Source organism: Scomber japonicus, chromosome 16, assembly GCF_027409825.1.
Source record: "Scomber japonicus isolate fScoJap1 chromosome 16, fScoJap1.pri, whole genome shotgun sequence".
NCBI classification, from domain to species: domain Eukaryota; kingdom Metazoa; phylum Chordata; class Actinopteri; order Scombriformes; family Scombridae; genus Scomber; species Scomber japonicus.
In genome coordinates this window covers 18,948,128-19,020,216 of record NC_070593.1, presented here as the reverse complement: position 1 = coordinate 19,020,216, position 72,089 = coordinate 18,948,128, and the positions used below count along the sequence as shown (strand labels likewise).

Sequence of the window (72,089 nt, the reverse complement as noted above, 5' to 3'; positions counted from 1 at the left end):
CTGTCTTTAGGAGAGAGTAGAACATGCCTTTGTGTATTGATTCTAAAATCAATAGTGATCATTGAGCAAAAATAAATAGAAATTTGACTTCAGGGTATTTTCCCCTTCAAGGTTGCTAAATTGACAAACCAAAGGACGATTATTGATGATACATCTGATGCTGATTGTCCATACTGAATCCATGCCACGATGATCATCTGATTGCAGTGAGAAAAGATTGGCAGATAAGACTCACTTCTGATAACAGCCCCATGCTTGAATTGACAGGGTTATTATAATTACTGAACCATCTGCAGTGACCTTTTGCCTAAAGCCATTTCTTCATTGCCTCTATATTTATTCAGAGCATCTGCTTAGTGGAATTACTGTAAAACACATCATGTCTCTTACTCTAGTCTGCCTCTCTCCTCTCCCTCTGCCCCTATTTCTTTTTCATTGTTATCCTCTGTTGCGTCCAACCCTGATTTGCAAAGTTAAACTAAACAAGCTGATGTCTTCCTGGCCAGCTATTATTGCTGGAGGAAGCCAGCAGAGGCTCCGGTCTGAGGTAATCACGCCACCAGGATAATTGCACTCTGTAAAACACTAACTGGATGTTTATGTCCAGGCCCAGAGGGAAGTCATTAATGCCATCTTAATTAAGGGTAATAAAGCTCTTTTCTGCCTTTTGGGATGGAGTGACCTTGACTTGATCTCTGACGCGCTGTATGGGTCAATTAAGAGACTCTATCATTCTCCAAACATGCTTTCACAGCTACACACAGGATTAGGTTTCACCCTCACCTCCATGTTGTATCTTCAGTACAGAAAAAATAAAAGGATGTATTTGGTCCGCTCCGCGCTTCGTATATGTGTGTGTGTGTGTGTGTGTGTGTGTGTGTGTGTGTGTGTGTGTGTGTGTGTGTGCAGTATATGTGCTTATTCTGGTATATATGCATGATTGTGTGTGTTTTCTTATGATGGTTAATCTTTTCTTTGCCAAACCATAAACTCCACCCACCCACCTACACACTAACACACACACACACAAACACACGCACACACACACACAAAACACTCACAGGGTCACACACACGCACACTCTTCTCTTTGACATACTCTTGAGTTTCACATGGTTCACTGTGGCAACATCTATAAACAATAAAGTGGAGAGCAATGAATAATTTATCAGATCGCCTGTAACTTTTCCCTCAGCTCTGTTATATGATTAAAACTCCTGGGCACAATGATAGAGGGAAATGATTAAGCTAGACAAGCATTTCAAATTAGTTGCTTCAGCCGCTGCGGCAGGAAAAACAGGCTGCCAGGGTTAGGCCAACACAGTCATACAGTGACTGTAGCTCCGGTGGCTTAGAAAGAATAACACTGGGTCAGAGAGGGAGAGAAAGAGCACACACTGATATGAGTAATGGCAAACAGCTGCCCAGGCTGTAAGCTAAAAATACACACACATACACACACATGTGTGACAGGTGTGCATGTGTGTAGTGAACTGCAGTGTTCTGCAAACTTCATTTAATAAATGAAAATAAAGATTGACATATATTTAATAAGCAGAACAAAGTCACCAAAAAAGATTGTGTAAGATTATTTTTCAGTGGTGGAAGAAGCACTCCGATCCTTTCACTTTAAGTGGTGATAGTGTTAGGCAGAACATAAAGTATCAAAACAAAGAATACTCATATTGTGCGTCTAAATGTTTTATTACTATATACATTACATATACTTTTTTATACTCAAGACTGGCAGTTTGTGGGAAACAGCAGCCAACAATACAATCTGCTCTCAAGGTCTAATTACTCACTTGTTCTGGTGCTTTTTGTCGTCTCACACAGACTTCATCAGCAGATAAAGTTTACTCAGCTGTCCATTTTGACTTAAAAATTGAGACTGACTGAAAAAAGAACTTTGAAATAATGGAAAGTTTGCAAAGTGACCATTCAGATCATTCTGCTGATGAGGATCATGCGAAATGGTTGAAAACAAAAGCTACAGCACATGCAAGTGAGTGAAGCTGGATTTGTCTGCTACTATGTACTGTATATGGATGGTATGTTGTTTGTATGTTCATATATTCTGTATTCTGTACAATCATTTACATTTTTGTAAATATTCCTATTTATATTTGCATTTTAAATGTTTTACATTGTCAAAAGTTGCATTTAGTTTAATCAACAGAGCACGAAGTGGAATAACAGTTTTCTATTCCACTGAATGGATAATGTAGGACTAGATGTCAAGACATGTTGCTTTGTAATTTGGCAAGTTTACGAAATAAATGTTTCATTTGCATTTATTCCTGCCTTACTTATGTGATGTGTCTTGGATAACACCACAACTACATCAGAAACTTTACATCCTGCAGAAGTGTCAAGTGTCATTGTTCTGTGAGTGAGTGTGACACTACACTCAGTTTAATTTAGAACAATGTAATGCATGTCTTACACTGATGGATATTATTGTAGGTTCTGTATGTAAAAACTAAAAGTAAATGCTGCTGTCAAATTCAATGTAGTGAATTGAAAATAGAATATTTCTCACTGAAATGTTGTGGAGAAGAAGATAGAAACACACAAGTACCTCCAAATTTAATACAGTTTTTCATTAAATGTACAAAGTTACCACCACTGCTATTTTCATCCACTACTGCTGTAGCTAAAAGCAAATAAAGAGTCAATCTATTTAAATGATGAACATTATGGAAATCATGGGGCTTTGGGATGTATTTTCATCTCTTTCCCTCTCTTTGGAAACGTCCAGTCCCAGTAACAGGATCTGGAAAGGTAGGGTCTGGACCCCAGGCAGCAAAAACAATCATCTGGCTTCTACTGGGAGTTAGAGGCAGGCCCTACGCCAATAATAACAACTCTCTCATCAACCGAGTGAGAGAGAGAAAGATAGAGAGAGAGACACACAGAGAGACAGAGTGAAACATAGAGAGAGAGAGAGAGAGAGAGAGAGAGAGAGAGAGTAGCGAGGGGGAGTTAAAGTGTTTATCTCTCTGTGTGTTGTGTAGGTGGCTATGAGCATTTTCGGCAATGTCTCACTTGTGGAATTGAAACGTCGGAGGGACTCATGCGCGACCACAAACTCAGCCTCATGACCTTTTGTTCTATGAAACGCACAAACATAAGCACAAACTGTCAAACAATAAGAGCAGCAACAGGAGGTACCTCTCACTACCACTGCTACCATCCTCCACCACACACACACGTGAGAACAAATATAAATGTCATGAAGTACATAGTATCTTATTATTGGGAGGTGAACTTTAAATTTGCATCCTCATGCACCATCACACAACAACCAGACAACCACAAGCCTATCTGTCTGTTAATATCATTAAAAAGGATGATAAGGTCAACACATCATGCAGGCTACAAAAAAGCTATCTAAATTTCGAAATGACTGCAGTGATTGCACGTTTCTGGACTGGAACCTGCTCCCACTTTTGCCTTCTCGAATGCACAATTGTTTTGGAAATTCTCAAGTGGAAATATAAAGAAAGAAAAACAATGCACACGCATACACACACAGAAAAACAAACACAGATGTAAGCAAGCAAACAAATTTGGTGATATCCTGTTTCCTTATGAATCCACTCCGCTGCCCTAAATATAGAGCGTCTGCATGTGTGTGTGTGTTTGTATGTGTGTGCGTGCGTGCGTGATTTCAAACTAAAGGGATTAGGGAGGCCTGTCTTAAATATTCAGTCTGGTTTCCCCTGAGGCCTACTGGTGAGGACAGATCCCTGCTGGAGACTGACTCTGTCTACCTATGAATCACAGCGTGTGTGTGTGTGTGTGTGTGTGTGTGTGTGTGTGTGTGTGTGTGTGTGTGAATGTGATCTTGTGTGTTTATATGTATCAGACTTTGTTTGTGCCTGTCCGCTTGCTTTGCTGTCCATCTTATCCCTATTCCCCAGACTTCCCCTTCTCTCTTATCATTATTTTCAGCCTGGTGACTGTCATAGGATCCATGAGCTCCTGTCAATGTCATTTACACTCCATTATGAAAAGGCTAGCTCTGCTCTTCATTTCTGATTGGCTGAGTCACATTCAAAGTGCTGTAAACACCCTCCATTAATAATGCACACCTATGACCACACAACAACCACCCACACTGGTACTTATGTGTCATTTAGCAACTTGTGTTCAGCTACTTTTCAAACGTACAAGACCATTTAAAGTGCTTTGGAACTCCTAATGTCACCAGTGGCATGTGGTGATTTTGCCCAAGTAGTTATAGGAAGGAGCTGTTTGAATTTGAAAAAACTGAAAGGACTTCATTACCCAGAAATCAGCAAAGTCAACATTACTTGTCTCTAAATGCCTGTCATTTAACAGTTGATGGGGGTGAATGTGGGGGGAAAAGCAGTCTTTCAGTGGCATGTTCACATGTTTTAGAGTCCAATATTCTTTGGATGAAGAGCTGTGTTTTTCTTCTGACATTTTGATTTGTCACTTCTTCAGTATAAAGAAAACCCATCAATGTTGCCAGGGCTGTAAATACAATTAAGTCACACTTTCCCCCTGTCGAAGTCTCTGTTGGAGATTTACAGTCAAATTTTTAAATAAACATCTTATGTAGTGAACATTTACATTCTTTCTTTTTTATAACACTCTCAATCAATCAGCCACTTTCCCTTGTGGATTTCAAGGACTTTAGAGCATCTAAAAGTGGGTTTTTACTTGTTCTCAAAATCGCTGTAAAACACAGCTTCTAATGGCTTTCTACTTCAGTGGTAGATGAGTTAAGAAATCCTGACACTTCTTCTATTAAGAGAAAACAGCATTGTTCTACTTGACACAGGCGCTGTCTGGCCACTTGTGTGGATGAGAGGGTTTAAAAGTTCAGTAGTCAGACAGATAGAGGTTGAACTGGGTGGTGCTGTGAAAATCTTTGTGGCTAAGTTAGCATATGAGTGTGTGCGTGCCAGCATGTGCATGTCCTTTGCAGAGGCAAGTGCGACCCAGTTAACTTGCACGATCCTCCTGCAACAAACAGACAAAAAGACCCTTATCTGCTTTGTGCATCTCAAGGGTCTGTGATGATGATGTGAGGTGGTAAAGTCTGAGGTTTGTCTTGTCTTTCGTGGTATTGCAGCATTTTACAACACTGATCGGTTCACTGAAAGTTGACTTAGTAACTGCAGTCTTGATGTTGAAGATCACTTTCTTTATTGTGACACTTTGCCCTCTGTACATCTTAGTTTGAGGAGGGATATGTTGCTTTCTAATCCACAGTTCGTCATGATTCACACTGAGTCATGCAGTGTTAGTTGATTCCACAATGCATTTATTTGCCAACAGCAACAAATGAATAAGATTGTGATTCATTAACACCAGTGTAAAACATATCGACAAACACAGAGAGAACAGGAACTGAATTTAACACAGGGAAACAGTGAGAGTGTTACTGCAGAATAGCTGACAATATTCAGTAGTGCAGCCTTGTTGCACAGTTGAAAAAAAAGGCGTTTTTTGGATCTTGTTCAGATTTTAAACGATGTAGCACTTTCCTTACAACACCTGTGGTCTGTTTCTGGTTATTTCATGAGTGTAGGGTCACGGTGTTCCAGTTAAACCACCACTGCAGAGAAGATTTGTGGCCACTGCAGGGACACATCCTGCTGACACATCCTGCTGCCTTAATTTTACTATATCCCTTAATGAAATCCTGTTTTTCAGAGGGATATGATGTAATATAGATTACACATTTAAGCATTTGGAGATGTGATTTATCAATACAAAATGACATAGATATAGTTGGCTTAACCTCTTTTATCCAGAGTGCTGATAGGTTGCACTTATCTGATTGGAATAAAGGTAAAAGAATATATGTAGCAACCAAAATGTAGCAATTTTCTTAAAGTTTCCTGGTACTTGCATCATTTTGGCTCTGGAGGTTGAATTAGAAAGCAATGGAAGAAAATGCATGTCTGCACACACTCCATAAATCGAGCGTATAAAAGTGTGCATTTGTTACAGGTTGTTATTTTCTCTTCTTCTCTCCCTCTCCCCCTCGCTCTCTCTTCTTCCTTTGCAGCCCGCAGCATCTGCCCAGGCTGTTTTGATTTCGCAGCGGGTGAGTGGCAGCCTCGACCCCACCTGACCCCCAGCCTGGCTTCTGCTGATGTCAGCATCTTGCAGCAGATTGGAGCGTGCAGTTTTTAAACAAAGCCCCAGTCTTGGCCCCTGAGGGGGGCTCATCTACTCCACTCCTTAAAGGGGCCGTACACCAATTCAAATAGTGGCTGTTTTGGCACAGTCTTTCTCTCTCCCCATCGTATTTTCATAGCATATGCCTCTGTTTTTCATTTCTTTATCACTCCATTGATCCTGTGCACTTCAGTTCTAGTCACTACTTTGTTGCATAAGCAGGAATCATCTTGAGGCAAAACATTGCAAGAGAAGCCAATGACAGTGTATGGCTTGATGCCATGCCTGGTCAGGATATCCTGCCATGCCCTCTTCTTGTCTGAATGAGCTCTCTGTGGAGGAGAAACAGACATTATGAAACCTACTCATAACTCGTCCTCTTATCAGCACTTTGTGTCTTCTGATCCATCTTAGACACACTTCTCCACACTCATCACATTCAGCAGATTTATTATTATTAACACCACAAAGCCTGAGTTTAGTAAACATTTTCTTCTGTCCTATCTTGGCTGGGACATTCTTGAAAAAAATAGATTTTTAATGTTAGTATAGCTGGTTAAATATTTGTTGAATCATTTAAAGTTTCTGTTTAAATCCATGTTCTGAAGTAGCCAGCAGCCTGCACAGGGACAAGTTGGTGACCATGTCGTGACTGAGTTGCAACAGTTTGCTATGTCTCAATAGTGAATGCAATACAAATGTGCAACTTTGTCACTGTTATGGTGTGCCTGAACATTTGTGGTTGTTGCATGCCGCACTTTGTGTCTGTGGTCAGCTCACAGTTGGAAAAAATTAAATCGAAACAAACATTGTGTCACGGTGATCCATAACAGATATTAGTGCGTCAGTTTTCCAATAAGACAAAAGTGGTTTATTAGACTGTCTTCATAGGAACATAACAGAGTGAGTATCTGCACAAAGAGGAGATAAGCTTGATCTGGTCAGTGTAAACATCCCATACATAAAGCCCCATACATTCATGCACTACACACACATGCACTACACATACGCACACACACACACACACACACTACACACACACACACACAGACACTGAAGTCATAGTGCTGGCATGTTGCCTGCACCTGACCCAGCTTTATTGCCCCTGCGTGCCCTCTTTGGCTGAATGTGTTGTGTGTGTGAAGGTTTTGTGTGAACAGCTGGGTTGAAGACTCCAGGCTCCAGAGCCCAGTCATCTAATATCTCCTGGCTGGCCCTGAGGTCTCCAGTCCTGGGGAAACACCATCCATAAAGAACCTCTTATCTGGATGGGGCCCCTTTACATTGTGCTGCTAATAAAACACCACAGAGACTCTTTGACAGTATTCTCAATCTGAGCCAATTTTTTTAGATAACAGCGTTAGATCAAAAGAGTAAATCACCGGAGGGTTTTGCCATCTTAATCTTTCTGTTATTTGTTTGGTGCAGCCACACTCTCAGTCCTCAAAATGAAATTACACATGATGAATCAGTTGGTTTACAGACAACTGTCCTTCTCAATCACCGTGGCAACTAAACAAGGATTAACTTCTCACTTGATAGCTTTGATAGCATCAGATTTATCTCAGGCTTTCGTATGCTAAATGAAACCTCCACATACTTTATGCCCTTTCAAATGCAGTCAGTCACACAGGATAATTTAAGGACCCTCCGCTTAAACATAAGGTTAATGTTACAAAGATATTGGTGAATCACATAAGAAGTCATTATCTAACAGTGGCGCCACTGTCTGTGAAGCCACACAACGATGCTGACCATCTCATCATGAGATTCCCATTAGGTTTTGATTAGAACACTCTGGGTTGGTGCACGTGTATCGTAAGTGGAGGGGGTGGGGGGTGGAGGGTATCACCGCTACAGATTTGAAGGGTCTCATTAAAGTTACTATCCTTAAGATTTCCATTGCATGCAACCCAGTTTTGTATATCATTTATGGCCATTCAGAATATTTGCATATCGTAATTGCCTCATTAAATGTGACTTTTCGGTTGTGGAGTCTGACTTCCCTGCACACAATTCAAACTTTGCATCCAACAGATTCACTGAAAAAACTAAGTTTGCACACATTTCACATAATGTAGAACACTCAATACTGAGTTACTTTGCTTTTTCAATCTTCCTTTTGATACACCAGTTCTCTTTCTGCTAGAGTAACTACTCATACTGTTTTGATGCCCCCAGTGGTCACCAAATGATTCATTTCAAACAGAACTCTGTGACCTTTATTATTACAATGTATTTACCAGCAGTAACCACAGGTGTCGCCAAACCAAACAGGACTGACATGAAGTGAAGGATTATTACTATATAGGGAGGTATACACAGATGATCACTTCTGGGCATTGCTCAGTTCAGCCTCCATTGGAGGATCTGTGGCTGACGTGCCTCCCATCGCAGCCATTATGGAGGGAGGGGAGTGACACTTGACCTTGTGGTCTCAGGCTTGTTTTTCTAGCCTCCAGGCCACTGCTGCCTCATATACAATACATAACTCTTCTTCTGTCTAGTCTGCATTTTCCCCTCCTGGCATCTTTCCAGTGCCTAGAGCCATCTGAGTAGTCACAGGAGATGACTCTGTCATCCAGATGAATCTCAGTGAAGGCTGGCTGATTGTTTCAGATCCTAATGAGCTGCTTATAAAAGCTGTACATCCTGTCTTTCCTTCCCTCATTTTTACAACTGTATACAGAGTTCAATATCAATTCCACTAGACAATTTTAAGGAAATATTAAAATATTCTCATAAAGTTAATGCTATTTCCTTCTTAAAACTTTTTTGGAAACTTGAATAATGTTTTTGTTCTTTTGTTTTTTTAAATATCTACAATGTTTTGCCTTCTCTGGCATTACCAAAGAGCTTCAGGGCAACAGAGGGTGCAGGGTGAGGTAGAGAGGGGAGGTGAGGGCAGATTGGGCAGAAAGGGTTGGTGCTTTTGGCACAGGCCAGAGAAATCTGATTACAACCATGCCCCTGACAATAACACACATCCATTGTGCCATTTTAGGACAAAGGGGCATTAAGTGTCACTAAAATTGCAGACCTGGACAGAAACACTGATTAACTTAACACTTAAGAACATGTATTATTCTAATGAACAGCTGTGCAGTCTTTTGACTTAAGAACATAACTTTATTGCCACATTTAAGTATTGTGGGTGTAACTACTGCTATTTCTTTAACCTTACCCTGCTGTTGTGAGGTTTTATTGGCTAAATAAGCTGGGCTTAACACAGCCTGTCACCGTCTGAACACAATTAACATAATAAGCATCTAATATTGAGTGTCATTACGATGGGGGCTATTAAGTAGCAGAGGTGGTAACCACAATTCGACTCAGCACACACAGATTTAGTGTGCATGCATGCATGCACACAGGCATGCACACACACACACACACAGCAGTAATTAAATCTCATCCCAGTATAGTAAGCAGTCCTCCTGCTAGATTCATGTCCTGACATGTACCCTGACCTCAGCAGAGAGAGAAGCAGCCTGCGGCATGAATCCAAACTTTAATAAATTGAAACTCTGACATGCAGCATTGGCTAAAACCTGCTGCTGCAGCAATTATTTGAGTGTGAATTTAGAGAGAGAAAAAAGATTAAATCCCTCAATTTTCAAAGGCATCCACCCCTAATGAAGTTACAAACAGACACAACTCATGGGGGGTGAGGGGTGACTGACATATGCTGCTTTTGAAATAAGTTTGTCTTTTGGACTTGTGTAGCCCTTTCCTCCAGCTACAGCACAATGTGCAACATAAAAGCCAGCCACTTCAGAGAGCCTGTTGAGCTTTCAACTTCAACATGCGCCTCCTGAGCCCTCCACTCACTGTCAGAGCACTCAGAACAAAGCACACCATCCACACGGCAGCCACTGGAAACATTAGGTTGTGTGTGTGTGTGTGTGTGTGTGTGTATGTGTGTGTGTTTGTGTTTGTGTGTGTGTGTGTGTGTGTGTGCCAGTGTGAGTGTGAGTGTGTGTGAGAAAGATAGTGTGGAAGGCATACTGCATTAATGCATAGAGATATTATTTCATACGGTTGCTGTTTATTCTTGTTCAGGTGCTAACTTGACAGGCATTGATTTAGATTGTTGTCTCATTGCTGTTTAAATGCCTTTACAAACAGTGTGTCACCCATAGCGGTTTAAGAGATACTACATCTAACAGGAGGCTCATTCATTTGACATGCACTGGATGCTTGTGGTATTGCAATGCTGCAGAGTATTACAACATAAAATAAACACACCTGCACAGATTTGCAACCCTCAGATGTTGCATCCGTTATTAAAGTTAGACTAAACACACCACGCCATAAGGAGATTAAATCTGGATCATCAAATGCAAATAACATAAATGTGTTTCCTGCAAACAAAAATGTGTGTGTGTGTGTTTATGGAGCTAGTGTAGAAGCAGAATGAGAGGAACATTAGGTCACACTGTCCCAAAAAAAAAAAGAAAAAAAAATTTGGACTGGTGTACACATATGTTCCTGTTGTGACCACCTCTTCACAAACACACATGTACATGATTTGCGTGTGCTGTGCATAGCAAAATTCCCTTTGTTGGGTTTCCCTTCACATCATACAGTCTGTGCATTGTTTATACAGACTATAAATTATAAAGTTATGTTAACTATGGACAGTTGGAGGAGCAAACAGTTCTATGGCAAAGCTTGAAAGCAAAAAAGTAAGTTGACTAGAAGCACACCTAACTAAACTCTAATCCATGCTCATTCAGTCTAATTTGTCTCTTCCTTTTATGTTGTCCTTGGCTTGGACATAAACACGTCTTCAAAGGGAGTAGTTGACCCATGTTCTACATCCCTCCACCCAGCATACCCACCCACCCACGCACGCATGTACCCCTAGCCAGTAGACTCTGGTTTTTAAAATCTCCTTGAAGAGGGACACATCAAAGACATCCGTTGGCAACGGTGACCTGGTCTGACCACTATGACTGCAACCTAGTTTCCTTAAACGAACACCACTCCAAGCAATGACTCTGCAGGTCACCTCTCTCACCACAGCCTGGGGGAAGCTGGGTAAAGGGTTGGGTGTGGGGTGTGGGGTGAGGCAAGTGAGGAGTTAGAGGCTAGTCGGTCTGTTTTTTCCTCTTCTTGTCACACACCTGCAGTGCTGCAATTTCCTCCACACTCAGGATCCTGTATTCCTGTCTCTTTTAGACATTGTAGCCTTCTTCTCACTTCTACGCCCCCCCCCCCCCCCCTCTTCATCCCTCTCTCTTCACCTCATCTGGGCAGCATTAGCAGGGCAGCTGACACGCATGGCTCTGATAGGCGAACAGCAGTGTGGAGACATGCTAAATGTGCCAGTGGAAAATTCTACACTCAACCTAAAACAAGCAAGCCCCAAAACCCGGCCACAACAATACTGCCACCTGGCTCAGCTTGAGGTTTGGGCTGGGGGCAAGCAGGGGTAGAACTGTCCCAGGGAAATGATAAGAGAAGCCAAAGAAAGACAGAAAAAAATGGAGAAACAGATACACGACTTTCCCTGTGCAGAGTGCAATGAGTGGTGGGGTGAGCTGACAGGAGGTGGGTCTTGACCTGTCACTCATATTGATACATTAATCTGTTGACAAGCCCAGCTGCTCCCACAGCTCAAGCCTTCGCAGAAAGTCTCTGCTCAGAGCAAATTGGCCGTCCTCTCCAGTCAGAGCTGCCTGACTCAGATCTATGGGCTTAGCTGTTACCTGAGGCGAGTCGGGCCACGAAGCCGCCTCCCTTTCAGCCTGCTTTCCTAAATTATAGCCCTGCTCTGCTCACAGTGCCTGAGGCTATTTGTGTGTACAACTGCACAGGCTAGCTCGTTGCTTTACACATAAACACCAAGCACCAGCACACTCACAGAAAATCACAGAAAGAGACAGGGGCCCTTTCTCGTCCACTTATCTTTGAACAGAGTGTTCCAGATTAGCAGTTCCAGCGGCCTTGGACATCCTCCCCTCCAGCTGTATGTTGTAGTTATCCTGTAACATGGCTGCAAGCAGTAAATTCTCTCAGCTATTGTCTACTCCTTGAGGAAGAAGCCTCAGGCATTCCAAAAATAATCTTTACACTGTACACTCGCGTAACAGTCAAACAGTCTACAAACAGTCAATCAGTAGATACAGTTTGGTGTAACTAGCTAAATAATACCAAATAATAGGAAGTCACATGGCCACTAGTAGATTAAAAACATACCCAGGCTTTGTCTGACAACATCAAACATACTGTAGATCTATACCCATCACAAAGAGTATAGAAGCCTGTAGCTGGCGGAGGCGGGCACAGGCCTCCTTCACATATGTTGAGTTTAATCAGTTTCACCTCTTTCACCGTTATCTTTGTTTTAACTGACTAAAACAACTTGTAACATAACATGTAAAGTCTGTAATGGGTTATAATAATACAAATGATATCTCACACATGTCAGTGTAAAGTGTAATACATTGGATTACAGCATACACTGTAGCACAGTTTAATTAACACTGCAAGGAAACTAAAGCACTGCAAGATGTCGCTGCTACTATTCCAACTGTTAAAATAAAGTTCAGTATTTTTGGTATCTTTAGCTGTCAGATTCTTGTGTGTAATTTCGTGAAAACAAATGAGCTGTACATCAGATAATGTCTAGGTAAAATAACTCTGAGCTGACTGTGCCATGTGAAGAGGCTCATGAGAGAAATGCCTTGAAGTACCAGGCCTTAGTTTAGGAGGTGCACAGACAATGCATGGGAAGCATGGTTGTTCCCTACGGAGATCAGCTGCAGAGGTTTCCCAGCCAAATCAACATGGTGGTTGTTGTCAGCTCTGAGCCTGGATGAAAGGAGCAAGAAACAAGCAGCTCATAAGATGGGGGAGGAGGAAGAACGAGCCTCATGCTGGGTAGGTGAGAGGAGAGTTGGCAAATTATTTGACCGCTACTACCGGCCCACCAACTGGAGAGTGTCATGGCTAAGGGTCAAAACACTCAGCTAAGGTGGGGTACCACCTGATGGCATTTGCTTGGCTGAAGGCAGTTTATGTAAGGTGTATGTAACAAGCTTACATACAACGTGTTTACTTACACCCCACCTGCATCATCAAACATCAGAAGAGAAAACACACATCATTTGTCAAATCTTACCATAAATAACATAAGTAAAACTTTTCAGTTTCAGTTTCGATAATGTCATTGTGGGCAACACTATTATTCAAAACAAGACATCCAGACTGTATAACTCTGAATTCTTCATATTTAAATATTTTTTTCATTTTTTTTATTTTTTTGCTTTCTGTAATTTTTAATCTTGTTTACAATCCAGGCACATAAGTGGGAAAACACTAACTTTTTACAGATAATTTGATCCACATTCATGTGGCTCTTTCCATATCAACAGAGAAACCAATTTTCAGTAACAGTGAAATCCAGTCATGACTGCTGTGGAAGAATTTTGGGAGCTCCAGCAAGAAAATTGATTACCTAGCCAGAGTAATTATTCAAAGAAAATGTTATATATGACAATAAGTAATCATTATTTAAATAAGTCTGCACATTATAAGTCAGAGGTCACTGTAAGGGCAAGAAGGAGACACTAAATGGTACTTCATGTGTACAAAGTATTTGCTGTAGAAAATAATACCTCCATACAGAAATCTGATGAAACCCCTATCACCATAATTGCCAACATCAAAGGGATTGCGATGAAGGGAGTATGTCTGCTGGAAGTACTCCAACAGGAAAAAGGGAACAATTTGTGATAGAGTTAATCAAGTGAATGTGATTTGTGAATCACTGAGCATGAAATTCAATATCAAGGCCCTGCGCCATGCACTTTTTTTTGTCATTTACCTTAAGGATTAGCTTGTAAATAATGGTGTCGAAAAATAGATTATGTCCCACTGGCAGATGAGGGGTCAGTCGAGACAGTCTGACACTTTTTGGGAAATTGGTAACTGATGATGAATATTCTCAGACATATGAGAATAAGGAGGCACCCAGGTATTAAGTCCCACTTCAGGTGGGACATAGGAAAAGATATAAGTGCATTTTGTATTTTGGACGTAATGTGTAAGTAACACAGTTAACACAGTAACTCTGTTATTGCATTGATCTCTGTTAGTCTTAGATTCTTTTGGACTCTTAAGCTTCTTCTAGTATTTGATGAGGTAAAAGTTGTGGAAGACCTGAAGTTTCAACTGGCCTAACTGAGGGATCCAAAACTACCATGACACCATCATGTATGTTTGGAGATTGTTGACCTCGACATTACAGCTCCACCTGAAACATACACCATGTTCATCAACACATTGTACTGCCTGTAGACACATGATGATAAAGCTATATTAACAGCAGGCTTTTATATCTCCTACATGATTACTAATTGTGCTTTGTTAACTGGCATATAACAAAAGCCATGATGTTGATTGGATACGATACACTGAACATTTTCCATTGTGTAGTTTCTTCTTCCTGCATTCGTTTCCTGCCACCATCACCCCATCTTCATTAAAAAAACTTGTTGTGATCACGTCTGTTTTATTTTGTCCAATTTTAATACTTTGATTTCACAGTTACAGCCTTCACTGTACCAATCCATTATATGTGAACTGAAGGTTTTATCATAGTCTTGCTACGGATTAGAGATTTGATTGGAGGTCAGATCTGTGTCTTGTCCTTATGATTTATGGGTCTAAATTAGACGTCATGTTGATACATGATTAAAGAAGTTTCCTAATAGTGTCACATACACTGACACTCAATAAACTAGAGATTGCAGTTAAATAGTTTTAATAATGTTGCCATACAAAGTATAGCCATTTTAAAGGGGGAACAGCTACATGGTACACATCTCTTTGTTACAGGTTTGATCATGTTTGCTGTTAAAAGAGCATCTGTTGTAATGAGAAAACTACTTACAGGACATTTACTGTAAAAGATACCCCTAGAGACATTGCAGAAACTGAGCACATGACAAACATAGCAACTCATCACAACCACTGAAACCCAGATCGGTCAGGTTTGAATAAAACCACTGTCATTAGTTAACAGATATATATCATTTTAAGATTAAGTTATCTAACTCTCACATTCTGTTCAGGTCAAATTTGACTCATTCTGACATTTTGAAGCAATGAAAAACTAAATTACATTCTTTAAGCTTGAAATTTTATGACATTTGCTAAAGTGGCCCAGAGTTACGTCATTTATTTGTATGTAGTTGGTATACATTTTCACACCTGCAGGGTATTAAAGGTTATTGTGAAACTTACCATGCAAATGCTGTTGCATGCTTCATGCTCAACAAATGACTGGAAATGGCTATTATGAGATCTAACATGAGATTATAATAGCCATTGCATTGTCAATACTAGTGTCAAACCTGAAGAAAACAAGAATGCAAAATACATTGTGGTTCAAAATGTGGTAGAATATTAACACTATGAAAGGATGTATAGCTTTTCATAGGAGCTGATCAAATGCTGTAGTGTTGACGCCTACAGAGTTCAGACAGTGTTTATTGTTTGTTGTTGTTACTTGGCAACATGCTGAGATATCTTGATCGATGACTTGTCTCAGGGCAACTTGAGAACACATCTGTCTTAAACCCCTCACCAAAAGCAAGAAGACAACAGATGAATAACTAGAAAAAAAACCCACATGAAAGAAGAGAAAAGAAAAGAAAAGAAAAGAAGAAATTAAAGCAAAACACATCATCTCAATAAATGAAAAGGGAAATGAAGTATTAACGAATTGAAAGTCAAAACCAAAACTGCACATGTATTTTTTCCCGTTTTTTCTCCAAAAAAAATCCCCCTTTAAAACTTCTCTCACTTTCAAAGCCTATTTCACTTTCAGATTGATTTCACTTTTAAAAGGTTTCTTATCTTTGAAAATGTTACTGAACTGTAGCAGCCCCAAGTTAAATACCCTATCCAAAAATATAGTAACATATATATGTGAGCACAAGGGGAAAAAAACTAGAGAGAGGGCGAACAAGACAGATAAGAAGAGAGAGAGATGTCACAGACAGAGACAGAAAGAGTGTGTGTTCAGTCAGTGTTCTCGAGGTCTGCTGTCTTTGATGTCGGTCGAGTAGTGCCCACATGTCCAGCCCCTCTCTGCCAGGAAATTACAACTCCGTCCCCCTGGAGCCCCACTGACTGCTGGGAGAAACACACTCTGTTTGATGTTCTAAAGAGGGATCTCCAATGCAATTTAGCCTTTCATCTCTTCTCTTCTCTTTTGTCTGTGATTCATCCAGACTCTGGCAAAGTAACCAACATTTTCACAAGTCAGAAGTAATATTAAACTGCTTTGTAAAAGAAACAACTTATGAGACAAAGAGAGAAAAGTAAGAGCAAATAGAAGGACAAGGACCATGTTTAACCTCTATCATCATCAGACACCACTGATTGCTACTCATATAGTAACTATCTATTATTCTAATTACTCTCTATATTAAAAATCGTGTCTCATTACAAGGTCCATCTAGTAGCTGTTTTGAGCTTTCCATCATTTCACATGGTCTTCATCAGCAATCATTTCTGAGCACTAATATTTCATATTAACAATGGATCAAATGACTCATATGAAAGTGGTAGCTCATAGTGACCAATCTGAGGATGATTATCAACCAACTCCTTGGTTCCCCTCAGCCATACAGAGCTTTTCTAGCATGTCATGTTTCAGTTTCAGGCTCTTATTAGAATGAAGGTTTCTGTATACAGCAACAATTTCTGCAAAAAAATAGCAAAACAAAAAAACCCTGATGTATGCTGTCCCAAATGGTAGGCAGACAAAGTTAGCAAATCAGTGGTGAACATGGTGAGGCAAAACCGAGCTTAAAGAAGAGCTAATATTGGATTTAGATGGATACAATTGACAAAAAGATGACTACTGGTTAATAAATGACCTTTATAAAGTGATCATTTATCAATATTGTGTTACATATTGTTATGCTGCTATAGTGGCCAAAAGAATCGATGAATAGTTTTAGTAACCTGACACACAAGATGGTTTGTGATCTTGGGTGAATCCAGCTGCCTCGCAAGTTATGGTTTTAGGTGCTCTGAAAAAAAATTAATTTGAATATCTAATTCTTTGACAACTGAACAAACTCCAACTGCTGATGAGGATCAAGCGATATGGTCAAAAACTCATCAACTTAATGGACCTTTACTTTACATTGTTTTGTCAAGTGCTAAGGTCAAGAGCTTTAAACTTCAACTATCCTCCTTTAAATTTTGAATGATGCCAGTTTATTGCTGTGCTGAATTTTAAAGAGTGTATCATTTAGCTTTACAACTGTTAAGCTTGTAATATTATTAACTGACCATGTTGACCTTAAGGTAGCCAGTACGGTAAAACTGTAATACTCTCTTTCCCTTCCATGCATTTGACAAGTGCAGCTCTTTTTTCCTCTGAGCCTCTGTTTGGACCATAACTCAGCTGATCTGCCAGTGTACAAACTCAAGATCCAACATCTGTCTTATTTCTATTGTGGAAAGAGCTTGGCACTGGTGTACTTTGGACAGGGTTCAGTTTCAGATTTTATACCCAACCGAAAAAAGAAACTGGCTTCTCAGGATTCATAAGCCATTACTGATGGGTTCATGCAGGCACAAACAGCTGTTTTCTGTTGCCCTCCATTTGCTCTGAGTTTTATTAATCAGCGTTTGGTTCACCCTGGTGATTTATGATACAGAAACCGTCATGCATTGGACTGAACGAGAAGAGTATACATATAGCTAGACTGCAGACACAGCTGGGGGTGTTTGCCTTCACACTGTGTAATGTTCAACAGGCAGTTGTTTGGCTAAAGGAAAGATTGCTTTTTAAACGTGGTACCAGCCCTCCCCCACTTCGTATCACCACCGCATCCCTCTGCCCACTTTTCCAACTTATGTTAGCTACATTCATGAGGTTGAGTGGGATGGCCAGGTGATAAAAACCCAACCCAGCATTCACTGTTTAAACTTCTTTTCTGGTTGGATTTATTTCTTCTAATGTGACTGGATGAAATCCTTTTAGAAGTAAGACAAAATAAATACATGTAACCAAAGCAGATCATCTGATTGGTTTTGGAGAAAATGAGACCTTTCATGGCATGACCACAATGTCATCACCACTGTTGACAATGTTTTATTCTGAGACCCAAGTTTTTTTGTTACCACTAACCCTCAGCTGGGAGTCCAAAGAGTTAAGTGAATACCGGCCTGGCTTGTTTGACCCTGGCAGACATTAGACTTGTCTCCCCTGAGTCACCACAGAGAAGGTTAAATAGGCCTCTTTATAACCCCACAACCCATATTTAAGATTAATAGCAGTGATAGACAATTGCTTTCTCTGAGGTGAGACTGTTGCCTTTGACTTTAAATACACTCTACAAGCTCAGATAGCAAAGGCAGTCTGCTTGTGGGCAGTCACAACAAACAATGTAATTAGCAGGCTTTAGCGGTCAGTGCGAGTGCCGATGAATGATGATCAGACTGACAATATTTGACAGAGTGCAGGTATATCATCATTACCTAAGCCAAATAACACCAGTCAATCTATAAGTGAGTTGAATCTCTCCTAATTGTATACGATTGAATTGTGCAGTCAGGGGATTTGTTTTGAGTTAGCCTCAACCTGAAACATATGGAGCACTATAATTTCTTGGCAGGCGTACGTGGCAAGTGCCTGACCTCTTCCTGTGGTTCTTTTGTTCTGAGAGGGGCTGGGAGGTATCAAGGGATTGCTTATCACTCTGACACAGGATGCCAGCAGGGGTTCATGGTGCAAGAGGGGAAGTGACAGTGTGGCACTTGCTTGTTTTCATAGGGAATGAGGCAGTATTGTGACACACGGCTGTGCACCTAAACGAAAACAGGAACAGTAATGACGTCCCCAAAGATTGTCAACTGCAATAGGTAGTAGTGCTATTTTCTTTTGGATGCTTGTTAAACTTAGCAACAGTGCGAGATTAGCTGCTTTTTGTTCAACTTTGCACAATTTGAGTCTTCGTTATATAACTGCACATGTGCACGTGAGATCTCTAGAAAAATGCAGTGGGGTTGATTGGCGCAGACATTGGTTTTGGGTGTATGTATCTGGTGAAGGGATGTGGTTCTCAGGTCAGGCTTAGACAAGAGAGTGATAATCTAACTCTGTCACAGGTGCATTTCCCTCGAGTATCTGTGGTTTTACACATAAGTCACACAGCTGTGTGTGTTTGCGCTCCCTTGCAACAAAGCGACGACAGCTGTCGGAGTTCCAGTAAGAAGAGTTTGATGATAGTGACCAAACTGATTTCTGATTGTTTGTGCGGAAGCGCGTGTATGACTTTTGCACAGAAGTGTAGCTATAAATTCTTGCACAGCCTTGAGTTTCTTAGAGGTTCTTGATTATTGCATTGTAATTTATCAACATGCTGGAGTGTGGTGCAACACGGAAAACAGCTGAAATGTGCTTTATACTAATGGGAAATTGCACTTGTCCATATCAGTAGAGGAAAAGTACCCTGATCCTTCACTTAATACAACAATATAAAAAATACTCCTTTACAAGTCCTGCAATCAAGACCATACTAAGTCAAAGTAGGCTAGAGAGCAGTATGTATTATCAGCAAAATGTACTTTAAATATCAATGGAAATACCACTGATTCCACAGGAAAATGGCCTAAACTGACAGTGACTGATTCATTATATATTGAATTATTAGAACATCACATTTTTTCCAAACATGCCAAAGGGATATTTTAAACATAGAGTAAAAAGTACAATCTTTCTCTCTGAAATGTAGTGGAGCAGAAGTAGAAAAGGGTAGAAAATGTAGTTACTTTGATTTTCACACTATCTGTACATAGAAAAATATTTACCTTTAGTGTGGATTCACACAGAAAGTTACAGATTTTAGTCACAAAGGTTAAAGTTGTAAATGTCCAGCCACATAAAAAGCTGCCCAAGAACAAAAGTATCACACCATATGTAAAAAGAAAAAAAAAAGGAAAAAAAGTCCATTAGCTCATAAATCATAGTTGAACATGTTTGTCTTGTGACTGGTCTCCACAGAATGGAGACCATAGGTTAGAGCTGGTCAAACATCTCCACCCTTGTGACCTTTTGAACTCTGATCCCTGGGCCTCCCTAAAACCTCAGACTTGGGGGTCAGGGGTTAGACCTCGCCCACTTTAGCTCAGTGGGCTAATGGCCTGCCACTGTCACTGCCTGCCACAATCTGACAGCTCTATGAGGCCTTATCACACTGGGCTGGAGGGCTGGGCTAAGGGGCGGGCAAAGAGTGTCCGTCTGTGGTCCTCAGATCTCTGTATGCATTAGTGTGACATAACACTGATTTCTGTTGTGCTGCAAACACACATGAACACAGTAGTAATAGTTATAGACATGAACACAGAGGGATTGTGTGTTTATAGTCAGTGGAAGCATGTGGAAGCATGTAACCCACAGAATATTAAAACAAGGGCGACTCTGGTGGTTACACGAATGGCAATGCAGAAGGAGAATTGTGTGTGTCTGTGTTAAGAGGTCCTGTGATGCCGAACAATGGTTCCTCTTCATCTGGTCATGTGGTGTGTGTGTGTGTGTGCACGTGTGATTTTGTATGCAACTGTTTGAAACTGTGTGTGTGTGTGTGTGTGTGTGTGTGTGTGTGTATGTGTGTGTATGTGTGTGTGTCCCTCGCGGTGCAGCTTGGTCACATGAAAATAGTGCTAATGAGGGACTACTGTTCACAGCTGGCACCAGTCGTCAGACCTCTGCTGTACACACACATACAGCCAGAGATTAGAAAGTCTGGCAGAGAATAATGACAGTGGGCAAGATTTTCACCAGGCCGTATGGAGAATGTTCATCCTGCCATCATGTGACTGAGGTCACAAGTTTTATGATTTAATGCCTCCACTCATAGACAGAGGAGCAGCAACACAGCTGTAATTGTACAGCTAATACCTGGAAATAGTAGAATTGATTTAAAGTGGTGGAATTTGTCACTCTAGTAAGCAACTGTACTGTACACTGTGCTGTGCTGTCTGCTCAGGCACCCAGGGATGGACTGGGACTAAAAAACGTCCCTGGACTTTCTCCCTAATAGGCCCACCACCTGGCCACGTACAACCAGTCACTATCTCCTCACAATATTATAAAATAAACACATGATTGGAAAGATAAGTTGTAAGCTATTATTTATCCTATCCTCAATATATATGTTCCTTTGTGTAAAAGAATTTATCCTATTTAATAATTTAATGCCATATTACACTTTTGTTTCATATTAAGGCTGCCAAATGATAAATCAATTAACTAATTAATTGTACAATTCTGCTGTGAGTAATTACTATCAACTTCTGCCTTATAATAATGAAGCTGTATACAAACAAACCCCAGGCCTATGTTAGGCTACGTGTCAGCTCATAGCCCACCACACAGTTTAGCCCCTTTCCCCACTTGCTAGCATGTCAAGAGGGATACCAATGGATGCTTTAGGTTTTCCAGTTTCATTCAACACCACGGTCTTCTACCTACCTGCAAAGGTGAGCTCGCTTTAATGACGAGATTAAATCACGATCACCCCACGATTATTTTTAACATGTTTATTTAATTATTGTTTCATATCAACTTGACAGCTACATTTAACACCTTAATGTTGACAGGACTAAACAGCATGATATTTTTCATCATCATAGTATGTAAACCCAGGTCATAAAAGCTGACTATGTCAGGAGAGTGGTCAGTGGCAACCTGAATAATGGATGCTCATCAGGTTCAACTTCTACCTGGTCCTCAACACTTTTGCTGGGTGATTCAGTTCTTTGGTCGACATCTAGAACATTACTGCTGCTGCTCCTGCTGGCAGTTGCACTGCAGCCAAAAGCATCAGTCTCGAGAGACTTGTCTTTCTTTTCTTTGAACTTTTCCCATCCACATTCTCCATACGTTGACTGCTTGCCATTATTACTGCAACTAATGATTCACTCCTCTTTGTTAGTTTTTTTTACACTTGGCAAACAAATTATCATATTAGCGCCCTTTACTGATGGCTGTTAGTGTCGCTGTATTTGACTTTTTGGTCAATGAACTCCACTGGACGGCCGTTCTGGAGTTTTCCAGAATGTCTAGATTGCCAGCCTGCCCCTGTCAGCACCAAGCAATAGATAGCAACTAGCTGGTTAACATAATCAAGCATTGAGTAAGTTAGGTTTCAATTCAAAGATTTTGGGGGTTTTTTTAGAGCAAAAAGAGCAGAAGATCATTTTACAGCTTTGTTGTCAAGTGATGCAAGTCAAATGAAGACTAATTTGCTCAGTGCAATTGTTTGCTGACACATTAGCAGTAACGGCTTATTAGCCATTTATATGGCAGCTGTGTATTTATTACAGGGCTGCCAGGTGGGAAAGTTTTGTACCAGAGGCCTAAAATGATCATATTTTTAGGAAAATGATCATACTGGGTTATGCACCCCGTATGTACCAAGAAAACTAATAGGCGTAAATGTGCAGTCTGTCACTGCTGCCTGTGTTGGGTGCAACACGTGCTGCATTTACAGACGAGCCAATTCTAATTTTGGAGATGCACTCTCAAAAATACAACTCAAACACATTTCTAAATGACTAATGTAAAATATCTTATAAAATGAGGCAAATCAGAGAAAAAAACTTTTAAAAAATTTTATAGAAGCTATTTAGACTGTGTTGCTCTAAACATCTAGGCTACTATCCAATTTGTTGTATCATTTTTAATTTCCCACACCACTGGAAGGCAACAATTGACACAACTTGTGGGACATAGCATGTGCAGATGTCCATGTACTAATACTAAGTGTGTCAAAATGATCAAACTATCTTACATTATGGGACTTTTGGCATTACTGATTGTCCATCATACGGAGGGCAAAATAAGTATCGCACATCTTGCATGGCTGATTTACATTACAGTCAGCTCAGACACAACTTACAACACGATATTTTGGCACAACAGCATCCAACTATTTAGTTTATTTTCGTAGGATCCCCATTAGCTGAACCCTAAACACAGTCTTCCAGGGGTCGACATTTAAGAACATACATTAAACATTCCAGTCAACACAAATGGAAAACATGAGACATACATTAGAGATTAATATGTATGACTCCAACTTGCTGATTGCTTTGTTGATTCTCTCAACAGTTACCAGCAAAATCTACAAATCCACATATACATAGCATCTTGCAAATATGATGTTCCTTGGTGTTTTCTAATGATTGATTTTTGAGCAGTGGTAAAGAATGACATGTTTTCATAGGTCTATATACTATTGTGTGCTTAAAGAAATTAGTGTTTGCCTTGGGGAGTGAAACCACCCTTCTGTTACCTGTCTGGTGGCATACATATATGACTCCAAATCATATTTAATTGACTGTAAATTGATATTTGAGGTTTGGACAGTAAAGTTTGCAGAGCGCATTATTTCACACCATATGACAAAATGCATTTCATCTACTCATTACACTCCCTAGTAGCATTTCAATAAGCCACCACACAAGCATGTTCACATAGGGGACATATTGAGTCATGAATTTGTTACAGTTATATGGTGTTTTATAATCTGCCTCAGGCCTATCTCTCATGAACTGGCAAATTTTCGCAGCTACCAGCAGCTTGTAGGAAGGGTGCCCTTAAGCTACTTCAGCTGAACTGGAAAGTCACACGCAGAGTCTTGTACAATAGTCATTTATTTATTATTTTCTTTAAAGCAAGAAAATGAATTATTGTGCAAATATTATAAAGAAGGAGCAGCACAATTTTGTAAAGAAAATGATCTCTGCAGGGTGCCCTGGTGTGGGTTCGAGGCACTGACCATGAACTGTAACATCCTTAGTTTGAATCCGGGTGGGGACCTTTGTTGCATGTCCTTCCCCTCTTTTCTCTCCCATTTCCTGTCATATCTCTACTGTTGATTCAGTTGGTCCTAAAATACTTTTTAAAAATACAATTAAAACAGAGAGTGCCTGTAATTGTTTTGTGAAGCTGGTATCAAGTTATTTCATTACCGCTTCCTATCTAGTATGACATTTACATTTTATGAGCTAATTCCTTTCCCCTATTCACACATATTTCCGTTTTTTTTTAAGCCATTTATATTTTTGGCCTTTGCAATAGGGAACATGTAAGAATGGACAAATTGTAGAGGGGTTTTAATTAGGGGAAAGTTCACACTGAATAAACACACTCACTTGAGTATTCACACATATTCACATGTGCACACCAGCACATGCAGACATACAGAGAATTGAGGGCCTGTTGTACCAGTGAGTAATCAATGTCTCATTAGGAGGCTTTTGCCATAGGGGGTTGTTTTAAAAACCTTAATCCCTTGCCCCAGTGGGGTTCTTTTGCTGGCCACTGCCCAGCATCCAGGTGATACATTAGAGGGCAGTGAATGTTATTTGGTGTGTATGCATGTGTGTGTGTGTGTGTAAATGTGTGTCTCGCTCACAGAGTTCCTTATTGGAAACTAGCCAGCTGACAGCATTTGGCAGCGCCTGTTGAGTCTTTGTGTGAAAACTTTTCTCAGCCAGAGAACCAAACACACTGTGTAATTGTTGTTCGTGTCAGACACAATCCACTACAATGTGCTGTTATTGCAGCCAGATGAAGATGGATCTCAATTTATGTCATTTCAAAAAACAAAGCTCCTTGTTTGTTTTTTTGTTTTTTGTTTTTTTTTTGTCTTTGTTTGCTCTTCTGGTGCCTAATTAGAGAGTTATATTAAAGCAGGCAGTATGACTCAAGAGAAACCACCTCATCTCGGCTCCTTTTGATGGAGGAGAACCGCCGCTTTAATTACTGGTCTTCATTCATTCGTGTTGCACTGAAATTGCTTTCACGGTCACATGATGGGGATTAGCGGCTACTCATGGTCATGGTTAGTCGTCTGAAGATCACAGAGCCTCTGAAGCACTGATCACATAAACACAACAACCGAACACTTTCCCTCATCAGCTTCAGCTCATCGACACAATATACTAGCTAGCTGATGCCACCCAAACTCTTTAACAAGACAAGGCTGAATTTTCTTAAAAATCTTTGTGCCATTATCAAAGTGCATCACCATTATTCATGAATCCTGGGCTTATAAATCAGTGTGGAGAGAATTGAAATAAATGTGCAAAGATTCAGCATAATAGAAGAGGGAATTGATTATGCTTAGAATAATTCATTTACTGACTATCCTGAACTTTGGTACTGCTTCTCTGGATCCATGTGTGCTCCTGCTGTAACTATGCTTTTCTGTATGCAACATCAGTTCCTGCAGGGAAACAGATGCAGTTAGTATACTGGTCAATACTAAAGGAACTTAAGAGAATGATTGCTCCTTGGCAGTATTTCTGTTAATGAAAACCATACACTATTGCTCTAGCCAGGGGGAAGATGTGCAGTGGAAACAGTAGATGAGTGATACATTACCGCCTAACCTTGAGGGACTGCTTGGCTGACAGTGGGATGAGGATAGTGCAATCAATGCCACATGCCGTAAGGAGCGAATGCATGCAGAGTGGGAATCCATCACATCTCCGTGACAAGACAATCTTAAAGTTATGTTTCTGTTAAGAAATGTCTTGATATGGGGTTACTGCGTGTGAACGTACACGTGCACTGAAACAGAAATACAAAACAAGTGATTTTTTTTTTTAAAAGAGGGAGTGAGGGGAGACTATCAAAACCATGTGTTTGGGGCCATGCCATGCAGCCATGGGTGCCAGGAAGAAGAGGATGGCAGGGAGAGTTTGCAAGCCTGTGCGTTGGTCCAGGGTTTCAATCAGGGAGAGAAGTGACAAAGAATTAAGGCTTGAGGAGCAAAGATGCATGAGGGGGGATGGGGGGACAACCTGGCAAGATTTGGTCATGGGGATGTGGAAATAAAGTTTTACATCCCCAGCTGTTTTATAGTGCCATTTACTAGAGAGCAGGTGCAAGGCTATTAAAATCTCTCTTTACTAGTAAAATCACATCAGAATGAATAGCACAGCCGGTCTATGTGATGACAAATAAGGAGTTGAAGCAGGGCGGTAGCAAGTGAAGATGAGAAGCAGGGAGAAGCATAGACGAGTGTAGGAGTAGACACTGAGGGTCAGAGGTTAGTGCTGTGAGAGTTGAATCACCCCGAGTTCATAAATGTATCTGATGTTCAGCCCTGTTTAAAAGTTTGGCTCTTTGTCTTTGTCAGCCTTTTTTTTTTTTGTAGTAAAGGGATGTGTGTAATTAAATATGCTCTCTCAATTTCATACACAAATGCATGTGTATCTGCTCACACGCAGAAAGAAACACCCTCCCTCTCATGCAAAGAGCCGTGATTGTGTCAATGCATCGGGCATCCTGCCAAAGGGAGGGGGAGTGAAAAAGTTTAGGTGGAGGAGGGGCCCACAGGTGCCGAGCCTTAAGCCTGGGGGAGGAGTGGGAGAGAGAAAAAAACCATGGACAGGCAAGTGGAGAAAGGAGAGAAGAAGGAGGGAGGGAGGGGGCCAGCAGAACCCTTTCCTCCAGTCTGTTATTCTCCTGTGGGGATGGGCAAATGAGGGCCAGCACACATTTTTATGACTCCATAACAGCAAATGGCCTCAAACAGGACAGGAGGCTAACAGCACGCCAAGGCTTGTGACAGCAAAGGCTAAAAGGGAATAGCGTGACATCCGAATGTGTCAACAAAAGGAGCTGAAGCGTTTTTTGAAGATATCTGAGCCATGACATATGCTCGCCCGCTGCATGATAAATACTTTCCGTGAGCTTTTCCAAAATGTGTGTGAGAGAAGCAGGAGTAGCTCTCAACATGAAAATGTGCGTGTTATGAAATATGAAGTGCGAAGATTTCTTCTTTTTCTTTCAGCTTATAACTTTGTTGAACTGGTTTTCTTTTACTTGCAACCCCCCCCCCCCCCCCACCACCACCACCACCTACCTCCCCAAACACACACACACAAACATTAAATTAACTCCTTTCAAAAAGCAAGAGAGAGGAGAGAGGAGGGAAAAAAATTGCTATATTGTATTTGCTCAGCAGAATTTAATATGAGTAGAGCTGGAGGTACTTTTCTTCTGGGGCCAATTCCCTGGAGACACATCCATCTCTGGGGGATGGTTGGGAGGACAAAGGAGGACTGCCCTCAAGGCTCAGCCCAGGCGTGCTTAAACACACGTGCATACACACACAAGCATGATCACGCACGCAGATACCAACAGTTGCAAAACACACATGTAAACGTACGTGCACACTGATGCACGTATTCACACAAGCACAGTCCTCAGACAGAGGCCGCCTTGTCTGACAGCCACTACAGACTTAGTCAAACAGAGGACGGAGGAGGGAGCCGAGTAGAAAAAGACTTGAAAGGGACACTGAGAGGTAGACATGTATATTATAAAGAAAATGGATGGTCTAAAGGATAAGGCATTTAATAGAAAGCGACATGCTGGATGAAGGGACTTGAAAGTGAAGGGAGGTTACTCTAGTCCTGGTGAGAGAACATAGAATGGGAGAAACAGAGAGAAAAGTGAGGAGAGTTTGAAGTAAGTAGTAATGCCCACTGACAGCCCTGTCAGACTGAGGAAACAGCATGGAGACATGTTTATATGTGTGGCAGGCTTGTGCAGCGGTTTGTACTGCATTTCTACCCCAACATTTTACCAACATACTGTCCATCTGTTGCCTGTCAATCATCTTCAGTGTCTGCCTGACTGCTGACAGCCCAGGTGAACATGTCACATTCTCTGAAGTATTAGAAATCCTTTTATAAATTAGAGCAGCATCTCCAAACACTCTAAAATGGCCTTCAAATGTACCCCCACTAATTTACCTCAGCATAGCAAAACCAACTGCAACCTATTATACAAGTGTAATGTGTAGTTTAGTGAATTGGGTAATTGTGTTTTGGTTAGTTTGTACAAAAAGTCACATAATCACTGTAGTGCGAACCCCTTGGAGAATGGATGCCCTGGAACAGCCCCCAGCCCCGCTTAGTTCATTTCCTGCTCCTAGTGGAGGCAATGAGGGATAATAAGCTCTACGCCACGCTTACTGCTCTTGATGATGTGGTCACACAACTCCACTAATGCAGCAATCAGAGGAGAGTTAGCGAGAAAGGGTAAGACACAGAGCTGTCTCACTGAATCCCTGTCTTATATGATAGATGTGACAGTGTTACTAAAGATTGTGTTGAAAACATGTAATCAAGGCCAAAAAATGCAATGCAACCCAAAAGAGATTGCTCATCTTCTTGTCTGAAGTGGTAGCTAGAGCACACCACTGCTCTACTGTGGTGTACTGTGGCATAGACAGCCAGTCAGATATAAGAAAAGACAGTCCCCTGAGGAATATTGGCAACATGGGCTATTCTTGACGGAAACTTGAATAGATCATATTTCTGGCTAAGGGGGCTTTACAATGCTGTCAGATAATTGTGGTGGGTTATGAAGAGAGACAAGTAGTATGTACTGTCACTCACTAAACCTTATGTCTCATAAAGTGACACTCTTTCACTTGAAGTTTTTCAAAACAATTACAACAAGCTATAACGCGTAAAATACTGCTGAGGCTGTTAAATAAAAATACTCCAACAAAGCGTGATTACACAGAAACCAATAAAAGGAGGGATGTGAATGATTCATATTACAATCCTGCAGCTTGAACCAAACTTAAATGTGATTGCTACCGCAGCTCACGTCCTCCCTCCCCCACAGCACTCCCAAAATCATAAACAGATCCTCAGTTATTCCCCAAATGGTGCTGCTGCCTGGGTCACATTTACCCCAGCCTGGTCGCAGATACCCATGACCAACCTTATTATACACTTACCCAATTACCTAGTGAAACTGGGCAGGTGGGGGGTGAAGGGGAACACACACATACACACACATACATACCAGCATGCACACATACAGTTGGGGTTAGGACGAGGCTGCAGGGGTCGTCAAGTGCACAGAGAGTGTGAATGGATATTGACAAAGTGCACTGAGTTGTGTCCAGACCTGGCCTCTTCCCAGCTGGCTTTAGGCCATGATACAGGTGCCACACTAGACTGCCACCCAAACCTCTCCACCCCCGCCACCCCCCATATCGCTCTCCAGCTAGTGTGAGGCTCCACAACAGGTGCAGTAGGTTAGGCTGCAGGCTCCAACATGCGAGGAAACAGACTGTTATTGTGGGCCTTCCTTCCATCATCTCCTCTTTTTTTTTTTTTTTTTTTTTTTGTCTTTTTTTTCTCCACCTCTTCTCTTCCCAGCAGCCCCGGGGAGCAATCGAGAGGTCCAACCTGTAATGTGTAACCTGAGTGCAACTCCTCTGTATTGTGCAAGGATATTGAAAAGAGTAGGGGAAAAGTGGAGGATATGTTGCACATGCAGAAGATTGGACAGCTTGGCAGTGAATTTGTGTGTGTGTGTGTGTGTGTGTGTGTGTGTGTGTGTGTGTGTGTGTGTGTGTGTGTGTGTGTGTGTGTGTGTGTGTGTGTGTGTGTGTGTGTGCATGCGTGCCTGCGTGTATCTGGTGTATTTTGGAAGCAGTAAATACGCATTAAGACCGTGAAATGATATATTCCCAACCCTATGGCTGGCAATGGTGCAGTCAGTTGCAGGACACACTGCTCTCACTTGCTGACAGTTAGATGGTAATTCATCCATCTGCCGGTGTCAAATACATGTTGCCTGCTATGTGCTGCTCGCTGCTCGCATGTATACAGCTGTGCATATATATGTGCATAAAGTTATAACTCTTTTTAAAAAAACCAAAACAAACAACTGACATTCACAGTGATTGCTCTTTCTACTGTATCTTTGCACAGGAAAACTTTGCAGCCTACTGCATTTCATTATGAGAAATCCAGATGTGCTTCTTGGCGGCCAGTGAATGTCTTCAGCTGTGTATGACACTGTTGTTGGCCTCACTGCACCAAGCGCAGACAGAGAAACGATGCCTCAGGGCAAGACTTTCTACTCCCTCCCACTCCCCCACTCCCCCCTCTCTTTTTCTCTGTGTCTTTCTGCCATCTCTCCCTTTTGCTTATCCCTCTCTCCTTTGTCTCTTTCTTCCACTCTCCTCCGCTTGCTCACACTTTTTTTGCACCCTCTTGCCTCATGTCTCACCTATCATCTTTTGTCCTCCCTTGTCAAATCTTGCTTTTCACTCATCTCCTTCTCCCCTCTCCTGTATTTCTTTCTCTTTGCCAACCTTATCACATCGTCTGCTCAGGGAGACAAGGTTGGTCTGACCAGCGACAGGTAGTCATAGGGCATGTGGGAGCTGGCTCCAGAAAGTCTGCCCCTATACCTACTTTGACACTGGCTCACCCTCTCTCTCTCTCTCTCTCTCTCTCTCTCTCTCTCTCTCTCTCTCCCCCCCCTCTCTCTCTCTCTCTCTCTCTCTCTCTCTCTCTCTCTCTCTCTCTCTCTCTCCCCCTCAGTCTCACACACACACACATACATGCACAAACACATACACGAAATTAGAACACACACACAAGAAATTAGTCAGAGGAGTCTTGAAGGTTCAAAGAGAGTGAGGTGTTGCTACGATCTGTCAAGCCAAAAACTACATCAAGTTAGTCATTGTTTTGAAAGAATAACACACCTCAAGGCTTCAGCAATGACATTTGTAGTTGTGTGTGCAAGTTTTACTCCAGTGCTTCTTCCTTTTTGTGGCTTCCTTTTTGAGGCATATACAGAATAATAATATGGGGGCAAAGGTCAAGGTGCAATAAATACCCCAAAACAACACAGTGTCTTGTCTCCTTTCACCATACACAGGAGAAAACAGCAAGTGCAACTGAACCTGTCCTAAAGTACACAGATGAAGTCGATATGAAAGTTTGAAGGAAAGAAGTGGATGGAAAAGAAATTGAGGTGGGATTTTATTGACTTTTTAAAACTTTTTTTTTCTAAGTAATGAGGCACATCACAGTTGATTTTATACACACTTCTGAGCCTTCACACCAGTATGAAAGCCATTGTTCTATAACACTGTAGTATCAGTAATGGTGAAAGTTCTAACACTTTCTCTGTGACTTAACTGGTCAATGATCAGCTCAGTGTGGCAATCAAATTAGATTCTTATTAGATTAGATTCTTGTTCATTTCTTTGCAGTTGACTGTGACCTAAAAGAAACCTCAGAGGTTGGATAGTTGTGTCACTCTGCCCTCTATTGAAAAGAAACATGTAATTGCATGCAGCATGCAGTAAGATGAAATTGGTCTAAAATTGCTATTTTCCTCTAATAATAAGTAATATACTATCTAAAACATGTGTGGCCATTTCAGCGATTAATGCAAAGCATATCATTTCACCTCTCAGCTATACAGTACAATACAAGCAATACATGTATATATGATCGCCCGTGACAAAAAGACAGCAGTCAGATCCACATGATCCTCAACAGGTTAGATCATTTGGGGAAATGCAGGATGCACCAGAGTTCACCTACAGTAAACCAATTTATGCTTCTTTATTCTCAGTGACCTTAGCCAGACAGGTCAGTTGTCATGGTTGTTGTTGGGCTACACATTGAATCAGATCAGACACAGCTGACAGACCACTGTCTAGACAGAGAGCAGACCCCTTCCTAGTATTGTTTGTTGGTGGTTAGTGGTGAGAGAAAAACAGGAAGAGTGTGTGACTATGCCAGTAAAAACCTGGACCCAGGAGGAATAAAGCCTTCCTGCCTTTAGATGTTTCTTCTCACATGATCTGAGTGGCAGGCAGGCAGGCAGGCTTATGATATGTGTGATATGCTGAGGCTGAATTCTAATGTATGTGATGGTCTCTGGCAAACTGCACTGCCTGTGTTCCACCACACAGTGGCGGCACTACAATAAGAAACAAAAAGGTAAACCGTTATCTCAGTGTCACTCATGTTAACATCCTCTCAGACCATTTCTCACTCAAATTCAAATTTGCCATATAGATTTAATTACAGGTACATAAAGTTATAATAATGATGTGTCTGATGTGAGTTTTCTGCAAAGTTCAATTATAAAGTTAGACATTCTTAAAATTACACCTCTTCCTCCTCCCTCTTTGATAAATCCAGCATCTACAAATATGTAAATATTCATTATATTCATTTGAAAAGTTTAACTACTGGACACAACATTTCTCTCACCCCACTATAAAGCCCATTCTCAGTATATATGTGCACTGGAGCCTTTAAGTTTCCGCTTCATATTTGTCTCAGTTGCATACTGGACTATTATTGGCTTCCAACCTAGTTGATGATGTCACAGATGTTGCTGGTTAGATATAAGTCTTAAACTGAAAATTTCCCCTCAAGTAGATGAACATGAAAACAGTCCATTAGTGTCAAAGTCTGCACCTACATTATTCTGCACAGTGAAGATTAAACATCCAACTAAAGGAACAACACACAAAACACATTTTTGAGTGTGTGACTGGGCTCAAACCAAGGATCTTGCTATTACATCGTAATTAAAGCTAAAACTCAATAATTAATATGTTATATGTTGTTTCTATGAGGTCAGTTAGTGAGCTTTAGATGATGCTGGTAGCTGGGTTAGGGTTAGGGTTTGTTTGGGGCCAGGCTAGTTCACCCTGTTTCCTCTATAAACTAAGCTAACAATCTGCTGGCTCTAGCTTCATATTGACAGTGGTGATGGTATCAATCTTCTTATCTAACTCTCAGCGAGACATCAAAAAAACGCTTTCCCAAAATGTTGAATTACTCCTTTAAAACCCTGGGCCATCACAGTTTAGTAGCCCAAACCCTAACCTAACCAAACCCTTAGTATTTTTATGGATATTAAATGCATCCGTTGCTACTAATTGTCCTTTTTATCATCCCTCTCCATGAAGTGATAGTTGAAACAATTTACATCTCTGACATGTGTTTCACATGTCAAGTAAACATAAAGTTTATGGATTCACAGAAGTATTTGTACAGCACATAGCTTACTCTCTCCCCCTCATTTGACCTGTATCTACTTTCCTTTGGACATGTGACTGCAAGCACGTACATGCCGGCTATGGTAATGATGTCAACTTGTTGCTTCACCTTCATAAAGGTCAAAGAACTTGAACATTTCTCGCATTCTTGCTCCTGCCGCCTGTCCTTCCCCCACAAAGACAGGAGTAAATCTGTGTCCCAGACATAACATTAAGCAGTGATCATTTTCCCCTCGCAAGGTGGTTGTTTCACCTCAGTGTTTGAGTTAGTGGCACTGTAATTATGTCAGAATTTACAGCTGAAACACAGGTTGTGACATTCCTCCGCCAGCTGGAGGTCTGCCTGTAAATCTGGCACCTTTACCTGAGGATCCTTCCCCCAAAGCCCACAGAAACCGTTAGAACCATTGTGTCACAGGTGTATGTTTGTGCGTTATTAATTTATAACGAACCTCATGAACTTCATTTATTTTCACTACATGAACTCTGCTGAATTTTTAAGTAATGACTTAATATTTTATGAGATGGTGTAGTTTACTTTCATTATTTTCACTAGCTTGAGAGTTTGGGATGAAATAAGTTATGAGGTTTACATATAATTTGAGCACAGAGAGAATGTTAATAAAACTGGAGTTGTATTGTAGCCATGGAAACAACATCATGGATGCTGCTGCTCAAAGTTAAAAACATGTCAGAGACAGAATGCTCCATGTTTCTTGAATAAAATGTGTTCTTTTCAAAGTCCAAAATCTCTTGTGATGAGAAAAGGCGCAGACAAAAAAGAGCACCCACAGTTTTATTTTCAATCTATTCCTCTCTTTTTCCTTCTCTTTGCTCTGCTGCTGCTGAAGAAGAAGCTTTGTGTAACCGAAAGACCCCTTCTAAGAACTGAATCCACCACCATTAAGGAAGATTTTAACTCCAAATAGTTTAGATGGGAAATATCAGTGACACATGAAGTGAACCCACTGACAGAGTCAAAGTAATGCTTCCCACTGATTAGTTGATATATGATATTTCCTATATATTGGCCTTTATCAGAATAGAAATGGTGGCAACAATGTCCAAAAGATAATGGACTTTAAAATTCCCTCAGCTGTACTCAGCCCATAATTTGACCTTTGGTTCTCAACGCTTTTGTCAGTATTGCTTTGTGACCTAGCAGGCAGATGTTAGTAAGTAAGCTCTCATAAACCCACATTATGTAAACACAAAACATCATACTGACAAAGCTGACATTTTTAGCTGGTGAACAAAATGCAGCTTGTTGGTGGAGATCAAAACAGAGATAAAAGTCAGGGGAATATTACTTTTGATGACGAGAAACACAACTTGAAATGCCAATATGACTGTCTGCTGGGTGTGTAAATAAGTAACTGTTTTCCAACAAGTTAGCAGTGGCTACTTGAGCTGACGTGATCTTTCAGTGTTGTGTTTACAGCTTTGCTGTGCTGTCACCAATTAGAAAAAAAAGAATGATGTATTACAGTAAATCCCAACAAAAAAGCGATTAGTTCCTTTCTTTCCCTCTTGAAATCATTGAAGTTGTTTTTCAATTATGATCATCTACAAGACAAATATATCCAGCTACACCCACACAAAATGCTTTATGACCGGGAAGAAAATCTGGGTTACAGCCTCGCCCTCTACTCATTTACTGTAATTGTAGATCCTCAGAGGCTCTCCAGTTCAATAGTCTCAATGATCCTATGTATGAAAGGGAAGATTACACCAGGCAGGTGTTGTGGGAACAGGACACAAGGGTTCTTTATGGTTCCAATCCACTGAGGAATTCAATATCATCACATAGATTTGCAGATTAAAACTTCTGAGAGGTCCACTTAACGTTCCGTTGTAGCACGACAGGGGCGAGCAAGTATGCCACTTATAATTGTCAAACAAGCTAGTGGCCATTCCCCACTCAAGGTCACAGGATCTCCCACTAGGAGAGATGGAGGGAGAGTGAGAGGACAAGTGTTGGCATAATTTGCAGCCAGAGGATTTGAGCCATGAGTGTAGAGGGTCTGGGGCTGAGTCATAATGACTCAGGGTGCCAATCGAACCCAGAAACCTCATGTGTCATTGCAGCTCTTTGAAAGTGTTGATGCAAATGGTAACAGAAAATGTTATAAATCAGCACTGTGTACAGTATAAAGTTTAGGCTTATTCTCTTAGCACTATGGCTGGTTAAAACTTTGTAACTTTATCCATGACTGACATGCGCTCCTAAGATTTAAGACTAGCATCTCAGCAGTGTTTTGAACTCAACTCTAATGACAGTATGCCAGTGCTCACAATGACAACGCTAACATGCTAATGCTAACTGGTGTAATGTTTACACGTTTACATGCATATTTGTACTTGACCCTAAACACAAAGTGCTGCTTGAGGCTTACAAGGAAGTAGTTAGTTGACATTCAATCCAATTCCATCCAATAGTTGTTGAGATATTTCACTCAAAACCATAGCTCAAAACCCACAAATGTCGACCTCATGGTGGCGCTAGAAGAGAAGGGAATGTCAAACTCATAGGATTCAATGTCTGGGAATGATTTTTGTATAAAAAAATTTACCATCCTTTAGATGTTGAGATATTTAATTGTATAAGTGAAAACCTGGACCTGCTTGTGACACTGTAGAGGAAAAGTCAGGGGCACAGCAAGTCATTGGGATTCATCCTTTGTGCACCATGGATGTCTTTAAAAACTACGAAGGCATTTCAGCCAATAGCCTACTTGTTGAGATATTTCAGTGTGGACCAAAGTGGTGAGCCAACTAAGAGATTGTCAGACCCCTATTGCTGCATCATTAAAATGGTAAAAAAAAAAGTTGATCAACCCAAAGTGTTTCTGACAGGTAAAGCAAGGGCTAATCATGCAACACTTGTCCAATCATATCTCGTCCGTCTTGCCCTCCTCATCAAAACAAGTTAGAATACAACCATGCTACTTCACAAAGCAGTGATTTACATGTCAATATTTATGATGTGCCGCTCACTAGATCACCAGGCATCTGCTTAGATTTATGTCCTCACCCCATGACTTCACAGAAAATATCCAGTTCACTGACTACAAAGCCAGAGTGGTGTACCTTAGCCTCAGGGCTAGTTGAACCCTTTAACCCTTTTTGTAGGTCTGTATCATTGTGTTGCTCTGCTGGTGTGATGACTCTGCGAGACAGAGAGAAGAAGACTGCAGGAGACCTGACAGTGTCAAAACACATTATTGTAGTCCCCGCAAGGAAAACAGCAACTGGACCAGACCTCACAGAGAGAAAGAGAAAACAAAGACTAGAGGGAAAGAGTGGTCATTGAAAGAGAGGAGGATAAAGGGATCATGTGAAGTGTTTTTGTAAACTAGACACAAGAATGAGCTCCTATGCGCTAAAAGATGAGTTACTCTTTCTGTTGGACTCCTCTGATTGTTTCCAAGGTCCAAACAAATGAAGAGTGCAAAGTGAGAAACAAGAAGCACATGTGAGCCCTTCTGGATGGCAGTAATGGAAAAGAAGTAATCATCTCTGTTGATTATTACCTCAATATGCTGTACATCTGTCTGTTTAAAAATAAAAGCATTGTGTTTCATTTATTAATCTTTCCAGTTCAAAGTTTTTTTTTGTTTGTTTGTTCACACCTCTTTGTCATGTGTCAGTTTTTTTCACTTAATGACAGCTGGTATAAAAAACCAGATGACCTCATCTGTTCTGGGTTTGAAACAAACCATTCATTAGTGTATGTGTTGCTTAACCTCCACACTAAATGCTCCATATTTCCGCTATTTGGTAGATGTCTGAATGACTTTGAAACTCTTTCAACTGTCGGTATGCATTTCCATTATGCCCCCCCCCCCCCCCCCCCCTTACTGCCACCCTCCACCTTTTGCCCTTGATCTGCAAAGTGTGACTCAGCCCAGCACCCGGCGCTCAGAGATAAGCAAAGCAAGGGTGATAACCAGCCTGTATACCAATCCTCGGAGAAAACTGCCGGAGCACATCCTGAGGACTTGTAATCAGGCGTGCCGCATGCTGTGCACTCGACATTCGTTCAACACTCTGTAACACACCTGTGTCATCATCAACCATGTGCTGCTGCTGCCAGTTAGTTCACCTTCAAACCATCATTCATACCCATGTATATCCCAGAAACACCTCCTCACCACCAGCTCTAACGCCTCCACACCAGCGAGGTGTAAATCAACTGTATGTGTAGCAGAGGGATAAGAAGCAACAGGAGTGGGTGACAGAGGGAGAGGTCATCCAATCGCTGGCTTTGGATCACATTCATCACACCAGGGACTTCAGAGTTGGAAAAAGGGAAGCTGGCGCCCTCACTGCTGCATTTTCCCAGAGTCCTGTGACTCAGAACATCATTAGCACACTCATACTACAGTTATTCAAGCCCTGCAAAATGCCCTTCACTGCCACACCTTCTCCCCCTGTTTGTTCCACTGAGAGACTCTCATGCAAAGCCAAAGCACCAGCAACCAGACACATGGTGCAGTAGATTGTGCTCTGGTTTTAGACAATATGGCACTCACAGATGTAATTAACTTTGTCTGGATCTAACTTGGCACTTATTTGAAGTTAAAATCAAAGCCGACGGTGATTGATTGTCAACAGACTCTGGTGTTTGACGCTCAACTTAACAATGGGAAAGTTTTCCAAATGCCACATTCACGCAACATTTGACACAGGGCATATGGCTCAGTCAGAATGTTATTGTATTGTTGATTATCGCCTCTCTGAGAAAGAAATGCCCTAGAGCATTTATACATGGAATTACTAGCATGAAAACTAGAAGGTGCTATGATCTTTTAGTTGGCCAAAAACAAACCCATGATAGCAGGACCAGGGGCCTCTGAGAGTAGCCAGCTGGCCCTATTTGAAAGCCCATCACTCAGGCAAATAGGTCAGTGCCTCTGAGTCCCAATCTCTTGCAAGTCAATGGAAACCGAGGCTCTCCAAGGTCCTGGTCTGATCTTTCGTCAACCAGCAGTGGGTGTCTGGCCAGCGGTCAGCGGGTCGGTCTATTTGACGAGAGCTTTAAGGAGGGATGGTGCGAGGGAGGGTGAAGGGAGAGTCGGAGGACAAGAGCTGAGTTGTGTTGCGAGGGCTGATTATGCGTGCTGTGGGGCTGGTTTCCTGGATGTTGTGTTTGTGTTGGAGCGGATGGCTCCAGGCAGATGTTGCAAATGAAGGAGGTGCTGTTGTGTGTTGACATTGTGGATAAAAATCATCCGGATGACATCTGATTGGTTGTTTCAAAGGAAATATTTCCAATGAAAAAGAAATCATCAATATTGAACCATCCTCATATTTTTGATTATGTGATATCTCTGTATTCATTATTTTCCAGTCATTGTTATTAGATTAGGCAGCTTCATTTGGCTCAGTGTTACTATCATACTTGACTGGTTCAGAGGACTAAATGATCTGTCACCCTGAGAAAAAAACTCTATTGCTCACTCACAGAAAAAAAGGGCGCACACAGTGTTTTATTTATGTAGTTTTGTTGTCAATTGACAGCATTGCTTTAGGACTCCAGTGTCTTTGGCAGTGTCACATGCAGTCTCCAGCTGTGCCCACTGCCCTCACGCACAAACACCATCCATCTGCCAGTCTGAGCACACAAGCACAGTTTCAACAAACATCAGATGACCTTTTATTGAGCCAAAGCCACCTGCATACACAATTGGACACCTACAAACACAAGTAAACACAAACACAAACACACACACACACACACACACACACACACACAATGGCCCTGATCATCTCTTATATGTTTGATTGTAAGGCTTTGACAGATTTGTGGCTGTATTGTTGAAAGGAGATAAAGAACAATTAAGAGGTTGGTGATAAAATGTGCCTTACTGCAACTGAACTTAGTGGCATAAAAGATGTGATGGAGAGAGTTCTGTAGATACTGAAATACAGGTTCAGAGTAGTCTTATCATCTTTATTGGTGTGTTTAAGACGTTTATGATTTTAGCCTCAAATTGTATATTAAATAATTATTATATTATATCATCCAATTATTAACTGGCGAACAATAACAAACTTTTATGTTTTTAATTGCACTCAACTTGCATTCAAGACATTCAAAGTTGCATCATTGCGCAACATAGAGACGAATTGTGGGGATAAATCAGTTCAAATCCTCCCTCCTTTCCCTCCTTGTGAGTGGTCCGTTCCTGTGTCAGTCAGTGGGAGGGGTGCACCGCTAATTTCTATATGCCTGTATGTCAATTTAGGTCTCAGATTGCGCTCCCGTGTGTCGCTGTCTACAGCAGAAGATCTCAGTGGACGTTTACAGCCTCCGTGTAGGATTTCTATATGTATCTGATCTGATGAGACGCCTGGATCGTACGTCTACCTGCTTATATTGAACCTTTGGATATTGCTGCCACTGAAAAACGCATCCGCACACTTGAGTCTCGTGGTGTTTTTGGTTTTTAAGTGACCTGTGTCCGCTGTGTAATACAACGGCACTGCCCGGGGGGGGGGGGGGGGACTCATCACAAAACTTTAAAGAAGACTTCGCAACTTTGGAGATAACGTGGGCATAGCGGTGAGTTGATGTGGCTTATCATTTGACAGAAGGGGACCATTTCTGTGGAAGATTTACAGAGGGCTTTTGAAACATGTCCAGCAAGTGCTCTGTTGTGTTGTTGAGTGTCCTTTTCCTGGTACGCGCGCTCTGGGCTCATGAGTGCACGCCGTGTAATCTCCGGACTTGTCCCGTCAAAGCGCCGCACGGTTGCGACAGTGGCCGGACATTGGCCAGGGATCCGTGCGGATGCTGTGACCAGTGTACCCGTCTGGAGTGGGAGCCCTGCGGCGGCAAGGACTGGGCGCACGGCTACTGCGCGCTTGGTCTGACTTGCGCATCGGTCAACCAAACAGGAGCTTCCATTATCCCTGAAATTGGAGTATGTAAAGGTGGGTTGTAGTCTTTCACGTGTAGTGTATTAAAATCATCATCAGATGATTTTTAGTAGGCTAAATAACATCATTTGTGGCAGTACTGAGCGAGAAAATAGTGCTTTTGAGTTTTAATCTCAAAAGCACAGTAGGCATCAATTCTTATGATAGAGTACCATTCCATTCGCATTAAGTGGCTTGAGGGCATCACTATTCAAATGTCAGTTGAGTCCTGACTGCAGTGACTGTGTCAGTGTTTACCTTGTCTCTGGCTGTCTGGAGCAGCTCCTCAGGTCTGAGGGGCTCTTGACTGCCAGCAGAGGAGTCATGTTCAACTGCTCTTTCTTCTCCTTAAAGCTTCATTCACTCTCAGCTCTGGAGCATGACAATAAGTTTGGCAGCACTTATTTGGCACCAGGTTACACTCCAGCTCTAGTAGGTCCTGTTCTCTACAACTCTAAAAGACATTTGTAAGAAGACAGTGAGTTGAAGTAAAAATGAGAGTTTGCATGTGTGTAGCACAAAATAGCAGTTTGCCCAACAATGATCATTGTGTTTCTCCACTTGGAATAAGCTGTACTTTAGTTAATAAATTGCCCTGTCTTGTCTATTGTTTGAGCTGTAATGGTTTGACTGCATGATTGCAAAAGTCCCCAGCAGATTTTCATTTGCAATCCTGTGAATCCACACTGCTATGTTGTTCTCCTGCCAAGCAGGGCTGTGCTGTTGTACTGTGGATGTGCTCATTTTACGCACAATTTGAGCAACTTTCTGAACTTCAAAGAAATGTGTAGGGTGTCAGGTACCTCACACAGTGAATGAGGTAACTATCAGTGGCCTTCCCCTGAGGAACAAATAACCCCCCAGTCCCTCCACCTGCACTCTGTCCACCCTGTTTCGGGATGATTGAAGAGGACTGACAGCACTGTAGGAGAGAGTAAGCAGCTCTCAGTGGGTGTCTGGATCCCCCTGACCCTGCCCTCTGATCATCCCTCTGTGGGGTGGTCCAAGCCAGGGCTCCACTAGGTTTTTCCAGGGGTCTCCATAGCCATCCCAGGAGACGCTACTGCTGATTGTGCCTTATGTACAGGTTAGGCTGGCGTCTGGAGGACATCTCCTCTGTGAATTAACAGCTTTGGAACGAACAGGAGACCTAATGGCTCCCCTGATTGAATCATGCCTCTGGTCCTGTGGCTCCAGGGGCCTTGGAGCATGCTGTTGACCCCTAAATCACACACACATATAAACACATATCCTCAAAATCCCAGAGGGTCTAGGTGGGGGTAAATCAACACCTCCCAGTGTGTTTTCAGGGGCCACAGTAGGCAGGCTGCTGGAGGCTGATCCCAGATTTTCCTCCTCAAGCTACAAGGGTCTTAAAGTGATTAGACTTGCAATCAGGAGTAGGGGGTAAATGTTTCCGCTTTCTGATCCCCTGCCTTTCTGCTCACAGTTTTGGTTTTCTTGGGTGGTCAAAATTTGTTAGAGTGGAATAAGCAACAACCTTAAAGCACAGGTGATATGTTGCATATTACATGAGAGGGATGCAGTACCTTGATAATGCATCAGCATTCAGATTGAATCTGTTAGTGTTCATCAGTTTGACAGGTTTGAAAACAATATCTATTAATAATTAACACTCCTGTGGTCAAAGGAAACTGAAATATGGTGGAAATTAATTCTTCTTAATTGAGGAAGTGTTTAATTCCAAGCTGCTGCCTGTAGCTGTATCATATAATATCAAACATAATTGCATGAGCACCCCAATAAGATTGCAGCTTGCCAAAAAAGAGTTTTGCATTTAAACACTAAAAATTACTAAAATACATAAAAAGGTGAATGAAATGTTGCAGCTTCTGTGTGCATGTTGAGTCTCGTCTCCTGATTATTCAGCCACCTGCTCTCAAAACAAGTTGCCTGGGCCTCTCAGTGTATCGTATCTGCTTCAGTGATCAGCCTGTCAGTCAGTCAGTTGAAATCATTCAGTCAGAGCAGCTAAGTGATTTGTTTTGATGTTCTCATTGTACTCTTGTGTCTGTCCTCCCACGTCAAGTTTCCCCAAGCTCCAGAGGCACTTAACATAGCTCGTAACAGAATGTCTGTCTTACAGGGACGTTATGTCCACTGCACTCCTTCACATGCTTTCTACTTCTCCCTTCCTCTGGTATTATCTAATGTTTCAAAGACTTCCTTTTTAGCTCGCTATCAGCCAGAGGGCCTCTAGAGTTCAGCTGTCCCATCCCAACTCTGGATGCCAAGACAAGCAGTCTGAGTGGCTAAGAGAGGAATCCCTCTGGGACGAAGCCATAGACCCAGGCAAGAGTCATGCCAGGCCAGATAATAGATAACAAGGCCAGACTAAACCAGGGTCAGTCTAAAGGGAACTAAGCTGAAGCAAACCATCTTAGAACAAATTGGGCTTGCTGGTGTCAAGCTAATTACTCAATGAGACAACGTCTTCAGTGACCAGTCTTTCATTAATTGTTTTGACTCCTACTTCCTTTTCTACACGCCTGATTTAGCACCCCACACAGACAAGCACCCCTGCTACTACCATCTCAAATGAAAATACCCTCCCAGGTACAGGAAAGCCTTGAGGTGGAAAAAATGTGGAGGTGAGGATCATTTTAAGGTGAGAGGAAATCACAGGGAAAGTTTTGGTTTGGCTTATTGAAAAGGCTGCTTGTGCTTTGCCAGTCTTGCTGGCTGTCTGGGAGGGCTATTAACAGCACAGGCTGGCTCAGGTTAAAGGTAATATTACCTTCACTTATTCCATTAACTGCTGTTTGCTAAAGGTCTTGTGAGCATCCACCATCATCCAGGAGTCATCAACGTGACCAACCCTAATTTCAGGGAAAGTGTTTCCAAGGACTCTAACCACTGAAGTCCCATTGATTCACTTCAACAGGAAAATGTATTACAGTAAAAGACTGGCTTTCTCCCGTAATGGAATATCTGTTTTGAATTAATATCAAAATCAACATATGTGTTTTATTATGACTTACAGCATTTAAAAGCAAAGCCATGGCATTCCATTTTTCCCACTGTGGGTCATACTATTATTGTTTCTCCGACCCCTAACTGAGAATAAAAAGGATTCTCATATTATATCTCTCACATCTCATATTACTTATATTAGGCTTTATTTTAGGTACTGTAGGATTGCTATAGTAGTCAGGTAAATACACTATGAAGTGCTCATGTTTATGTTTGACTGCCTTTTCACGTTTTGCTCTGCTGCATTGTCTGTAACTGTTTGGAGAATAAAGCCAGAGTATTATGATAAGCTCCAATCACGCTTCCACACTGATGATTGAGGCCTGGGAGCCAAATGCTTGGGAAAGGGGTTACTCTGTGTTACAGTTCGTCTCATCCTGTTTACTCTGCTGCCACTTTTACTGATCTTGGACAACTATGAAGAAGGTTAATTTGGTATATGTGTGTGTTTATTCATGCATGCATGTGAAAGGAACACTGGCTGACGTGTGAGATGGGGCCCTTTAATCCCAGGGGTTTTGGTGGTTATTTAGCTCACATGGCATTAACGGGACACAACACTCCCCCCTACTCTGCTCCCTATCCTAAGATTTCATCCAAGTGGGGCGAAGTGCCTCGAGGTGCCATCTCAGGGGGTAAGGCTCAGTAGGCGTAATGGGTATGGTGCAAGTGGCCTTAGTGCAGAAAAGGCGTTCCAGCAGCCAGCAGAGATGCAAACCCTGGGAAGGCCCCATGCTGTGGAACAAAAGCAAACAAATGGTTTTAATGGCTGAAGTAGTGTGGCACAACGAGGAGGGAGGAGGGAGGAGGGATGGCAGCCCAGAAATACACTGGTCACTTCAGTAATGGTTGTGCCAGAGCAATGTGTTGCAACAGAGGCTGTAAAAGCTGGCTGGCCCTTCAGCACTTCTGAGAAATAAATCTCAATTTCTGGCACATTACATTTTGCCCTATGATTACATGTCACCTGTGTCTCTAGGCAATATTGGTCTCTTCTTCCAAAGTAAAAATATATGGAGCGAGCAACCAGTCCAAGTGACAAGTTCACACACTGTCTCTAATGTCCTCTGTACTCATTCCTGTCTTCCACAGTGCTGCCTGATCATCCAGAAGCTGGCCTGGAGGATGAGCGATGTCCCCTGATGACAGGCTGTGACAAAGCAGGAGGTCAGTGTGTGTGCGATGCCAGACACTCCTGCTTGGGCTCATTCACCTACCCAGACCAAGAAACCTGCATGAAGGCCAGCAATTCAGGTGAGCCCTCACCGTCCAACACACAGATGCAGACACACACATGAACACAGAATGAGTTATAGGGGAATAATGCTGTCCATTGAGAAGAGCTAATCCATAACAGATGTGGCTCTGAGGTGACTAATGCTACTTACATATCATAGTGATGACACACGTGCTAAGACTTTGTCTGGTTCCCCTTTTGCTCTTGAGTGGTGCCATTATCAGTGACTCATTGATGACTGTGGTTTATGTGGGTGTGTGTGTGTGTGTATGTCCATGGTTGCTTTTCAGAGGGTCGGCGGCATGAGCACCGGGAAAGACACAGAGAAAAGTATGTGGGGCCATCCAACCCAGCCTGCATGTTCTCTGGGTGTAACCTGACCACTGAGGGCTGTGTGTGTGAGTCTCAGAGCTGCCACCACCACTTCGCCTACATCAACCGCAGCCAATGCCAGGAAGCCGCAGGTAACCTTCAAATGACCTGCAACTGGAACTGACAACCCAAACAGCAGCCAACCAGTAACTTTACTCAGCTCAAGTAATATTGTGTTAAGACACGTGGATTCTTAGAAAGGTTCTGCCCTTCTCTTCACCAATAGCATTCCTGAAGTGTAGAGATCCTTTAAAGCCTGTGTCCTCAAAAAGAGATTCTATAATTAATCTCTCACAACTTTCTACCTGAACATTTGCCTGGAGTCACTTACAGTCTAGGTCAAGCAGTACTTGTGAAAACATGACAGGCAAACAGCAAAATGTGCAGCTCTTCATATACAGTATGAATGCCCTCATGCAGAGTACAGGAAACATAAAGCAGGAGGAGAAGGGAGAGGAAGAGATCAAGAGAGCAAGATTGATGTCATGAGAAAGAAAACTAGAAAGGAAGATGTTCAGAGTGAAAAAGAGAAGGTGTAGATCTGACTGACAGAGGAGCAAAAACAGAACAAGTCTCCATTACATGAGATGGAGTGGCCCAGACTGTTGATGGAAATATGGAGTGTTGGAGATCTGCAATCACAGCATATAGTCCTAAGGTGTAAATGAATAGCATGTAAAATGAATGCTTTTCCTGTGTGTGGGAGGTAAAAAAAGAGAATATAAGAATGTCTGATTACCTCCGCTCCTAGCAGCCTTCATAGTCTTTTGTCCCTGGGTTGATTTAGTTTCCCCATTTGGATTATGAGGTGTCTGGTAGATAGACAGGCGCTAAGTGTCGACTGCCTCCTGAGTGGCATTTGCAAAATTGGACAGGAGTGCCACCGAGTGAACTCGTTGAACCTCGGTGCATGTTGGGTGAACCTCATATTACTCGAAAAGCTTTTCAAAGCCAGAAAAGTGGAAAACATAACTAAAACGTGGAGAAAATGGTTTGGTGCTGTAATGAACAGATTAAATCCAAAGCATGTGACTGTGAGGGGTTGTGTTTTATTCCACATGTTTTTTTCTCCTTTGATACTCAAGCTTCTCTGTATCTTTACAATACTCTTACACTTGAATGAATGGTGTTTTAGATTGGGAATGATATGGCAATGTGCAACATATTTAAGACTGTGGATGTTCATCAAATATACTGTTTTGACATATCATTAAAATCATAGTGTTATGATGAAAGACATACTGTTAGTCTTCTACATTTAGTAACTCCCCCATCTCAAAGCCTGAGCCCTGTGGATGACAGTTTAAACTCACACCAGTGAAAACTGTAAACAACATTTTTCAGCAGCTTATAAGTTCTCACCTCAACACACCCACCCACCCACCCACCCCTCTGATGGCCCCTTATTAAGGAAGGCTGTATGTATGTGTGTGTCTGTCAGGTCTTTAAGTATATTAAGTGTGCATGTGGAAGGATGCAAACATGCACGTGCTTGTGAATGTTTGCATGTCATCACGTGGGCGCAATGAGCCTGCATATGTGAGCATCTGAGCCCGTGTGTCTACATCTGTGTTTGTGAATGTGTCTGCAAGTGATAATTATCTTGTTTGTCTAGATGTCTCGGCAGAGATTTTCTTTTGTCTGTCATCAGCAGGAGTTTCCTCTGTGACCAGGACTGTATGTTTAGGATCTTATTCGTTCCGTCCTGTTGGACTCCATAGTGAGTCCAACATCCATAAACCTCTAGTTCTCTTTGGATATAAGTAGTTATTAAGATCTGTGTTAGCATCCCTGCTAGTGACAGCAAATGTATCCTGTAAACTTGCTCCCCTGGCATGAGAGCTCTACTGATTTTGACATTTGTTTTCACAAGCAGCTGGGGCATTAAAGCACATTTTGTGTCACACCACCTCAAGAAACCTGGTCAGAATATATGTAGATTTTTACACATTTACACAAGGTAGTGGTTTGGCCCTGGCTTTTCCTCACTTTCACTTTGACTCACTCACTGGTCTTTTCAGTACATCCCTCTGCTGTGATTTAGTAAAATTCTTTTCTGCTTTGTTGCTGTTGGCATTCGATCCCCTAATGTTGTGTCTAGTATTTTTCGTGGGATCTTGTAGTCTGCTGATGTAACTTGGCTGCAAACATTCAGTCAGAAGCGATATGGTGAACCAGACGTATTACCCACTTGTCAGGGAGTAAAGAGGATGCGATAAGTGTAGGAGAGGGAGGGGGAAAGCAGACACAGGAAGATAGGAAATCACAACTGAGGCCAACCATTTTGTTGAGGTATTTGTGTCAAGTACAGGCCCAGGGGTCTTGGTAGGGTGGTGTTTGGTAATTTTACACTCTAGGATGGTTTACATATTTCATTCATGATAAGGCCCCTAACTGCTATTTTGAAGGAATTCCCCTGCTGTTGCTTGCTGACAGGAGCAAGCAACAGCAGAGTATGTAATGGGTTAGGTGATTCATACAACGTCATCACTTCATATGAACAAATATGATCAGGACTAGTGATAGTTGAAAACCAAAGGTACAATAAAGCAGCTGTGTTCTTTCTATTGATTTTTATGGACAGATTATGGGGTGAATGGAGTGAATCAGAGTACAATTTGTTCCTCACTGGTGTGTTGGAAGTTCATGAGCAGTTGATCATACAGAGGAGGCAGTGCCCGCTGTGATGCCAGGGCACAATTGACTTTGCTCCCACAGATTAACTTGCCCACCTATGCCACCTCTGTCCTGCCTCTGTGCCCTTTTGAAAGGACTGTTAGTTCTGCGTGGCTTCAGCCTCTTTGTGGCAGGGCTATTACTGGCCGAGCCAGACCGCCACTGGCTGGCAGGAGCATGAGACGTCTCAGCTCTGTGTGTGTTTGTGTGCTGTCTGCAGAAGCTGTGGCCCCTGTTGTACCCTTTTGTAAGCTGCTTCTTTCCCAGTGTGCATCTAAATATATGTGTGTGTGTGTGTGTGTGTGTGTGTGTGTGTGTGTGTGTGTGTGTGTGTGTGTGTGTGTGTAGTGATTTCACAGAAGAAAGAAAAATCTTGTGTGGTGATTGAAACAAAGAACTTCCCTTAAGGGCACAAGGGCACACTGGGATTGCTGTCAACCCACTCACTACTCTTGGTCAGCCGCTAACCAAACCATCCAGGATTAGGCCAGCAGGAAAAGCCAAGACACACACGTGAAGCCTTAAACAATTCCTGCATGTCCAGCTCTAACTTTCACTCCATTCAGTAAATATATGCCTAAAACCTCAGCTCATTGACCCAACCATAGCCATTAACAAATCAAAGACCCCAACTGCAGCTGAAGCCAGCTCATGTTGTTCCCAGACCTAATTTTCCTATTGTCGACGATTCTTTTTCTTTTTTCCCTAAAAAGGAACTGATCTCTGTGGCCAAAATCCATACATAACTCAACTGCCTCATCTACAATTGATTCAACAGCTGTCTACACCACTGGTCTCACATAGACTTGTTTTCTGCATTTGCTACAAATGAGGCCTGATTTCTTTCTTTTTAGGCACAGTGTCCACTGAGGAACTGTACACGTGACAGCTGTTCAGTTTTGATTTTCACTACTTTACGTACAATATCCTGGAGCATGTTTACCTTTTTCATGTGCATTTTGTGATATTGTGACAGACCATGCATAGTGTTGGTCTTTGTCAGGATCAGGCCCTGTCACTCACTGACAATGACCTAATCTTATTGATCTGACAGCAAGGAAAGGGTGTGTATTCATGGAATGCACACGTGTTATGTAAGCTACACTTGTTATGCACATACACACAAATGTATACATGAATACGTCTACGTGTGCACCTACATGTGGACTCACATTACCTCACCCAAACATGCTCATTCACAGCTGCAGTGGTGTTGCTTAGGACACTGAGATCACGTGCAGGCAGCACTGCCTGCTGGCTTCTGCCTGCCCAACTACCTCAAGCTTCTGACCACGGTGTGAAGTTCCCACCACGCGTTTCTTCCTGGTGAACCTGTCTGTGCCTTTTAGCCTGGATCCCCTCCCAGACCTGCTTCATGGTCCTACTCACATACGCTGATACACACAGTGAACAGTGCTGACTTTCTCATCTGTAACTGCTGGTGGGCACAGGTCCAGGCCCCCGCAGATTTACGTGAGAGACGGCCCTGATGTGTCCCTTAGAGCAACTTTATAAAACCTGAGGACAGACCAGAAACCCATGGAGGGCAGCTGGACTGAGACAGCTTTGTTCTCCGCTGACTTGCTTCCAAAGTCAGTCGGTGAACAGAACTCACATTGTGCGCTTTTTCCATGAGTAAACTCAGGCTGTCAACACAGCCTCCTCTGCCTGGCCGAGCCGCTCTGGTTCGGGGAAAGACTGTGCTCCTTGTACCCAGGCTTGAAGTGAAGAAAAAACCCATTTAGAAAGGAGGTGTTTTCTTTCTTCAATGATCTGCTGAGGTGCCAGAAATAGGCATTGTTTACAAAAGAGTCCATTCTGTGGTAATGAAGCAATTTCCCTAACCCACCTCTTGCACACCAACGTCAGGTGTGTTTGTGTGTGTGTGTGAGTGTGAGTGTGACTGTGTGTTTGGGTGGGTGACTGTATATTTTTGCAGATTGTGTGTAGAGGTCAAAGTTTTTCTATCCTTTGCTATCTTGCAGTTGTAAAAGAAACACATGTTGCCTAATCTGCAGAGGGAATTTATCAAGCATACTAAATCAGGCCTATTGTGCTCATGCAAGCTGGAGTATGGCCACCATTGTGATACGAAGATTGGTTTTGTGGTCGCTGACTCACTAATTACAGCCATTTATGCTCAGAGATAGAACACAAACAGCTCAGGATAAAATCCATTTGCTGCTGACTTTTTCTGTCCTCTGTTATGCTTACAAATGGGCCAGCCAGAAAATTATATTAATTGGACCTGCAAGGGTTGGACCATTTCCACGAATGGATACAATTCTGTTAATTTAAATGACAATAGTGTGTCTGCCAGCTGCTTTTCCCAGCGCACTCTAACCCCAGCCATTATCACAACTGAAAGAGTAATCAGCTTTCTCTAGGACGCATACAATACATTGAAAGTGTTTTTCAGTGCAGAACGTTGTGCAAGATCATCCCAGAGCAATTTCTATGGCTTTTTTTTTAACAGCACTAGGTTTTCATATGCAAAGCTAGTCTTCAACTGAGCAGCAGCAGACTGTGTTAGACTTCATTTGAAGTAAAACATTTGCCAATCAGAGCTTCCAACTGAAGTTTATTTAACTCCACCATAGGAATTAGGCCAAAAACTGTTAAAAGGGTTGTAGCCTCCCTTAAATGAGGGGTTTTACTCTCATTTTCTATGACACTATTCAGCTTCAGAGTTTATCAATGAGAGCTTTGTGGCGGTCCTCACTGTTCCCAGGTTGCTTGAATAAACAGTACAGTACAGATACCTCACACTCCTGCTCTATTTATCTGGAGCCAGAAAAATTCAACGTTTCCCTTATCCTCAATTTAATCTGTCAGAAGTGTTACCCCCACCCACTTAAATGCAACAGTCACAGCCTCTGTGTTAATTCTAGCTCAGGTAGACATCAAACAGCTACTTAAATGCAATGGCAGAATCATATCAAACCAGGGAGCTCACCTTAAAGAGCTGGAATGGATGAGGATAATACAGTATGATTCTGAGGTCCAGCTCAGGAGTTAAGGGACTAGCAGAGCAGAACCATCAATCAGGGGGATCAGGGGTCTGGACCCCGAACTGCACACCAGTTCAGTTTCCCCATATGTTGGCAAATCCCAGAAGGATCCATTTACAGGTCTTCAAATGTCAGGGATGAGGCACATCCTCAGAGAGAATCGTGTTGCGCTGTGGAGACTGAGAGAGAGCACCAGTCTGGGAAGACCATCAACAACAGCTTCTGGAAACACTACCAAAACCCCAAGAACTGTTACGCAACACTAGCCTGTATCATTTCTTATCCTCAAAAACCAGATGTATGCAAAGATTGTCTAGTATTCCTCAACACTAAATCATAATCCACTTACCATAATTTTCTTTTAAAGTAACCTTTTCTTGACGTGTTTCCTCCTTTAAATGTCAGTGAGGATTTAAATTTGATGGGTAATTACCAGATTTTTCTCATTCTTATCCATCATCCCTGGGTGCTAGCTAAGCCGCCTTTCCAGTCTTCTTCTCAGCTGTCAAAGTGCTACAAAGTGTGTATCTACTGTGCTTTCTGCAGGGGATCTGGGAAATTACTTAGTGATTGACAATTATAGGACAGGACATGAGTCTGTGCTCCCCAACCCCTCTCTTCTGTCTGCATGAATACATTGCGGTGACACTGAGAACCAAAATAAACACATCCTTTTGGTTTGGGTAATCCAATCTTTGTAAGGTAGCTACTGTTCTCATACAATGTCGGTACAGAGGGGCCTTCCACTTTTCTTTTCCTGTACAGACTCCAAAATACACCCCTGAGCCCCTTTTCTCAGATTTCCAGTACCCCTGCACCCCTTTCCCTCCTAACAAGGGGTATCAGAGCTATTATGTTGGCTCTGGCAAATGTATAGACAAACACTTGCTGGTATGCCAAGTAAAGGGGAGATTCTACTCTGACAAGAAGAGCATCTCTGTTGAAAGTTGGCTGGTATTAATGGCTGGTTTTAGAACGTGAGGGTCTGTTTGGATTGTGAGCCAGGCTGGGTGGGATCAGAGCCCCGTAGACAGGATATGCGGATAGCCTTGTCGTGTCTAGAGCGCCGCTCTCACTTCTCTGACAGGATGCTGTAAAGCTGTCACGGACTGAAGTGGAGATCTGATGACTGTGCACAGAGTTTGTGTTGGGTGGCTGTGTGAACTCAGCTTTTAGACCGTAACACGAGTAGTGCTGTTCCAAAGTGGCTCAACTGACATGACGAGGAGGCGGCCTACACACACACACACACACACACACACACACACACACACACACACACACACACACACACACACACAAACACACATAAACACACACACTTAAACAAGCACAGAAAAAACCCTCCTGCTTTTAGGGGAACACTGTGGGCACTGTCAGAACATAAAGCGGTTGAAGGTGGTGTTATGGAATTCTAAAGAAAGGAGAGGAAAAATTAGACAGATGAAAAAAGTTGTGTCTATCCCATTTTTTTCACCAATACTGTGTGCTGCATTCCCACCTGTATCTGATTATGTGTGTACTTCTATGTCTGTTTGTTTCAGAGGAGCTGAGGTGTGCCGGGGTGACATGTCCAGAACTGCAGGTGCCCTCCTGCCCTAAGGGCTCAGTTCTGACCAAGAGTTACACCCCCCCTGCTGGTTGCTGCCCCTCCCTACCGCCGCAGTGCACTTGCGACCTCAGCGCCTGCCACAAGCCCCAGTGCCCCAGCGGACAGCGTGCCGTGCCACTCAGCCAAGCCAGCGGACAGCCAGGAGACTGCTGTGATGTCTTTGAATGCCAGAAAGGTGATTGCACGGAACTGCACGCTACACAATCTGTTTCGATTGGTCTCCCACTGGGGGTAGCTATGGCACAGCTGGTGTGAGATTCATCGCCTTGGAGGAAGCAGTTATTTTCCTCGGAGTAACACTTTCCTCCCTGCTGACTAATGTCCACAGATGAAAAGGAAAGTTGCTGATTGGATAATTACTGTTGGGCTGTTTATCAGGCTGAGCCGATGCCTCCCAGGGTTAAGACCATGGTTCAAAGACATTTTTCAAGGGTGTATTCGCAAATATTTCCTATTTCCTGAAAGGAGATTAAACATAATTGGTTTTCAAATTAGATTGTGATTGTTGAAATACACTCCTGCACCATTTACCTACCTGGTAAGAAAGGGACAGAAGAAACAAGGGGAAAGATATTGATCACATACAGAGAGACTTCAGTGCTCTCTTTTGTAGGGCAAAGGCAACCAGGAGAGTCAGGAAGGCAGGGAGGGGACCTGTGGTATTGGTCTGTTTACTCTGTGCTCCCAACAAATATTCGCTGTTTTACCAACAGAACAAATTCCCATTCTGGCCCCTCCACATGTATAAATGAGTGCCGTGTCCCGGAATTAATGGACTTAACAAGCCCAGTGACCAGAAAAGTGCTTAGGCTATGAATTTGCTCAACAGAAGTGCAGTGTCAAAGGGTTCCTGTCTGGTCACACGTCCAAAGGGAAAAGGTTCAACAGTTCATTGATGGGAATGCTTTTTATGTGCTCCATTCTGCCAGTGGGGAGGGTAATCGAGTCCGGCAGGCCGGCGGGGGCTGAATGGCAGCCGTGGGGGCCATGGGATCAGTGTTTTGATAACAAGTGTCTGCTGCTCTTTGGGCCTGGGGCTTGATGCCTTTTGTGCTGCCCCTACTGTCCGTTAGGCCTGCATGACTGCGCGCCGTGTCAGAAAGCTCCACAGACAGGGACACGGACAAGGACACGCACTGTCCGTTCCTGCAGAGGCCTCTAAAGCTACAAATACTTTAACTTCTACATATAAAGTCTAAGTCGCTTTTAAATGCCTTACCTATCCTCTAATGGAACACACACTTTAACATGGCCCCCCCATTGTCTCTGTGTGTCAGACTTGGACTGATTAATTTGTTTCCATTGCCCACTTGGCTGTGTGCTCATATTTAGTCAGGGTCAGTGTGTGCAGTGACAATAAGCCCCACCTGTGTGTTTTGGCCTCCATCAACGAAAGACTCTTTCCACTGTTGGCTGGAGGAGGACTGTATCTGGGTGGCAGAGCAAACCTGGCAGCGCCATCCTGACCTGATGTCATCTGATGTTACAGATGATCCGGTTTGATTCTGTTTAGCTGTGGTCTGCTGTTTATCAACACTTCATCTGGCTCGTATTCTACATATGTTCCCTGTTGTCAGTCCTGGATGCAGAGTACATTTAGTGCTGCACATGTTCATTTGAGATTTACACCGGTGGTAAGCAAGAAGGCTGAGATCACCACTCTAATGGTTCTCAGGGAGCTCAGTTTGAGTTTGTTATAAACACGCAACAACCATGCCCTCAGAGATTGATGAGTGGTTGTGTTAGTTACATAAATCAGGCTCATATTTCTACATTGTCATTTGATATCATGAACTGCTGAACAGCATCACTGTAAAGTTGATGATGATTAATCCTATCATTAGTCTTGTCTTGGAAAAAGACATGTTTACCACAGTGGTTTGCTTTATTTGCCTGTAAACCACAACAAGCACCAGTATGACAGTCCATTTTGAATGATTTAGGCAGGCTTAGGACCAGTGTTTTATGGCCCATCCATCTCCACATCCAATCTTCACCTCAATTTAGAGAAGACTGAACATCACAAAGCATGACTGGAATTTAGACTCTGTGCCGCAAGTTGTTTTAGGGATTACCATTAACAAACACTGCGGAAATCACATGTGAGCATCCCCTCATGTGACTTCCTATTGCTTCTGTGAGCGTTAAAAAACGTTGTCGTGCCTTTTGATTTCAGCCAGCTAAAGTGCTTATTGCATTTTCTCTGCTTGGTTTTGCTGCACGCAAAGCAGTATGGCAGGAATACTGAATGAGAGAGGAAAAACTTGGAAGAATGGCACAGAAAGATGGCAGGGAAGAGAATAAAAGATCAACAAATCCCCCACTACTTTCAACTCAGTTAGCCCACCTGCTTTGTATTAGAGTGCAGCGCTGGTTGTTCAGAGGCATGGGGTCATCGGTGCAGACACTTTGAGTCTGTACTCAAAGGTATGGCATACAGATGCTGTTCTCATGTATATAGAAATCACTAGCTACACATGTGCTTGCATCTGTGCAATACATTTATCAACCTAACTAGTATAGCTGCCCCTCAATGAGTCTGGAGACTTGCTTATGTAACCACATTGCCTCACTTCCCTCATGTTGGGATGTGTTTGATGAGAAGTTAGTGTGTGGTTAAGTAAGATCTTATAATGATGACTCACCCAAACCACTATGGTATAATTGGATGAGTAATCCAGTATCACCACCGTCATGTTATGCTGTAATTTTCCTGTTCCTTTCATTAATTTAAACAATTAATCATGTTTGTTTCACTTTTTAGAAATTGCAACTGAGTTTACGATTATTAGTATTTTTCTGCTTTCATTTCATTTTGTTTTGTTTTTTTCTTTTATAGTACTCACACAGACTTACACACACAAGCACATGCACATTCATGTCCTGGTTCACACACTGTCAGGTCAAAATGTTCCTGTCTGTATTCAGGCTTTACTGCATGTTGTTTATACACAAGACCAGACCTCGGTTTTCCAAAGGTTGTGTAACTACAGTAAGCTCGTTTTATTTCATAATACGGGGAACAGAGCTAAAAGAGGTTAAAAGGGCTTGGATGCTTTTTGGAAAGGCAGACATGCATTGATTCCCTCCACCTGCCACCAGCACACTGAGCCCATATTCTGCCAAATCCTCAGACCCACTACTGTTTTCTTTTACTCTGCACTGCAAGAGTCCAACGCCTTTTCAAGGCTTGATAGATCCCTGTGAAATTCCTCCTCATCAACTTGGCTTTATTGTCTGATAAATGCCATTCCACCCCACGGGCTTAACCTCAGTGTCTGCTTCGGCACCATTTGGTTCCGATAAACATTTCCATCAATAGTGGAAAATGAATGGATGTTTACACATTTGTAATTGACTGTATACAGTTGGGACATTCTTGCACTGATCGAGGTTGACATTTGTGATGAAAACCGCATTTTTCTGTCATATAGTCATGGGCACAATCTGTGGTGCTAATCTCTGCCAAATGTGATAGACACCTGACAGAGCAGGGTGCTCTCATTCCTAAACCGCAGTGTGTAAGGCATTATCATTCCCACATGGAGTTCATTTTAAGGTTGACAGCATCTGTCTGATTCTTCTTTTCCTTCTCCCTCTTCTTCTTCTTCTTCTTCTGCTTCTTCTTCTGCTTCTTCTTCTTCTGCTTCTTCTTCTTCTTCTCAGTCTCTCCCAAGTGTGTCCACAATGGGAAGGAGTTCTCAGAGGGGGAAGTGTACCGCATGGACCCCTGCTGGCTGTGTCAGTGTCGGGGAGGAATCTCCTTCTGCTCCAAGGCAGAGTGCGCTGAGCTGGACTGTGAAAACTTCTACATTCCTGAGGGCGAGTGTTGCCCTGTCTGCATAGGTACACTCATTAATCTTTGTTCTATACTGTGATGCTTGCACATTTTATCATGTTTTTTTAGATCAGAAATATATAGCATTATCATGGACCCTTAAATATAAATATCCTGATTGATACTAATTAGATTTAAGCAGCTGGTGATGTGACAGAGAGGCCTGTGTAGCAATCTGGAAGAGTGGAAAGTTGATGCAGGAGAGGTAGAGGAGATATCAAAACCTACCTTCACTGACACTTACCTCCATTGACCCTACCTTAATGGTTTCCTCACATAACTAGCTTCCACAGTTGTTAACATACCTGGCATACAAGAGGCGCACCAGCCTCACTTTGTGATATCTGGCTCTGGCTTAATGGGGGGGGCCCTCTTGCAAAAACACATGTGCTCAAAGCCAGGTAGGGAGCTCTGATATGTGCACTTAGGATTGTTAAAGAAATGGGGTTGCAGCGCATATGGCAACCACATTACAGTCTTTTAGAAGCCAGTGGATGGAGATGGCAGCCAGGCTTGGCCTCTGCCAGCGTGGCTAAAGTTGAACGGGCGCATGAAAGAGAGGGATGAAGACAAGAGCAAGACTGCAGAGGAGAACTTGTTGAGTCAATGTTGGAGGTACACCTGGAATGTGCAGGCATTTAGATGGAGTGGAATGCTTTCATCTTTTTCTCATGGAAAGCTGCTTTTACTTACTACTCTGGAGAATTTAAACTGTACTCTTAATGTGGATTGAGAGATGTATAGGTTACCTTGACATTTGATCAAAAAGGCTACATGTAATGTGAAAGAGGTTGCTTGTAGTGATGAACCCACATAGTATTATCACCTGGTTTTGCAGTTCCCCTCTGCCCTATGGATCATTTAGCATCTTCCAGCTCATTGTTGGGATTTTATGGGTAAACACAATACTGTTTTGTTTCACTTTCACCCCCCTCATCAAGTGTGTTTCCAGCAGCAGCAGCAGGGGGTATAGCTGTTTTCAGCCAAAAAAGATCTAAAAGACACTGTACATTGTCTCCCCAGCACCAAACATCAGACAAAGTTAGCAATTAGCATATTAACATAGTGGAGCATTTACTGTAGCAGTCAAAAAAATGGACCATCAAGTTTCATCATGGAAAGTGTAGGATCCTAGGTTTTGGAGTCTGATCTGTACCATAGATGAATAGTCATGGTAATGTGTACTTCTGTTCCGTCAGTTTCAAACCATTCTCCTATTACTCTGTCCCCAAACTTAATGGAAGTGAAATACTAAAATCCTGGGGTGACCCTTTAAAGTTTCATTGTAAGGATAATAGTGAAGCATGCATGAGGTGTACATAGTAAGGAGAGAACAGGAGAGAGTTGTTCAGGTAATCGCAGCCAGATGGCTAGAACCTCAGCAGCCAAAACTCAGCTGGGATCACATAGGGCAAAAAGATTCCTGTGCACAGTACACAGCACCTTTTCTCCCTCTGACACACATTCGGTAAGCCATACCAAACACATAAACACACAAAAATATGTACACACCTTTGTTTCACAATGACACACAGAAAATGCTTAGACCACCCTCTAACTTGCCTCTGTTACCAATAAACAGTTTAGCAAAAACAATTAAAACTGTTTATAGTAAATCTTAAAAACATGAAAAAAATGTTCCCAGAACAGGTCTCAGGCATCTGACGTTACCTCAAGCTGAGCAGAATGGCTTCCCAGTTTGACTCTTAAACTGTCCCAAACTTTATGGTTCCTACTTAAGACTAATGGCTACAGATCTTAATTTTTTAAATGTGCTTTCTTTTCTTTGGAGTAAAATTTATAGTATCAAACTCTGACCTGGCCTTTGACCTTCAGGGTCACAAAAGAAACTTGCATGGATGAGTTCAAGCTTTCAGTCAAGAAGGGAGTTGACACTGCAGGGACAGGCACTTATGAATGTCAACACCCTTGCTGTGTTTTTAATTAGGCTAACAAATTTCTCTCTAGAGGAACACAGCCAAATTCCAAACCTCATCTGTCTTCTTATCTCTGCCAGGCATGAACCTGGAGGGGCTCGTGCATTTGGTTGTGTTTGTGTGTGCGGCTAGGCTAAAAACAAGGTTTACCTACAGTAGTCTGTTGCAAACCACATTTTGGCCTTGGTCATGGCTCAAAAACTAACATCCATAAGTGGCCTCATCCTGAACCGGAGCATCTGCAGTTGAATTCCACACCGGTTATGTTATGATTCACTAAAGTTAGGCACAATGCAAGATGAACAAATCCCTGTTTTAGTTATCTTTGCCGCCATCTTGACAGTACACACCTGGTGGAGATCTGCACTCTACTGAGTGCACTCTTCTAGTTTCAACTTAAATCCCTTTGCATGTTGTCACTAAGCCAGGGACCTCTCCCCAGTCCACTTATATGTAGATAAGACATGGAGTTTCTCCATCTTGTTAACTCCCTCATGGAGTATCCTGCTTCACCCAGCTCTGCTCTTCTGTAACTCAATTACAGTAGAATACATAATATAAGATACATGGGAATGATTTGGGTTCAAAATCTGTTTGTGGTAGCCAACCAAATAATTTTTATTTTTAAGATGTATTTTTTGGCTTTTTCCCTTTTATACTGTTTGACATAGAGGCCGACAGGAAAGAGAGAGAGGGGAATGACCTGTAGCAAACGTCTGTTAATGCCTTCAAACCGGAGACGCTGCCTTTTGTGATATGCGCCTTAACCAAACTAAACATTTGACTGAGCAAAGATTCAGATTAAAGACTCCCCCTTTTCTCTCACTTCACTCCCTAACCCACCATGCATATGTCTTCCTTTGTCCTCTCAGACGTGGAGTTACTGTCGATGGACAGCACTAAGGCCAGTTGCTGGGTGAATAATAAGCTGCGAGCCCATGAGGAGCAGTGGAAAGAGGATGACTGCACCTTCTGCCAGTGTGTGGATGGGGAACCACACTGCACAGCCATGGCCTGCAAACAGAGCTGCCAGAACCCTGTTAAGATCCCAGGAGAATGCTGTCCGTTCTGTGAAGGTATAAAGAGTTTTATTGCTTCTGGGAAAAGTACAATGCACTTGTTTGATATTTATCACAACTCATGTTTGGCTCATATTTATTTGAGCTCCACATTGTCCTACATACTACATGAAGGAGGCTCCTGTGGCTTGCAGCTTTGCCACAGAGGCCATGTCGGCATGGGCTCATTAAGGGGGAGGCCACAGAGCATTCTTCAAGCTGCAGGGTCCTTTGTGTTCCTTTATTACCCTTGCCCGCCAAAATGAGACCCACCTGTGTGTGTGAGGCTGCGGCATGCTTTTAACACAAGGCTGCATAATTGAAGTGGATCCTTTTTTTGTGAGCATAATTAGTTACAGCTCGTTGGGCTGCTCCTCCTACTGAACGTGGCAAGAGACGTTTGACGGTAAATAGCTATGGTGCATGTATGTGTGTGCACTATGTGTGTTTTTCCCAAAGACCCTAAATTGTGCGGCTTCACAATACAGTTGGCCCTGATTCAAGAGGGTCTGGGCATTTTCAAAGCCTGATTTCAATGTAGGGGGGGACACATTATATTCACAAAAGATGCTCTTTGCACACATCCTATTAATGGGAGACAGATCAGGATAATAAAACAGAGAGGTACAATACCTCTTACAGTGCGACCCACCCTGGTGTAATTGCTCTACATTTATCTGTAATTACTGTTTACTCCAAAATAACAGCAGTGTGAATAGGTGGCTATTACATTTGGCACAAAAAGCACAGATGAGGTATTACACCTGAGGGGCACGCATAAAAAAATACAAAAGTATACATACAAAAGTCTAAAATGACTACCTTTTTATTTTTGGATGTTGGTGCTGTCATGTAAAATCCCAACCCCTCTTCGTCACTTTGTTTTTGTTCTCCAGAGCCTTCTTATGAAACAGTTAGCCCCATGCTGTGTCCTCCCCTGGAAAACTGCTCCCTGTCAGGGAATGACTGCCCGTATGGCTTCCATCAAGACAAAAATGGATGTCTGCTCTGCCAGTGTCTCAACAGTAAGTTCACTTTCCTATCTTTACCTAAAGGGATAGTAACAGGGGCTGACTTGCAGGAGCATGAGTACATTTGTGAGACAATAGGTTTCCTCTGGCGTGCTGCTTCTTGCAGTTTTGCATTGAAGTGATAGACATGCATTGCTGTACTTGCCTGTATGCACATGCTGATGTCAAAAACAAAATTGGAAACCAAACGGTTTTGACAGCAGCGTGCACACACTCATATTCATCACAGCTTATTTGTGTCCATGGCTACAGTCTTTGCAAGGTTTTCTGTCACAGGAATGTTCCTGTGAGCAGCCCCATAGCAACTCATGCCTTTGCCTTTGATGGATGGTTGTGCCCATGATCAGATGACCTCTCCCTCAACTCTTTCAGATGACTCCTGTCCTGACCTGGGAAAATATTGTTCCCTGCAATGCCCAATGGGATACGAGAGGGATGATTTTGGCTGTGAGGTGTGCGAGTGCAGCATCCCCATGCCCAAGTGCCGACCTTTGACCTGCACTAAGACATGCCCCTATGGATATGTGTAAGTATACTTAGTGACCCTGTGGGTTTCACATCCCCCAAGTCCAGCTCTTCTCATTTGTTATCTTTGTTCTCTGCCTATTCAAAGGGATCTGTGGCTGTCAGTGATTTAACATACAGATGTATGAGAGAACTATACACTTTGCTCTTACATACTTATAAGATGGAAAAGTCTAAGTGGATAATAATCTTTAAGAATTCTGTTATGTCAGTGAAAGGTGATCCATTTCATAATGAACATAATATGGACCTTTTTTCTTCAACAATACTAGAGCTTTACTCCTGGGAAAATGGAGGTTATCTCTTTAAATCTGTGTTAAAGGGTCTTGGTTTTCCTCTAGCCACCACCTGTATGTAAAATGGTGAGGTAAAATAAGGAGTTATTTAGTAATGACCAGAGACCAGTGCCTATATAATAGCAAACTATTGGAACAGTGGTTTGGCACCCGAAGGGCCTACCTTGGTGGCCAATCCAGGTTTCTAAATCTGTGCGATGAGGTGTTTGTGCTTATATATGTGTGAGCAATCCACTACGAAGTCCATACAAGCCTCTTCGACCCCTGCAACTCCTCTCCTCCTAATCTTATTTAACCCAATCAAACATCTGGAAGTGCTCTCTACCGGGACTCTTGGTCCCTAGGCACCACTTTCATTTCATAAATCATCATCTGTCTCAAAACAACGATCAAAAACACATCAGGACAAAAGCATCCTTTATGAAACGTATACAGTTAGGATTCTTCTGGTATCTCAACCATGCTCTGGAGCCGCAGCTCAAGATGGGCCTGATATGTCTGTGCAGAATGCCAGAGGAGAGGAGAAAGGATGAGGGGCACCCTGCGGGAAAAAGAGGAGCAGGAAGTCCTGGCTTCAGCCTTCATAAGCAGCTGTTTAGGTCTAGCCTCAGAAGTCTGAAATCCTCAGAGACTTAGCCAGCCTTACAATGCAGATTTGTCTTCTCACACAGGCATACAGTCGCCATAAAGAAACAAAAGGCACAAAGGATCTCTCTGTTTATACTGGTTGTATTGATGACATCCTGTGAGTACTGTAACGTACATATCTGAAACTGAAGACTCTGGCCACCAAAGCAGAATGAATGTAAACTTTGTAAACTATGTGAACCATGTGTTGAACACTCCTCTCTTGTGTAAACAGTTGAGATGAAGGACGCTCTCAGAGTAGTTCTTACGAATTACCTTGAGTTTTTAGAGATGGGACACAAGGTGGCTATTTGGTGGCTGTGTTTTCCATATTTAATAGCTAAAATCATCATTGTGACCAGTCATGAATGGCATTCCTCCGGACATCACGGTTTTTGGCACGCTGGAAATTGTGCCGAGCCAGCAGTCCCAAGGCTGGGGCCCCCAATGCCTTCTGAAGCCCCTCTATCCCCCTGGAGCCCAAAGCGCTGCTTGGCATTCCACACACCATCTTTAAACAAAGCCTTGCTCTAAGGTTGCAGCACTCTCTGTCTCTGTATTTGTACAGTGAGGCACTGGCCAAGCCATCACAATGTTGTTTCAATAGCCGTTATTGCTGTTTCAGCATAGATAGGGTCCTCTGTTTGCTGAGCCTGGCATGCTCTGTCCTCTTTATGAGACACTGCAGTGTGCATGGGTTCAAGGGTTCTTTCATTTATGCTGCCCTGGCAGATGAAGATTAATAGAGTAATTACCTAGACCTAACTAGGCCACTGCTTCATAAAATAGGTATCATCACTTACCTGTAGAGAGGGACAGAGAAGGAGGCTAGCTGTTTGGGACGGAGTGAATGAGACAGGGAGGGATAGAGAGGAAATACCAAATGACAGAAATGCAGGTACAGATAATTCTATCATCTAGGGTTTGTCAATGTATCTTCCCGCTGCTCATCTATGTTTTATTAGGTAGATCATTTGACCCAACTGTTCTGTTTCTGGCTTTCTCCTTTTCTGCACCTAATACTGTTCCCCACTTGTCTCTTTGCTCCAACTCAAGTTTTGTTCCTAGTCAGTTTAGTGAAATTGTCTCTCAATTTACAAATGACCCCTCAGTGTAAACCTGACCATACCTATCCTTTACCTACTCCCCAATCACTGTACCTTATTTCTTGTCGTACTGCTCTTTTTCAGTACTCTTGAGTCAAAGGCTTTTGGAGCAATAAGGATGCAACAAGATAAATTGAAAGCATCTGAATTGGCTTTAGATTGCTCTTTTGGTTGGTATGATGTGCAAACCACAGGGATCTCACGTGTTGGCCTTTTATTTGGCCTTCTTCAAAGGCAGATAATATAGAGAAGGGAAAGCAGGTCCAGATGTTGATAATACTGGACTTGAGCATCTGGCGTTCACTCTACCACAACATTATCATGAAAGCAGACCTCTGCTCATCTCGGAGATATCCTCAATGTGAAGCAATTTTAAACTCTGCTTGAGCTTCAAAGGGGCGGTGTTGTTTACTTCCTGGTATTCTCTTTGGCTAAATGATTTTTATATGTGTGCGCCTAACACGTGTTTGTTTGTGGCCCTGCAGGAGGAACAAGCATGGCTGTGAGATGTGCCGCTGTGTCAAGTGTCCCCCCTTCACCTGCGACAAACACTGCAGTGACGGCTACCGACAGAACAGGAAAGGATGCTCCATCTGCATGTGTAAAGGTAAAAATCAATATTGTGCCAATAGTTTTGGGATAACCACCTGTGTATATTTATTTATCATCTAACCCAACAGAACAGTTTAAAATGAATTTGAATGCCCATTTTAGACATTGAATACAGAAAACCAATGTCTGACTAAACAACAGATGCTTATACACTGTAGCATTATATATTAAACACATGGGCCCCACTCCACAGAGCATAATTCCTAATAATTTGTTAACCCCCTCAACTTTTCCACTAAGGCCTCCGCTAGGGTAGAACTTCCACTTATAAACAAGAAATGCTCAATCTAATCAGACTGCCATGAAATTGAATCCGCTGATTCATCCTCCCCGGAGGAGAAACCCTTTACATTCTGGACTCCACCTGATATGATATTCAGCATCCCTAGAAACATGAACCCTGCTGATTGTGGCCAGATCTTGACCTTTCTTGTGCTGCCGGTCTCCAGCAAAATATCAACTCGTACAAAACAAATCTAAAAATGAAATACTGTTGGTATGTTATCTTTAAATTTTTCCATTCCTACACATCCCAATATGATATTATATTGATGAAATATCCACATTAAATGATGCTTGATACTTCATTACAGTTTACTACAAGATCTTAAATTTAGCAGTAAAAAGTGTAGAGGATAGAAGAAGACAGATGATCTCTGTTAGCAGAGTTGAGTTTCTGCCTCTAAGCTGCAGTTTTGATTTCCTGTGACCTTTTGCTGCGCTGCTGTGGAGACTTTCATGTTTGCTTGTTTAGGTTCTTGTTGGTATTTACAGTCGCTTTATCCAGGAGCTCTGTGTGCAGCTTCAATTAGATTCCCTCAAAGCCTGATTTTAAAGCAAGTATGCAGATGCCATATTTATGCTGCGCCGCATTTTATGTGATGTGTTTATTTTGTCAATTTAGCTGTATTATAAATATTCCAGCTTCAAATGTGCTGAGGTAAGATGATCAGTGCATCTGGCTCTACGTCTCCATAAACAGACATACACACACAGACCAACACCTACTGCAAATAAACCGCTGTTTACTTGTCTTGGATAAGTATCTCTGTGGACTGTTAAGATATTTAGCAATAGGAAACTGTTTTTGGAGATATTTTTGTCTGTGTGTGTCTGTGTATATATTTGGTTTTTAGATTGAAATGAAAGATAAGCGACATCTAAACATCTGCCTGAATGGAGAAACACCTTTTGTTTCTGATCCCAGCGAATCCCTACAAACTTTAAGAGCCATGCTGACTTAAATGCATTGCTGGAATCCAGTTATTGGCAGCTTGCCCCCTTTGTAATGTATATGTTTGCCCCGAGCAAGATTTTTGGTTTGTGGTTTTTGTCTTTTTCTCATGTGATGAAAATCATGGGGAAGGTATTCAGCTTTATTTGTGGTTGGTTCATAAATTCATTATTGGCATATAAATATGCTATAAAGATCAAAAATGCTCCAGTGTATGGAATCATAACCCCTTAGCTTTCACTTTTGCCTCTAATGAAATTGGATTCAAGACAATAACACTGGCCTGTTTTACTGTAAATCATAAAAGTGCTTAATGAAATTTCCACATTGGCTTTACAAGGTTCCTTGCCTTACCACACCATGTAGTTTTCTGAATGTTCACACTGCTATTTCACAACTCCTTAGCCCCACCCGATAACTTCTATGCCTTTCATGTTTGTGTCTCTAGAAAGTGGTCATGTCCCAAGCACCACTGTCCCGGCCCCGATGCCTAGCTATTGCCTTACCTCCAACGGGCACCGATACGAGGAAGGTGACAGCTGGCATGATGGCTGTCGTGACTGCTACTGCCACTCTGGACGAGAGATGTGTGTGCTCATATCCTGTCCTGTACCCAGCTGCCCACATCCAGTTGTGAAGCCTGACCAGTGTTGTCCTACGTGTGAGGGTATGTCTTTTCAATTCACAAGAGATTTTATTTCGTATCTGGTGTTAAAGGGTCATTTCAAATTATTACAGTTTGCTTTGGCGATCATTCTTATCTGATATAACAACATTGTACTCACTTAATTGTTGACATCTGGGAACTTAATTGGAAGAGAAAATAATAGTACAGTGTCATAATTGTAAGCAACACAAGCATGGATCTAGTCAGAAGAGAACAGTGTGGGTAAGCACCATTTGGCCAAGTTATAGTCCAATTAGATGTTGGTGCCAACATGCAATGCACAGAGGCAATGCATAGAGTACAACAAAGCAGATGCTTTGTTCTCAGTCCATCAGGTATGGAGGTGTATGGAGCTGGGTCTTTAGTCTTTTCTTAAAGACTGAGAGGGACTCTACTGTTCAAAAGGACTGCACTTATATAGTACTTTTCTAGTTTGACTAACACTCAGAGCACTCTACAATACATGCTGACATTCACCCATTTGCACACTGATGGCAGAAGGTGCCAACCTGCTGATCAGGAGCAATATAGCACTTTTTAAAAAATCCAAAGCATTTTGCAGTATAATGTTTCTAATGCTCTCCCATTCATGTCAGTATCTTTGCCTAAGAACACTTTGACGAGTGGAGGAGCTGGGGATCCATGGACCTTTTGATTAGTAGACAACCCATTCTACCTCCTGAGCCACAGCTGCCCCCACAGTTTCTGTCAGTTTCTTTACAAATGTGGCGTACAATTTTTTATCCACAAACCTCCAGCTCACGCGGGATATTTATGGAGGAGTGACTCAGTTAGCTGTTCAAATATTTAGGAGTGAAAGAATGTCTACAACTTTCAGAAGCTACACACACTTTGCAGTCAGGGGACAACATGCTAACTCTTTGCAGATGTCAGTTACTCTATTGGACAGAAAGATGTTTTCAACTAAATTAGTGTCAAAACACAACTTGGACACTGACCTATACTGCCTCAGGCTCCTTTTTAATGGCTAGAGGTCTCTCATGTATCCTTATACCAGTATCCTATGACTCTGTTTACTCTCTGGAGGTCATTGTTTAACTCCATCATGTAACAGTTATTGTTATGGGCTGAATGAATATTTGTTGGGCACTGAAAGCAGGCCAGAATGTGAATTTGACACCGGAAAAAAAACAACAACTATTTCCCTTCTTTTTTCTCCTCCTCTTCTACTGTAGATGAGTCAGGTAGTGGTCAACCAGAGGGGATGGACATGGTGGTGTGCAGAGCCCCTGGGGGAGAATTTTATGTGGAGGGCGAAACCTGGAACCTGGACGAGTGCACACGCTGCACCTGCAGGAAGGGACGTGTCCTGTGCGACACTGAAGTTTGTCCACCGGCTCTCTGCCAGACACCTATCAAGAACAAGGACACCTGTTGCCATGTTTGCCCAGGTATCCTGAAAAAGACCAGGTTACAGGGAGGCAGGGGTAGTGTCAGAAGAAAAACAACAGGGGCTGAATATTCTCAGGAGGGGTTATGGGTAGAGCAGTATAAATCTATTTTGGATGTGCTATCAGCATGTGGTTTTGGAAGGTCTTGCATGTTGCACTCCGTCAGGCAGTTTTATGTTAGCCACACAGGCTCATAAAGAAACCAGCCAAGACCGGTTGGGTTTACATAGTGATCTTCCAGGCAGGCTGCAGCACATGTGGACTGCTTTCACCCACAGCCCATACTGGAGGGTACTGATCTATCTCTCTCTTACTGCGGGAAGGGAAAGAATATAACTAATCTCACTGAATCAGTGCTGTTTCTCCGGTTATGGGAATATACTCTGACACAAATGTCTAAGCGTACATAAAACCGCACACATATTTTATTTACAACTGCACCCAAACACTCAAGTCTCTCTCATACACTTAGAAACAACATATCCCAAGCACTCCCGAGCATGAGGCCCACAAATTAGCAATGCATGACTGCGCCTGTGAGCTGCTCCTTGAGAATGCCGGCCTGTCTTATCGCTGCATCTCCCTTCAAAAAAGCAGATTGTCAGAGGCCAGCCTTTGATATATGGGGCTGGTCACCAAGAATGTGGGAATAATACACATCTCACTGACAGGCCCTATGATGTACAGTAGGGTAGTGCAGTGTGTGCATGCAAACAAAGTCTTTGGTCATGAGAAGGCTGTAGATCTCAGGCCTCCGGGAACCTGATGAGACAGATAAGGCCTGAGACTGAACTGACATATGCCATATGGAATCACTTCTGTTTGTGTTTAACATACACTAAAGCATCTTATCTTGAACGCAACCCTAAAGGCCCAATAACATTTGTGGATTGAGATGTTATACAGCATGGATAAATTCAAGAGGCCTTTCCATGTTGTTATATACAACTCAGACTAAACTAGGTATTTCTCCTGGAAGTTGTATTTCTCTACTAGCTGGACAGTTCAAACCCTACATTGCCAAGTTATATTTAGTGACAGAAGAAACTAGGACATGACCTACTATGCAACCCTTAACATTTGTGTATTTTAACCCTATGTATATCTGTGTGCAACCACAGAGGAGACGCTGAGCCCCTTGCTGCCAGTGAACAACAGCCTGCAGGAGTACTGCATAACCAGTGATGGAGACGTGCTGCTGGCTGGAGACTCCTGGAAGGCCAATGCGTGCACCAGCTGCACCTGCAACAACGGCACTATTCAGTGTTTCTCACAGCGCTGTCCGGCTGCCAACTGCAGGGTGCCCGTCTTACGCAAGGGCCAGTGCTGCCCGCACTGTCTCGGTGAGTATTTAGGTGGACTCAGGAAAGTGAAAGCTGCTTTCATGAGTATTTGTGCCAAGGTTGCCTTAAGTTTATTTTTATTGCATTAAATCTTAGTTGGGAATACTAAATGGGGTTTATATTTTATCCATTTTACGTAACACTTCCACATACTGAGAGCAACTGTCAAAGTTTTGAAAAACTGCCATCCTTTTTATAATCAGTGGTACCACCGGAAACAAGGCACAGCCTGTTGATGGGAAAGTTGTAATTCATAATGCCACATGTCAAAAAGAGGGAGTAACTGAACGAATGCTGGTTTCCAGTCTGAGTGTGTGTGTATGTGTTTGTTCATTAGTCCTAGCCACTCTGGCGCTACATAGGCAAACATGGCCATTCACGACAACATTCCATGTGACATACACACACAGTCCACTCCGAGCGAAAACATTCCTAGAGCATCCGCACATTCACACGTGTTTCCTGTTGCCGCCTGAATCGGCCCGCAACACTCACTGTGTGAGAGCACAGGAAGGCAAAGCTCAATGTCAGCTTTTCCTATAGAGGAAAACCTCGGCATAGGCTCCCATTGTTCACCCTGATATGTAGCTGTTTCACCAGGCCTTTGTTTTTGTTATTTGCCCAGGGGAAAACAGAGCTTTTACGTAATGCCTTCACAAAGCGGTACAGTGGAAGTTAAGAGGACTGTTCCTATAAACATAGTTTATCAAGTGAAACATCAGGGAGTTTATACACTAACTCACAGTTATACATGTCTATGTCTGGCATGTTTTGCATTACACTGGTGATATTGGTAATGGATCTTATTCCTGTCTGAACAGAAATGACGACGTCGGTGCCAGTGACGGTGTCTACCAACGCCCCAAAGACAACGGCCACTACCACAGTGGAGAGTGCAATGTGGATCACCACTGTCACTGTACCACCTATCATTGCTGAAACAGGTAACAACTTACCCATCTATCCCTGTCTTACTCACTTTCCTCATCATTCCCTTTAATTCTCTAATGACCTCATCCCAATATTTGGCATCCTTGGGGCGGCTGTGTTTCAGGAATAAGAGTGGGTCATCTACTAATCCTAAAATGGGTGGTTGATCCCCAGCTCCTCCAGTCTGCATGGGGAAGTGTCCTTGATACTGAACCCCAAATTGCTCTTAAACCCTGTGCCATTAGTTTGTGAGTGGGTGGGTTCGTGAAAGGCACTTTGCATGGCAGCCTCTGCCAGCACTGTATGAATGTGTGAATGGGTGAATGTTGGCATGTAGTCTAAAGTGCTTTGAGTGGTTGGACAACTAGAAAGCACTATATAAATGCAGTCCATTTACCATTTACCATAATCACCCTGCCAGTACCAGCGGGTGTTTATTCTAGTGGAGGGTGTTATGGTTGTGTTGATAAATGAGTGAAATGTGTAGTAACTCATGCTGAACTCAAACAATAATGATAAATGGACATTGGCTAAACATGATCTCTCTTGAGAAACCCTGTGTTCAATTTTCTGGTATGTACTGCAGCAGGATATCAGCCAAATGCTAAAGCTGAGGCATGAGCTTTTTTTGATTTAGATTTAGCAATTGAGAGATTTCACTATTGAAAATACTGGATTGGGGGGGCAGGTGGGCTTTCTGTTCTGAGTTGGATGTCCAATATTAATGTTTTATATGTCCAACAGACGAGCCAGGTTTGGGTGAGAACTACCCCAGCCAAACAGAGATGGCCCTCATCTACCAGTCAGCTGCCTGGATCCTGGCAGGCCTCCTCCTGGCTATCATCATCTTCCTCATCGTGGCATTACTCATCAACAAGAAAAAGAAATGGGTGCAGATGTCCTGCTACAGCGCACCAAAGAAGGTGAGAAACTATCTGTAGATCACATAAATCTGCTCATTATTTTGAGGCACTGGCGTAAAACAGTACTAAATTACACACACACACACACTCTCATACAAATAGCTGTGTGTCCAGCGTTAATCTGTCGATGGGTGAGGAGGAGATCTCCTTGATCTTTCGGCCTCCGCTACAGTCTGTGCTAAAGCTGTCATTCAGTTAGGATTAATGTAGCCCCATGCTTACTTCTTAACCCTTACTTTCAACTGGAAACAAGGTCCATGTTAGTCCTAACATAGATAACTTCTGATAAATGCTGTGTGACAAATTGAGATTTTCTCACGCTACAGACTCATTTCAAGGTCAAGATTTTATGACTAACTAGTGCAACCTAACATAATTTAGCAGATATTCATCGGTACTAACTGTCAAGACTCTGAACAACTAACAAATCTTAAAACTTTTCCTCCCCAGACGGTGATTATGAAGAAACATGTAAACAAGAACTCAGTGGTCTATATGGAGCCCTCCAAGGAGAACAAATTTCAGAATGTGAAGAACGACTGTGGGATCATCCACTTCTCTCCAGAAATGAGCTCCCCCTGTGGGGACAAGATGACCATCCCCAGGGCCAAGTTGAGCATGGGCAACGACTGGACGCCACGCTAATAACACCCCTCAAACTCAGCCGATCAGAGCTGTCCGACACCTCCCACTCTCTCTTACTGCTGTATCCATGGTGACTCGTGTATCATTACACACACCTTGGGCGCTGCCTCGTTCCCACCCTTCACTCTGTATGACAGTATAACTGAGGATGCTCAACAAGAGACAAAACAAGCGACCTCTGTTCCTTTTATTATGTGTCCATATTCTTTTGTGTCTGGACCTTTACCATGGCCACTGGGTGGAGTGAGATGCTGGGAGGTGGATGGACAGGTGGACAGAAAAAAAATGGACATAGCCACGCTCTGCATTACCGCAGAGATGGAGTCAGCCTCATTGGCTCCTCTGTCAGAATCAGACTTTTGACTGTGAACATTGTAATATCATTGCATATTATTGCCTCCTTCGAAACTGGAACTTTGAGGCAAGAAGAAGAAAATAAAAAGCTTTAGGACAGGGGTTTGGGCTGTAGTATAAAGGGGTGTACAGGATGCTCCCCCCCCCCAAATGCAGCTGTGCTTCATGGATGTAATCATTATCATCAGCAGGGAGGCCAAAGGAACTGATAATCCAGTTGGATGAAAATGTGTTCAATAGCCAAATCATAACAAGTGAGCAGCGCTTTATAGAACCCCAGATCCTAACCTCTGCTTTAGAATGTGTGGTTTCCATCTTAGTTTTTGTATATTGCTACAGTATTTGTACTAGTTGTAGTGTTGTTATTGGCCACCTCTTGTTTTTATTATGGGTGTCTACATGGGGCCAGATTAAAATATTTTGAAAATGCCAGTCTAAACATTCCCCCCCCATCATATTCAGGAAGGACACGTTTCCCAAATAATAGACTTGACCCAATTCATTCCATTCAGAAAACTCCCCCAACAACAAACCACAGTGTGTCTGAAATACAGTAACCAGTATAGTCTTTCCACTCAACCTCATCCAACCAAGGCTCTTCCAGAGGAAATCAGTCGTACTTCATCATCTCAAAATCTCAGAATTCAAGTGGAAGTGGACTGATGTTCATCCAGGAAGAGTGTCATTTTATTGACTGCAGAGGAGACAAAATGGTGCCAGACGCTTCATCTGGACCTATGAGGAATGTCTTTGATACCACGCCTCACTTCATAACTTCATTCACAGCTGTGTGTGTGTGTGTGTGCGTGCATGTGATGTGTGTGTGTGTGTAGCTACTGTTCACACCGAATGTTAGTGATGTTTCATAATAATTCTTTTTAAAGCCTTAATTCTATAGCCTTAATGCATTTTCTTTGTTTTCCTGTTTTCATTTCGTAACTGTGCAAGCCGATATCAAGAAATCTTTAAAAAAAATGGTAATATATTCATCCATTATTCAGATTGTGTTGTACAGCATACAGTTGTCACTGATGGTTCTCATCAACTCTTCATATACTAGTGAAATATGTGACATGGGGATATATGAGTCTAAGGGGAGCTTGCGAAGTAACTGTACATAATTGTACACATTGCAGCATCATAGTGTGTTAAAGAGACGTAGCACTTTTCTTTGGAGACAGTGTTTTTTAGAAAGCCAACTGTGGGATTCTTGGAGGGATAAAGGCCCTAATCAGGGATTTGATAGGCATATTAAGCACACAGAGATGTTAAACCACTCAAGTGAACATGCTGTTGCAGCTGGAGGCTCCATACCAATCTGATCAGTATGGGGAAGGATAGACTCGAGAAACATTACAAAACAAACCAGGGTTTCATAAGAAACAGGTTTTGGATCAGAGTTCTCAATCCATTGCCAATTTCTCAATATAAAGACCATTCTGATGCCAAAATTGGGTTGGAGACCAATTTATATTGAGGTGTTTTAGTAACTCAGTAGATTTGTGTCGGTTTGAATCATGACCATGTGCTTTAAAATGAAGAGACGACTGTAAGCATACATATTCTTTGTTCTTCTATGTGTAAAAAAAAAAGTAGTTTAAATTAGTAGGACAGAAGAGTACCTTATTTATTTTTTCACATAGCTTTATTTATTAATA

At 42.3% G+C, this 72,089-nt stretch overlaps 1 protein-coding gene across 1 annotated transcript; it reads left to right on the top strand.

Annotated features, from left to right (window-relative positions):
- The first annotated feature begins 39,708 nt into the window (after nucleotides 1-39,708).
- crim1 (cysteine rich transmembrane BMP regulator 1 (chordin-like)) lies at nucleotides 39,709-70,604 on the top strand. The gene is made up of 15 exons (XM_053335676.1): nucleotides 39,709-40,006; nucleotides 44,078-44,239; nucleotides 44,513-44,686; nucleotides 51,826-52,068; nucleotides 55,560-55,739; nucleotides 58,541-58,744; nucleotides 59,623-59,751; nucleotides 60,130-60,283; nucleotides 62,797-62,918; nucleotides 64,606-64,824; nucleotides 66,021-66,236; nucleotides 67,358-67,579; nucleotides 68,401-68,523; nucleotides 69,254-69,432; nucleotides 69,883-70,604. The coding sequence occupies exons 1-15, from the start codon at nucleotides 39,709-39,711 to the stop codon at nucleotides 70,075-70,077; spliced, it is 2,820 nt and encodes a 939-aa protein (XP_053191651.1). The 3' UTR covers nucleotides 70,078-70,604.
- Nucleotides 70,605-72,089: the final 1,485 nt, after the last annotated feature.

What these genes read in the sequence shown, in the direction of transcription:
- crim1 (XM_053335676.1), top strand. Translation starts at nt 39,709, where the DNA reads ATGTCCAGCAAGTGCTCTGTTGTGTTGTTGAGTGTCCTTTTCCTGGTA. An exon ending in TGAAATTGGAGTATGTAAAG is followed by an intron (nt 40,007 to 44,077) that starts GTGGGTTGTAGT and finishes TGTCTTCCACAG; the next exon opens with TGCTGCCTGATCATCCAGAA. An exon ending in CTCCATCTGCATGTGTAAAG is followed by an intron (nt 62,919 to 64,605) that starts GTAAAAATCAAT and finishes TTGTGTCTCTAG; the next exon opens with AAAGTGGTCATGTCCCAAGC.